At 40.5% G+C, this 72,089-nt stretch overlaps 1 protein-coding gene across 1 annotated transcript; it reads left to right on the top strand.

Moving 5' to 3' along the window:
- Window positions 1-32,792: 32,792 nt before the first annotated feature.
- Window positions 32,793-68,219, top strand: LOC125463406 (paired box protein Pax-4-like). Its single transcript, XM_048554662.1, has 11 exons — window positions 32,793-32,881; window positions 38,482-38,539; window positions 39,420-39,550; window positions 40,704-40,919; window positions 42,230-42,320; window positions 43,723-43,854; window positions 46,461-46,543; window positions 48,901-48,973; window positions 51,868-51,965; window positions 55,556-55,772; window positions 67,936-68,219. The coding sequence occupies exons 2-11, from the start codon at window positions 38,527-38,529 to the stop codon at window positions 68,217-68,219; spliced, it is 1,338 nt and encodes a 445-aa protein (XP_048410619.1). The 5' UTR covers window positions 32,793-32,881; window positions 38,482-38,526.
- Window positions 68,220-72,089: the final 3,870 nt, after the last annotated feature.

The following is a 72,089-nucleotide window of genomic DNA, read 5'->3' as shown; positions in this document are numbered from 1 at the left end:
AACATTTTCAGTCTCTGACACACTCAACCCAATCCGTGTAATTAGTATTGACTTCTGTTTTTAAAACACAGGATTTAACATTTTCACCAGTCCTGTGCAGTCTGTGACTTCCTCTGTTCTACCAACATATATGGTCTTAGTGATTTTATTTTCAGATTGCATTCTGCCTTGAGCTAGGGAAACGCAGTTAAGTCTTCTATCTGTTGCCTCTTAAACTGGTTGATCAATAATGGTTTGTTAATGAGCTAGTATTTGGAAAACATTTGCTTTTGGACAGGTTCTCTGGGTATTTGTCAATCACCCCCATTCTTCTGATGAAGCTGAGATTTGGACATGCGTGTAGGCTCACAAATGAATTTGGTTTATTGCAAATAAGGTGCACATTTTCAAATCTCCTGGCACTGTACATGTTATGTTGCAGTGTAACTTGTAGCTTTCCTGTGCTTCTAACAGTAATTTCACTTGCACCATTGCCATCTTACCTCTTAATCTATAACTTCTGCTTCTTCAGACATGGTAACTAGGCTGATAGGATGATTACACTTGCTCCTGTATCAAGCATAAAGTCAACAGGATGCCCACTGACAAACGAGCTCTGGCTCACTTGGATCAGCGAGTTCCCCTAGGAACTACCTTGGGTGTCTTCTACAGTGGAGTTTTCTTATCTGTTCAGGTACCTTTTCTAGTGGCTGTATGTCTTTTACTGTGTAGACCTCTTTAAGTGCGTGACCACTAATACTTATATTGTTCTGAAACTGTATCGTCTTTCTTAATGTTTTCCAGATTTGACCTACAGTCTTACAAAAGCTTCAGTGATAGCTGGAGATTGTTTGTGTCTCTAAGCCATTCTTGTCCCTCAGCACTGTCACTGTTTTTTGCATCGGGTAATCAGCTCTTCTGTGTGATCTTGTCACGTGCTTCTTTTACACATCCATATCTTATAAAGGTAATAGATGTTTTGAGGTACTGTTGGTCTTTTCATCTCAAGATCTGCTCATGAGTGTTTCTGGTTTCTGATTCCAGCACAATTTGAATAGCTTTCTCCAAAGTTAAATCTTTCTCAAACTGTGTGAAATCTGAGAAAGTTTAATCAAGAACACCAACAACAATTCCACCTCTTACAAATTCTGATTTCAAAGTTCCATATTCATAATGTTCAACCAATCTGTTGATGTCATTAATGAAATTATCTACAGGATCTCTTGGCCGCACGTTTCTGTTAAATCTTGCTCATTCAAGAATTCTGTTGGTTCTCAAATTGAACTTCTTTGAAAGTGTCTGTATTCTCCTTGTTGTTTTGTCTTTATCTACCTTCTGAAATAGAATGCAATGACTATAATAGTGTATAAATTTGATCAGTTTCAGTCTTATAGCATTTCCCAAGAGTAAAACACTACCTTTAAAATCTCACCACCATGAAATCTGATCTTACATTCTCTGACATTATATCTGAGAGGGAGTACTGTATCTTCTAATATTTCATTTTAATGTGCTGATCATTCTTAACACTGTGAAGGTACTTTAGCATTGCAATATTGCTTGTAATCTGCATTCCCTTAAGCTTGTGTTCACAAATGTTGTTTTAAATTGAATTACTGGTTATTGAGGAATTATCTCCCATAGATTGAAATAGGGGCCTTTACAGAATAAAGCTTCACCTGTACTAAATTAGATGAAGATGTAGGTCATTGTATAACTACCACTAGTGGAAAAAGTACTTTGGGAAACTATCGAGGTTAAAGTCCAAAATATCCCCTGGGCCCGATTGGTTGTAAACTAAGATATTAATGGAGGTAGCTACAGAGATAGTGGATGTACTGATAGTATCTTCAAAGACTGATTAGGCCCTGAAATGTCCTGGAGGAAAACTGCCAGTGTGACACCCTTATTCAAAAAGGGAAGGAGAGAAAGAACCTGGTAACTACAGGGCAGTTAGCTTAAAATCTGTCATTGGGAAAAGGTTATAAAGGCTATTATAAAGGATGTAATAGCAGAGGATTTAGAAATGCATAATATTCAGCATGGCTTCATAAAGAGTGATCATGTCTGACAAATTTACTACAATTCTTTAAGGAGGTAATACACAAGATAGTAAAAGGGGAACCAGTAGATGTAGAATACTTGGATTTCCAAAAGTTGTTTGATAAAGTACTCTTGGGCTACTTAATAAGATAACAGCTGATGGTACTGGAGGTAATATATTGGCATGAATGGAGGATTGGCTAGCTGACAGAAATCAGAGATTTGGGATAGGAATGATTTTCAGGAAAGCAACCTGTACTTTTGGAGTACCACAGGGATCAGTGCTGGAGCCACAATTATCTACAACAAGTATTAATGACTTTTAATGATGGATGTGAATGCACTATCATCAAGTTTTTGGATGACCCAAAATAAGTGGGAAGATAAATGATGAGGATGACTCAAACAGTCTGCAGGGGGATATGGACAGGTTAAGGTTGTGAGCAAAAACTCTGGTGAGGGACAAAGAGTGAATGGACAAAAACTTGGTAGATTGAATATGATGTGGGAAAATATGAGGCTGTGCACTTTAGCAGGAAGAATAAAAAAAACTGCAGAAAGCTGAAGGACAGATTCTGGAGGTCTTCATGTATGAATCACAAAAAGCCGGCTTATATGTTCTGCAGGTGATAGAGGAGTCCTTTATTTCAAAGGGAATGCAGTATAAAAATAAGGAAATCTTGCTAAAACTATGAAATGCAGTAGTTACACCCAGACAGAATACTGTGGACAATTTTGCTTTCCTTATCTAAGAAAAGATGTATATGCATTGGAGGCAGTCCAGAAAGTTTTCAATATGTTGATCCTGGCTATGGAGGGATTTTCATATGAGGAGAGTTTGAGCAGGTTGAGCCTCTGCTCATGAGAGTTTAGAAGAATGAAAAGGCACTTTATTGAATATAAGATTATTGGGGTGTTTCGGAGGGTGGATGCTGGTGCTTATTTTCTGTTACAGGAGAGTCTAGAAGCAGAGGTCATAATCTCAGAATAAGAGATCACCCCAGGAGGAATTTCTTCCTTGAAGGTAGTGCATCTATAGAATTAATTACCTCAGAGGGCTGTAGTGGCTGGGTCATTGGGCATATACATGCTGAAATGGATCATTAAGGCAATCAGAATTATGGGGGACTAAAGCAGTAATGTGGAATTTAGGATTATCAGATTAAACATCTGCTCTTTAAATAGAAGGGTAGATTGGATGGGCCAAATGGCCTACTCTGCTCCTACATCGTATGGTTGTATTGCTTTGTTGATTGTTGCTACCTGCAGTAAGTCGAAAATATTCTTCCAGCTATGGTATAAAATAATTCAGGGGAGTCAATTGAATTTCAAAAGAATTCATTATTATGAAGCAAATACATTTAATCTAATCAAAGATAATTTGAAAAGTTTTTAATATTGACTAAAATTTCTATTATTGTAGTTAACATTTTTCATATCTTCATCATGTATTCAATGTAATAACGAGTTTCTGATGAATTGGCAGGCTATTTATTCATTGGTTATGAATGGAAATTAGATGGAATCATTAAAATTAAATGAGAATATAATAGGATGGGGCTGAGTCCAGTGAGATTCCTTATAATAATAATGGGGATAACACTTTAGAACCTGCATAGTAATAATGAAGGGGTTAGTGTTTGGTTTACAGGGATTCTGTGCAATTGTACTTGCGTGGATATGAAGCATTTAAGTGCAGTGGAACTGAATTGTTCACTAGAATTCTGACTAAATTTAATTAATTGAAATCGTTATTGTTAAAATTCTATATATAACATATAGCCATGATTTTGAGATATCTGCAGAGCGCATTGTCTCTTGATGATTAAACACCAAATCCACAAAGTGTGCTTTGCGAACTACAAGGTGTTTCTGTCTTCACAGAGCTGTGCACCTAAGGGATTAATAGTTAAAAATCACTTGCAGTGCTGTTAGATTTAAGGTTATGTGATATCATGCTACCAAATGATATTTAAAATAGCAAGTTTACTCAGGCAGTCAGAACAGACAAACTAAGGAAACTACAGTGCTTATTCTCAACAGAAAAAAAAATGGAAGAACAAAATGAGAGCATTCATAATGGATAAACTGTTCTTTGCTGGAACTTCTTTGGATAAAGAATGACAATGGATCTGTTTTGTCTTTTGGTAAATTTTTCTGTAACAATGTATTATTTTGCAAAGTAGCTCATTATTTGAGGCAGAAATTGAAACATAGCTTTACAACAGCAATAACAACAACAGCAATAACACCTTTAATAAAACATTTCAAGGCCATCAGTCCCGACTAAGTCACAAAACAAGGATAAGAATTGTTATTTGGTGACTTGTTGAGTGCATTTATATATTTTTTAAAAGCTGGGTTCTTCCTCAGTGGGGAGTTGGCTTCTGGACAGAATAAGGCTCCAGAAAAGGGAGATGGAAACTGGTCTTTGGAAGTCTTCACAAGGCATAGTCAATGTTTGATAAATTTAAGATGATGGACATTGGAAGAATGCATCATGGGGTTTGAGATGTTATTCAAAGGCTAAACACATTTATTACTCTATTTAATCCATTATGAAGCCTGTAATGGCCTTTAAATTAGTAGATTATATTCACAGCTGAATAGACTTTTGGTTTTGGTAGGTGTTCAATTTCACAATACTGATGTTTTTTAACAAATGGTTGCTGCTCCACTAAAAACTGTTCAGGAAAACAATCATTTGTACCAACCTTCACAGGACATGTTGAAAGTTCTGTAGTGATACGGAGAATGGAAGACTCTATGAATACTGACTTGGCTGGCAAAATCACAGATGCCCGTATAAGGATGGAATTACTGAAAGGTGTTTTGAGAGGTAGTCATCTCCTTAATAGATTTCAAAGTAAAAGGATAATGCAGAAACGTGTAGACAGCAAACAATGAATGAACCCCAGACATCCACAGGAATAATTAGCAGATGTTTCCAATATGACTTTAAATACCACTGTCCAGAATTGTTCAAGGGCACGGAGTTAAAAATTTGAAGAAGCTTACGAAGCAGATGGTTCTGATAGTGAATATGATAAAGAATATGAATAAGTTATTGTTTGAAGATGATATATTGGTTCATTTCTGTCTTAATTGCTGATTTATTCAATTGTGATAAAATTGTAATAAAAATGATAAAATCTTTGTAAATGGTAAATTTGCAATTCACAAGATCCAGAGGTCAGAACATTCCATTGAGGAAACCAAGAAGTAGGAGTAGGCAATTTACCCCCTTGAGTCTGATCTACCATTCAATAAGATCATGGTTGATCTCACTTAGGCGTCAATGCCACTTTTCTGCCACTCCCCATAACCCTTTAACCTGTTACTAACTTTAGACCTGATTATCTTTTCTTAAAGTTAATTCAGTGTCTTGGCATCCACTGTACTCTGTAGCAGTGAATTCCACAGATTCACAATCCTAAGAAGTAACTTCTCATGTCAACTTTAAATTTGCCACTCCTTAGCCTAAAACTATGAGCTGCCATTCTAGCTTGGACCACAAGGGAAACATGAGCTTTGTCAATCCTGGTTAGCATCTCATATGCCTCAATTCTTCTAAACTCTAGCAAGCATAGGCCTGAACTGCTCAATCTCTCCTCATGCAACATCTTTGGAAATAATCTAGTGAAACTTCTGTGAACTGCCTCCAATGCAGTTGGTCAAAACTGTGTGCTGAACTCCAAAAGCAGTCTCCGCAATGCCTTTTCAAATTGCAATGACACTTCCCAACATTTATACGCCATTCCTTTTGCAATAAATGCCAAACTGCCATTTGCCCTCATTTTTACCTGTTTCTCAAGAGCTTCAGTAAGTGTTATTGACCTCTGTGGATAGGAATCTAGCTGATAAGAAAATTATTATTTGCAAATTGTATTAATAATTTGCTTATCCCTTCTCACAAAATTAAATCAATTCCTAAGGGATGCAAGTGTTATGGATAAAGAATATGAAGCTCTTGTAGAGCAGGTCACATTATAATGTAATATATGTATTAAATATTGAAAGATACCTCTATGCCAGTTGTAAGACTTCTGTTAGTCCATAAAATTAATCAAGTAGTAGCATTAGATTTGAATATGGAACACAAATTGAGATTCCTATCTGTTGTGATTTGTAGATACAATGACCTAATTTAGTACATCCGTGGTTAAACAATAAGGGCAGACTATAACAGGTAAAGTCATGGAAAGTGGGTTGACATAGGTCTTCGGTTACCAATAAAATTCTTAAAGGATAGTGGAGGTGAATTTGCAAATCTCAAATTTCAGAACATGTGAAAATTTCAGTATTGTAGTAACGCGTACTGCTGTAGAAAGTCCAATCAGGAATAGCATGTGTGAAAGAAAGCATGCAATAATTGATTAAATGTTGCACAAGATACTGGCAGATCAACTGAACTGTAAGTTACAAACAGCACTGGAATAGGAAGTGCAATGAAAAAATTCCTTACACATATTTGGGGTGTATAGCCCAAACAAATTAGTATATGGTCAGGTTCCAAAATTGCTGGCATGATGATACTCCAGCACTGGAAGCTATAATGACCAGCTCAATTTTCTTACACCCACCACATGCCATTTGAAACACAATCATTAAAACTATGTCAGCAGAAAAAACTTAGGACACCATTGAATATTACATCAAATTGTCCAGGGGAGCTTTAAGATTCAATGACATGGCTTTATTGTGAGAGGGAAGAGCTCAGGTAATGGAAAGGGCCAGGAAAAGTTATTAGACGTGATGAGTAAACTTTTATAATATTTTGAAACGTTTCATAAAACAGATACAAGACAATAATGGCACGTTCCTCGTGAGTAGAGGGAATAAGTCTTGAATTTTCAAGCTCTAAAAATGTGGGAGAAATTGTTGATGTGAAGCATCACATTCTTCACATACCCATGATTTCTCTTAATTAGAACCAAAGGGTTAGGATTCTAAGGCTCAGGAGCCAAGTACCTATATGCACAATGATCATGAAGATCCTAAAATAGAGTGGTCTCATATAAGTTAATGGTATTTACCAGCCAGCAGGGTCAGATGACAAGAGGGTAGCCAAGGTAATGGGACGTGCAAACTGATCAATAGGAACATGTTAAAACTATCTAAATATCTAGGATGAGGGATAAGTAAGAGTCATGGATTGGCGGAAGAGGGGTGCAAGTGTAGAGAACTGGAAAATGTCGTTCCAGCTCGCATACTGATTTGGGAGAAACAATTAGGAGGAAAAGGTCACATACAGAGAGGATTTCTAGCAGATGCTCTGATAGGAATAATCCGGAGACATCTCAGCATGAGAAAAAAAGGCAAGAGCCAGACAAGACAACAGAGTAGCATGGGCAATGGAGAGAATGCTTGGACAATGTATGAATGTAGAAGTCCCTATATTTGGGAGGTGGTTGTGGCTAGTAATAGAATGGAAAATGGAATGATAAAAGTGATAATAAGAGTTACAGAACTGGAAATAATTCAGAATATATTCAGAAGTTGACGATAGAGGTCAACCTGCTTTGTCACACAGTCAATATGTACAGCAACAAACCTACCAGATGGATCTAAGGCCAAGACTGCCTTTCATTCATGCTTTAAATGTTTGAATGAAACAGGATAAACGTTCCTGTGCTTTTTATGGAAATTTTGAAAACCTCTCCAGCCATTTTGACAATGTCTTCTGGGAATATAACCCTGTCGGTGTCAAAATGACACTTCTTCAGGTTAACGTACTTGAGCAGCAAGTATTTTTACATCTTCAAATAAAGCACCAGGAGCAGAAGGGAACCTCAGAAATTGCCTAAATTCATTAATGGTTTAAATGCTGCTTTTGAGCATGCTATTTCTCAGTAAGGGCAGTTCTGTTAATGTATGGGCATTCACAACCAAAGGTGTACTTGACAATTTTGCCCTAGTGGGCAATGCTTCTTGATATGCTGTTTAATTGATTACTTGGGTCATTTTGTACTTTTTTAAAAACTGTTTTCTTCAGGTTCAGGCGTTTGGTCATGGAAGTGGTCATAATTCTTCCTTGCCTGTGTCTCTTCCACAGTTGCATTCATTCCTGGATGTCCTTAAAGCAGGGGTGTACGCTGCCCACCAACACCCTGATTCCTTTAGAGAGAGGTGGCCATTGTGGTGGCTGGGGTTCATTATCTTCTGCTCCAATTCCATTTTGATTTAACCCTTACTTCTCTTCCTATGTTCCTTGACTTTTGTTATTTTTGCACTGTCCCTGGTGGACAGGTTTTGTATGTAATTTGTTCTTGATTTGCTTGTTTTAATTTTTTTCGCTGAGTGATTTGATGATGAGTTTAGGGGAATATTTGGTTCTTAGAGAGTCTTGAAACACAATGGTAGTGCCTATGCCAGAAATCCTGGGTTGAAGCTCCCCCTACATCAGAAATGTGTTATAACATCTCTGAACGGGTTAATTAGAAATATCAGCAGTTGGGTTCTTACTATGGGAGTGTCCTCATCTCTAGACCAGGAAGTCTTGGTTCAAGACCCACCTGCCTCAGAGATGTGCTGGAACAGGTTGCTTAAGATGCTTGACTTTCGAGAAAGCAGTAAAAATGATGTAAGGAACATTGCTTTTTCACAAGAGGTGAGTGGAACAAAACCCATATTCTTTGCCATCAATCTGGGGCATTTTGTGGGTGAAGGCATTTCACCTGAAGAAATCAACCTGCTGTTAATGTGCCTACCTTGCTAGGAGTAAGAGGATGTATGACAAATACCAAAGCTAAAAGGAGGAATACAGCCAGTGCAGTCTCATGACGTGCCTAAAAGTGGTGTATTGCAGATCGGGAATGGATTCCACAAGGGGACTAGCCCCAAGGCCAGATGTGCCACAATGATTCCTCCAGACCAGCATAAATTATCATTATGCCAATACAACAAATAAAGGTAAGATTTGGAAAATTAAACAAAATGGTGCATTATATACCCCACCAATGCTATTTTGATTGGGTCCCCTTTCCCTGGTGGGCGGTGTTTATACTTTGACATTGGGTGATTTGTTAATTTGGTTATGGATTTATTTTTAACAAAACAAAAGAGGTAGATTCTACCAGTGGGGAGTTGATTTCAAGTCGGGGAAAAGGTTCAGAGGGAAATGATGAAAACTGGTGCTTGTGTTTTATTTTCCGACAATATTCTTCTAAATCTCTGAAAGTCTTCGGCTGCCAAACTGAACATTTAATGTCATTCTGTTAAACACTTTTAACTGATATTAAAGACATGATACATTACCTCAAAATATTGTTTTCTGAAAGAAATCTGTTTAATTTGCAACTGAATAAACATCAATTGCTTCCACTATTTCATAGTTGAGCACTCACTCACTCATGGGTTATTGTATCCACAGATTCATTTTTAATTTTTGCCAGGGAAAGGCAGACTGTCATCTGCAGTTCTGGACAAGGTGAAGTCACCTATAAACTTCTGGTTAATGGTTTTGTGGGGCAGTATTAAGAAATTATAATTGTAATGGTCAAAGCGTCATGTAGAGCAGCATTAAGCAGTTGTCCTAGAGGATCAGCTGATGAATTGCTTTCTGTAGAATAATTATGCAAACTGTACAAATTTCATGGCACTGTATAGTGTATGGAGGAGTGCATATCTAAACATATGGGGTGGCAATGGCCTGGTGGTATTATTGCTAGATTATTAATCCTGAGATCCTGGTAATATTCTGGGGACCTGTGTTTGAATCCTGCATGCAGATGGTGGAATTTGACTTCAATAAATATCTGCAATTCGGAATTTAATGATAACGCTAAAATTGTTGTCTAATTCTCAGGTAAAACCTGTCTGGTTCATTAATGTCCTTCAGGGAAGAAAACTGCTGTCCTTGCCAGGTCTCTCCTGAATGTCAGTCCAGACCCACAGCAATGTGGTTGACACTTAAAAGACTGTTGGACAGTTAGGGATGGGCAATAAATGTGGCCAGTGCTGGCCACATCCCATGGAAAAAATAAATAACTAGACCATCAGTGAACATACACAATGTCCATAAAATAATTCATTTCAGGACTACAAACTACTATGGTCATCCTGATATTCTTAGACAGTCTTCTGCATATTACTTAATTGAATAGAGCAGCAGACTACAAGATTAGCATTTTTACAATTTTGGGTATAGTCTGAAACCACTGTTCATGATGACCTATTTATACTATCTCCAAAAATCAGCAGGGAAATGCAATTGGTGACAAAAACTTGCAGATTTTTTAAAGGGCAACAGCTATTCATGGACCCAATTGCCAAGAGTGCTTACTTGCATTCTTGAAGGATTGATCACATAAACTTCAACTACCTTGCTCAGCCAAAAATATCTTATCTCCAATACATTTATAGCAAATTGACAGAAGTGTTTAAAGGTAAGTTCACTTTTTAAAAATGTATCTACTCTTTTTCTCCTGGATTTTTGGCAGTTGTGACCAAATAATTAATTCCAGGAAATTCTAGGACACTCCTGGATAACTAGAAATGTTATTCTTGATAATATTTTGTTGTGTGTGATTCTTCATTTTTGGGTCTGTACTGAACAAATCAAAACTTCATTCTTCAAAAAGATATTTGTGTTGACAAGAGAATGAATGTTTGCTATGCTTCCAAGAACCTGTACTCTGAAGTAATGACTTAGTGTTGATGAAGGAGTAAAAAGAGAAGAACTGGCACTTGTATAGCTCCCCAGGACATTTCAAATCACTGCAAAAGCAATTAAATTTTTTAAAGAGATTCATGTTTGTCACATAGGTAGTGTCACGACTATTTTGCACACTTCAGGATCCCATAAGCAGGAAATGAGACTAATCAATAGCTGATCAGACATTTTCAGTATTTATGAGGGAGGGAGAACACTGGTCAGGATTTAGTGTCATGGGATCTTCAACATGTACTCAAAGAAGCAGATAGAGCCTTAGCATTCCTCAGCATTAGTCCAGAGCTGTAGTTAAATTATGAGCTCAAGTGTTAAAGTGGCAAAGGCTTCTACCTCAAGGCCATTATGCTGCTGGACCTACACAGAAGAACATCACCTGCCTCAATGAGTAAGTTTTATGTAGAGTTGTTATGCACTAACTGGCTGTCTAAATCACATTCAGTACATTCAGCTTTTACTTTCTCCAAAATTCAGAATTCCCATTTGCCTGGGACCCTTTATTTTTTCTTCTCTGAGTTCAATTTTAACGGAACTATCGGCATAACAATACCTGACTCAAATCTTTCTACTCCACTGACTCATACTAACTCATTCTGAACTTACAGTACTCCATTCTCTTGGGTCCAAGAGGTTGGTATCGTTAAACCAACTGTCAGGTGTAGTGTTAAATCTTGACAAATTCACTTCAACTTTGTGGAAACTGAAAGTCAATTGGGTTGATAAGTATCTTATCCCCTGGACCACTATCACCAAACATAAAACTATATTTTCTCAGACTGTCACTGACCTTATCTCTTCTGGTGTTCTTACTTGTTCCTAACTTTATAACCCCAAATCCCAAATAGCTTAGTTCTATATCCTTCTCAAAATCCAGAGTTGGGACTCCCTGGTAGACACATTGTTTCAGACAATACTTGCCTTTAGGATGTGTTCCTCTCCTGACTCGTCATTCCCTCCTTGTCCAGTTTGTTTTTCTTATCTTTACCCTGAACTATTCTTATGTCTTCTGCCAATTCAGTTCCCTGGCCTTAAACATTTCGACTTCACCATGGATCAATAATAATTCTCACCACAATGCTATCCCTCTCAGGGACCAGACTGCAGGCCTGTCGCTTTATCTGTGATGGAGGTTCGACTGGTCTCTTCCAGAACCACCCTCGTTACTCTGCTTGAATTTGTTCTTCTATTGAACAACCTCTCCTTTAACACCACGAATTTCCTGTGTTTGAAAGATGCTGACACAGCCTTGGTGAGTTACTGCAGTGCATATATCAGATGGTAAACATTGCAGCCACTGAGATGTGAGTGAATATTGAAGGTGGCAAATGGAGTACCAATTGAGCACAATACTATCCTGAATGATATCAAGCTGCTTGAGTGTTGCTGGAACTGTAGTTATCCACACAAATGGACAGTATTCCATCACATGCCTGACTTGAGCTATGTAAATGATGGCCTGATATTGGGAACACAAATTGAGTTATTCGCCACAGAATTCCCAGCATTCATTCAAGCTGCCAGAGTATGGTGGTGATGAGCTACCTTCTTGAAACAGTATTTATATGGCTAGTGCAGTTTAATGTTTGGTAACCCCTGGATTTTGATTGTAGGGATTCATCATTTAGTAATGTCATTGAAAGAAATGGGGCAATGGTTAGATTCTCTCCTGTTGGCAAATGGTCATTGCCTGGCCAAGTGTATAGTGTGTAAGGTGTTTACCATTTATCAGCCCAACCTGGATGTTATCTGGGTCATGCTGCAGATTTGTACCGTCTATTTTGGTTCCTGGATATGGCAAATGCTGCTGAACATTGCACAAATATTCCCACTTCTGACCTTATGATGGAGAAAAGTTCACAGATGAATCAGATGCAGAAGGAATTGTGCAGGTGCAGTGCAATTGCCCAATGGAATCTACAATTTCCTGGGCAATTCCTTTTGAGTCTTCGATATTGGAGATTCACAGGTCCTGCACACAACTCTCACCTGAGCTTCAGAAAAAACTTGTCATTTGTAAGGTTTCCCAGAATTTCTCACACTGCCCATGCTGTGATCTGACTAGAGCTTTGTACGGGTGAAGCAAATTCTTCTATTTCCTTTCTATCCTAGCCCTTTATAGATGAAGATTATACTTTAATCAGACATTTTGATCATTTACTGATTCTGCTCATGACATTTTAACGATCTATGATCTGGATCAGGGTCGAGATGAGACTGTGCATATGGTGCAAGGCCCCGGACCAGAAAAGCCAGTATTAAGTTCCTCCAGAGCCACACGAACAGTTGATGAAGTACAGTCTTCCCTGCTGGACCCTACTGCTCAGATCCTCTGTGTGTGAGCGGTGGGAGGGAGTGAAGATTGTACTCGATTGATGTGATATTGCAGCTTTCCATTGGTCATTCACATGATTCATTGGTGGGAACTCGTGCTGGCAGGTACAGACTTGTACACAGTGGTTGGGGATGCCAATGTCCTGGATACACAGCACGAAACATTGGGAAGGCAAAATCTAACCATAAGTTGTGCTCCTGAGATGCTGCTTGGCCTGCTGTGTTCATCCAGCCTCACATTTTATTATCTTGGAATTCTCCAGCATCTGCAGTTCCCATTATCTCTCATAAGTTAAAACACGTTTGTTAGTTCTGAGGAAGGGTCACTGGACAGCTTTCTTTCCATAGACGCTGCCACATCTGAGTTTCTCCACCAATTTGTGCTTTTGTAACACATTTGCTCCTTGCTTTAGACTCTAAAATTACCTGTTTTGTATTTGCCAAAAAATTAAGTGCCTCAAATTCTGGACCTTACAAAAAGGATCATATTCAATACCTTGCTTTTCTCTCAAATTCCATGCCTACTTCTAAAATATCTTCTTACAAAACATATTGTCCAGCATATTCCAATTATTATGAATTATGTTTTGAAATGAAAGGATTTTTAAATATAAACTGACAATGCTGTGCGGTACTTTTCAATGATTCTGAATATACAACTCCAGGGAAATTACCATTAATTGTGATCATATTGACTTTAATTCAAAGCATGCTATGTTGAATCCCATCTCTGGAACAGTTCCCAAATAAAAGCAGTTTTTTGCTTTTAAACAAAGGGCGCAAATAAATGGATCGATTGAATTCCACTTTGAAACTATATCACAGAAAATTCCCATCCAGATGTAATTGATCCTGTGTTCTCACAATTAGGCAGTTTAAGATGGAAGTTTGGCTTGGGATTGAAAAAGAAACTATTTGCTTTCTGGTTTATCTTGGGACAGTGGCTAGAGAGTGAGATAAAGCTGCATTGTTTCAATTTAAGTAAAGCCACCACTGTCCCAGAGGACCACTTAGTTGGCACACCTGGTACTAGTTTAACCTGAGGTCCCCCCCCCCCACCTCCCCTCAGGCCAGGGACGAGGTTGAGAAGGCAGGACCTTCATGGTAACATCAGCCTCAGAAATAAACCTGCACTTCAAACCAACTGTTCAGTCAACTGAGCTAACCAACAAACCCCCACACCAATGCTTTTGATGTGTTGAAGTGAAGGAAAGATATTAGACTCATTTAATAGTGGATCATGAATGAGGAGGCTTGAAATATAGAGGGATGGAGGTGGAGTGAGAGTGGACAGGGAGTGTGGAGCTGCATGAGCTACATGCCAGCTTTCATATCTACATGTCCAGGGTGAGAAAAGAATACATTGTTAGATAATTTTTGGCTACCATCAAACAGGTAAAACTGTGACAAAGTTTGGGAAATCTCACTAAAATGGTTGGAAGTGAAATTGAATTCAGGAAAAGGTGGAATGGTGAAATTTCAGAAAAGCTGCAGGAAAATCAAGGTCATAAAGTACATTTTGGTCGCAATCATGGAAGATGCAATTGTAGCTGAATTCAGAGCAGTTTCAGTACCAAGGCAGTGCTAGAATCTCGATTGAAAAGATCAAAAAAGGGACTTGAACAAAGGATGGGCACTGGAGGCTACAACATGTTCAATGCAAAGGAATGTTACGGTGTTAATTTGAAAGGACAGAGGATTAACAACTCTTTTGTTTAGGGGAGGTGTTTCAAATGGGTAAGGAACAAGACCTGAGGATATTGATGTTTTTGAGGTTGTTGTGCAATACTTCAGTAGAAATGTTGTGAATAGAGTAGAAAAGTCAAAACGTTAATATAAAACATAATGTATAACACACTAGTCCAACCAGCCTGGAGAATAGGGTGCTTAATTTTGGCACAACAAATTAGCAGTGCTGTCTCACAGCACCAGGAACACAGAACTGATTCCAGCCTTGGATGACTATCTGTGTGGATTTCTGCCAGTTGCTCCAATTTCCTCCCACAGTCCAAAGAGGTGCAGGTGAATTGGCCATGCCAAATTGCCCTGTAGTGTTCAGGATGTGCTGATTCAGTGAATTAGCAAATGTATGCAGAGTTACAGGGATAGAGTTGGTCGGGGGAAGGAGGTTCTGGGTGGAATGCTTTTTGAAGGGGTGTTGCATACTCGATGGGCCAAAGTACCTCCTTCTGCACTGTAGGGATTCTATATATGTATGTGTGTTTGTGTATTTTATATATTGTTACAGAGAAGGGGAGGTTAAATGAAAGAAAATCCCCTGGTATTCACTTTATAAATAACAAGTAACAATTTATTTATTTAACCCTAACAGCGAACAGAGTAACAGAAGTACTAACAGATTGAACAATTTCCACCTAACTCCTAACTATTCTGTAACTAAACAAAATTCTACTTCAATGCTACCCCAATAAACACAAGTTCCACTTATATAACCCAAGTAATTAGAAAAAAAACTTAGTCACTCAAAGTCTGCACTCCTTTTGCTACTGTTCTCAAGTCATAAATGCCTTTCTTCTGCTGATCCAGCTGTCAGGGATGTTTTCTCTGTGAAGATTTCTGGGACGACTCTTAGCTAGAAGTGCCATGGTACCTTTTATGGGTAGATTATGTTTTCTTGTGAAAGCTAAATGCTTATTTCTCAGATAACAGTTCGCTCTCACTCTGATTTGCAAAATCCCTCTTCTTATATACCTTGGATGATATATCAATTTTCTTGCAATAGCATTGGTACGAGGTTGTCAAAATCATCAGATTTAAATTCAGTTGGCTTTCTTCTGGCTAAGTGTTTGATTTAAGTTAATTGGCTGATTCCAAAACATCAAAACAAGTCTAAGTTTCAAATCACACAGCCTATTGATGCATGTTTTAATTTCAAAACTGTTTGTACAGGTTCAGCTCCTTACTGACACATTTTCGTTTAAATCTCCAAGCTTAGAAAAGCCTGTCACCCCTTAAAGGAACTATGCAATTTTCTCCCTTGATTTTACAAACAATCCCTTCCAATTCACGATTATTCTACACAACTCCATAACAATAAATTATATGTAATTGTAACAAAAAAGGTATTGTCCATAATGAAATTGAAATTCTGAAGCAAACAGAATTGTCAATATTATTGAAATTCAATTATTTAAAATTGTTACATAATGAAAGTTATGAAAGCAACTTCTACCTTGGTTGCAGATAGAATGTTCCAGATCCCAAAACTGATTAATAAAAATGTATCCTCACCTCCTCAGATGTAGTTGGAGATTTCTCAAAAGGTATGGATTTCTAGCAATCAGCCAAATTGCGTAATGAACCATTCAGCCTTTAATTTTCGAAACTTAATGGACCCTGTTAAATACAATTGCTTGGATATTACCTGCATAAAAATAGGAAGATAGTTCTGTGATAAGCAATCTGACTATGTTATCTAAACTGCTTTGAGCAATTCAATCAAATTTAAATCACAAAGATTTTGGTTAATCCTAATTTGGATGGGAACTGCTTCAGAAGATGACAACTATTCATAATGCTTCCAATTAGTGAATAACTCATCAAGTAGCATAGGAGTCCAGCGACTCTTCCATCTTTGATTTCTCTTCACAGATGCTGCCAGACCTGCTGAGCTTTCCCAGCAACTTCTGTTTTTGTTTCTGATTTTCAGCATCCGCAGTTCTTTTGGTTTGTATTTAATTACAAAAAGAATTTGTTCAAGCAACAATGCAAAAAGAGTAATACATTTGAAATATGTATGTCCAAATATCCTTGTATAAGACACACATTCAAACATGACCTCCTTGAAGCGTGAAAAAAGTTCTGCAGAGTGCAATCTTAAAAGTACTTTGGGAAAAAAGAAGTATATTTGAAAAATAATTATTGTTTGTCTTTTGCATCTCTTTTCCTGGAGACAGTGATGGACTTTTGGGTTTTCCCCTGAAGAACCCTCGGTTTGCACTGATTCACAATTTTGATGAAAGATCTTTCAGAAAAATAGAAAGAGCAAGTTCACTCTGACTGTGTGTATTCAGAAAACAATATTTTACACCCACAAACAGGGGCATGTAACTTCTCTTTGAAAGTGTTGGAGACTCAGTGTCTCCAATTCTGCTGCTGTCGTCATACCCTTTCCCATAAAAGTACTTGTTTCAAAAAGTTTAAGGTTATTTGTTTATGTCTTGCCAATAATATAAATTGATATTTCAAATAATACATATTCATAAAACTGCAAACTAGTATGTTTTGCAGATAATTGAACTGCAATGAATAAGCAACTAAATGAATTATGAAAAATTAAACTTGACTAAATCTACAGTTTGCGTCAAAGACTAACATCGTCCGTCCATGCAACGCAACAATGAAAATACAGTTAACTTCAATGTAGTGCTTGAGTTTGTTACACAACCGTTTAGCAAAATTCGAAAAATATCTAATTCTTGGGTATGTTTTCGATGTAATTAATATTCAGTGATACATTTGTCATTATCAAAAAAGTTATGCTTTCTGAGAGGTCGTTTCCCCTAGTGAAAGAGTCTGGATCTGGATGGCATAAGCTCAGATGGTTGCTCACTTAAAACAGGTACATGGAGGATGTTCTTCTCTGAGGGTGGTGAATCAGTGGAATTTTTCACTGCTGAGGACTGTAGAGGTGGGTCAATAGTATCTTCAGAGCTGAAATAGACAAATTTTTAAACAGAAAGGGAATCAAGAGTTATGGAGATAAGGTAAGAAAGTGAAACTTATTTTTTTAATTCATTAATGGGATGAGGGCATTGCTGGGTAGGCAGCACTTTTTTGCCCATCCCTAATTGCCCAGAAGGCAGTTCAAGATCAACCACATTGCTGTGGGTCTGGAGTCACATGTAGGCCGAACCAGGTAAGGATGGCAGTTTCCTTCAACAATGACTCATGATCATCATTAGGTTCTTAATTTCAAATATTTCATTAAATTCAAATTCCACAATCAGCTGCGGTGGGATTCAAACCCAGATCCCTAGAGCATTATCTGGGTCTCTGCATTAACAGACCATCTCTTCCCCACTATCAGATCAGCTATGATCTCATTGAATAATGGAGCAGATTTGATGGACTGAATGGCCCAATTCTGCTCCTACGTCTTGCTAATTTATTTGGCCAGTTGCATAGGTAAATATAAGTCAGCTTGAATGGCAAAACAGGCTTAATGGACTTAATAACTTATTACCCTTCTTTATATTCTCCTCTGTTAATACCCTGCTCGACCTGTGGCTGTGCAATGTTTACTGCAGCAATGAACACGTGAATTTATTCCAGCCACTAGACATTGCTAACATCACTCTTTCATTTGTATTGAAACAGCTGCACAGGGTTACATATTCACTCTTTGATGTTGATTTCCAATACATCTATTTCCTAAAAGCTGGAGGAGAAATAAATTATCATTTCACAAAGGTTCAATGCTATGTTTGAGTTTTGAAGAGCTGTGTAACTGTAAATGTTTGAAGATATCCAAACCTGTGTATAAATTTATTCAATGGTTATGTAGGTAGATAGCCAGAATTTATTGATCATTCGCAAATACCTTTGAGAAAATGGAGACCTCCCTTCTAGAACCATTGCATGACTTGGGTATGCCTACTGTGCCTTTCGTTGGAAAGCTTTTTAACTTTGATCCAGTGATGAAATGAAACAGTGATATATTTCTAAGCCCACATGTTGCTACAAAACAAGCATGCAGGTTTTGGTCAACTTACACACCTACTGCACTTGTTCAAGATGGAATTGGCCACAGATTTTGAAGATGCTGCAGTACAACTTTTATGTAATGTGCATTGCAGCTATAATATGCTAATGGTGGAAGAAGTGAATGTTTAGGTTGAAGGATGGGTGTGTAACAAATGAGGAGAGATGAGGGAGAATTCTCCTCATTTCTCATTTCTCTGAAGACACAAGATATTTTTGAGAAAGAGTGGCTTTTAGCCCTTTAATTGCTGTAACTTCAAAGAACAGTCGTGAAACAAATCTTTTTGTAAAGTTAAATCAAAATGAAGCATAAATATTTATTTCTCATAACACCTGAGGAATAATCACAACAAACATTCACTTCTCACACATTAGAAAAGATGACTTCTAAATAAGCCACATATACATTTAAATTACTTAAAGTGGAAGGAGCAGGCCTCATTTTTAAAAAGTCCTCAAGATCTGTTTGAATCATTGCAGGCCTAAAGGATTTTCTTTTGTTGCTGTACAGACAATCGAGATTGGAAATTTCTGGCTGTTTCAGATGAAATTGTGGCTGAAATTCTTTTGTCACAATTTACAATCCTGCGGGTAAAACATCTTAGCCCCACTGAAATGACATTCTTTCAAAGCAGGGTCCTACCTTGTGCTCATTAAGAGATAGTTTCCCTCCAGTATTCATATCCTAAACTGACTTGCAGTGCTGACCTTGTTGATTAATAAGACATTGGCTATCTCCAGCTAGTTTTGGTTGTTTGACTACCGTATTAATATATTCTGTTGTCAAATAATGGAGAGATGGCAGATGTAATTGACATTAGTAGATAATTAATAGTGTCCCATCAATATTCTAGCTTTGGTAGCTTCCAAAATGAGTTTATTTTAAATCGCATTTTAAAGGGCCAGCAAGTTTAACAGCCATTAATACTTTAATCTCATAAATCAAAATGGACAGTGGACATCAATACCTGGAAATGCTATTGGACTTTCCAGAGACATATCCAGACAAGTTACTCGTCCATTTCTGTATAGAAATGACAAATCAACTAATCTCTCTAGAGCGAAATTTGTGAAGGCAATGATCTACATTTCAATTTGACTCGCAATCAAAGTGACCATCTTCTAAATAAATTTTACGGGCACATGACACATCTCTGCCAGATGCCAATCAGCTTCCTGCTATGGGTTGGATGGTGTTTAATATCTTGTTGGAGCTGCATTCAACCACAAAAGTGAACAGTATTCCATCAAGTTCTGGACCTCTGCCTTATAAATGATGGAAATGTTTTTGGGAGTCAGGACAGAAAGCATCCACTGCAGAATATTCAGCTAACGAATCTGCACTCATAGCAACAGTTTTTATGTGTCTTGTCAATTTTAGTTTCTATTCACTGGTATCTCTAGTATGTTGATAGTGCCAGATTTGGTGATGGTTATGTCTTTGAAAGTGAAGGAGAGGTGGTTGTCTGTTGTCAGAGTTGACCATTGCTCAAAACTGTGTACTGTCCAGGTTTTGTTGCAAATGAACATGATTGCTTGGTATCTTGAGGAGTTGTGAATGATCATGATCACCATGAAATTATGAGCGAATATCTCAACTTCTGACTTTATATTTAAGGGAAGGGCATTAATGATGCTGATGAAGATGGTTGAGCCCAGGAATTTCTAAGGAAATCCTACAGTAATGTCTCAGGGATGAGTTGATTTGTCTTCAACAACCACAACCTTTCTTTTAATGTTTGGAATGATTTGAGTCAATGGAGAGTTTTCCCTATGAAAATGCATTAACTTCAATTTTACTAGCGTTTATAGATGCTACATCTAACAAGTTCCTGCTGTCATTATCAAGGGCAGTCACTCTCACACCACCTTTGTCAACTTTTGGTTGTAGGCTGAACCAGGTATGAAGTGGCAGGTTCCACACTGTACAATTTTGTCTTTAAATCCCAATTGTAGCATTTCATCTGTTGAAAATGGACATAGGAGTTCAGGTATGTACTATAATGACAATTTTTTTTATTGCCAAATGTATATTTATCCAGGTTTCCCATTTGACTTACACGTTTGTGGATGATTCAATCCACTCTTTCATAATCTCAAATGGAAAGATGTGCCATTAGGTCATAACTGAGGACTGTAATGGTTTATCTACAGATCATAGGTTACCATGAGAATGATAAAACCATGCAGCCAGTTGTTGAACAAATATCTAAATTTTGCATTTATTTAGTTCCTTATCAAAACATTTCAAAACACTTCCAAATTCTTCACATTTAACACCATAAGAATACGAACAGGCATAGGCCATTTCTGTCTCTGTCTCTCTTTCTCACTCTCACACACACACACACACACACACACAGAGTCTCGCATTCTCTTTCTCTCACACACACACACATGTACACACAGTCTGTCTCAGTCAAACACATATGAACACGCACAATTTCTTTCTCTCTCCCACACACAGATGCACAGTTTCTCTCCCACACACACACACACACACACACACACACACAGTCTCTCTCTAACACACACAGAGTCTCTCTCTCCTACACACGCAGTCACTCTCCACGTGCACACACAAACACAAACACACAGACAGAGATTCTCTCTCCGCCACCCCGCACACACAATCTCTCCCCCACATAAACACAGACACTCCACACACACAAACACATACTGTCTCTCCTGCTCTCACACACACACACAAACGCAAAGTCTCTGTCCCACATGCACGTGCACACAAACACGTACAGCCTCTCTCCCCAAAATGTGCACAAACATACATAAATAGTCACTTCACACCCACATAAAAACTTAGTCTCTCTCCAACACACATAATTCTCTGTCTCCCACACATGCATGTATAGTCTCCCTCCCACATACAAGCAAGCATAGTCTCTCTCCCATGCACAGATACATAAACACAGTCTCGCTCACACACAACCTAACATGCACGCGCGCATGCACACACACACGCACACACACACGCAGTCCCTCTCTCACAGAAACACACAATCTGCATTACATAAATACAGACACCATCCCTCTCCCGCAGAGGGTGTGTGGGGGGGGGGAGTGTGTGTGTGTGTGTGGTAGGGGGGAAAGAGTGTGTGTGTGTGGGGGGAGAGTGTGTGTGTGTGGGGTGGTGAGAGTGTGTGTGGGGGGGGTGGGAGAGTGTGTGCTTGTGTGAGGTGGGGAGAGTGTGTGTGTGTGGGGGGGGAGTGTGTATGTGGGGGAGAGTGTGTGTGTGTGTGTGCGGGGGGTGGAGAGTGCGTGTGTGTGGGAGAGAGTGAGTGTGTGCATGGGAGAGAGAGAGAGAATGTTTGTATGTGTGTGGGGGGGGAGAGAGTGTGTGTGTGTGTGTGTTGGGGGGGAGAATGTGTGTTTGTGTGTGTGGGGGAGAATGTGTGTTTGTGTGTGTGGGGGGACAGTATGTGTGTGTGTGGGAATGTGTATGTGTGTGTGGGGGGTGGGGGTGGAGGGGAGAGTGTGTGTGTGTGTGTCTATGTGTATGTGTGTGGGAGAGAGTGAGTGTGTGTGTGTGTATGGGGGTGTGGGGAGAGTGTGTGTGTGTGTGTGTGTTGGGTGTGTGTGTGTGTGTGTGCTTGAGTGAGAGAGAGACCGTGTGTGTGTGTGTGGGGGGGGGGAGAGAGAATGTGTGTGTATGTGTTTATGTGAATGAAACTGTGTTTATGTATGTTATGTATGTTTGTTTGGGGAAGGGAGATTGTGTATGGGGAAGGGAGAGAATGTGTGCGCACATGTGTGTGAGAGTGAGTGAGTGCGTGAATGTATGTGAGAGTCTATTGTATGGTGGGGTCACCTGTAGTGCAACATGAACGCAAGATCCTGGTAGAGGCCATCCACCTGGGTACCGAGCTTAGCTATCAGCATCTGCTTGGTGACTTTGCGTTGTTGTGTATCCTGAAGTCTGCCTTGGAGGACACTTACGCAAAGATCTGAGGCCGAATGTTTTTCACTGCTGACGTGTTCCCCCATTGGGAGGGAACATTGCTGTCTAGTGATTGTTGCATGGTATCCATTCATCCATTGTCGTGGCATCTGAATGGTTCCACCAATATACCATACCTCCGGGCATCCTTGCCTACAGCATATGCATTAGACAATGTTGCCCTAGCCAAATGACTATCTACTGTGCAAGTGGAGGCTGGTGTTCCCATGTGTGATGCCCGAGTCCATATCAAAGATCTGACATGTCTTGCAGAGGTTGCCATGACAGGTTTGCATAGGGATGTGGTTGATGTCCTGAACACTGGGTAAATTTCTGTGAACAGTAGTCTGTTTAAAAGTTGGTGGTTGTTTGAAGCAGAGAAATGAAAGCATTGGTGAGGTGCTCATCATCATCAATAATGCGTTGATGGCTGCAAAGAACATGGCATAGATTCTCTGCTCCTGGGAAGTACTGGATGACAAAAGGTATGCTATTGGATATCACCTGTGTCTTATCTTCTGAGGAGGTCATTACACTATTTTGTTGTGGCTCATTGGAGCTGGCAATTGATGAGTTGAGCATTGTATCCTGCTCCTAGGAGGGTGTCCTTCAACACCTCAGGTGTCCGTCACGTTCCTCCAAACAGATTCTGTGTGTGCCTAAATCTTGTCCATAGGGGATGACTGTTTTAATATATTTCGGTGGAAGCTCAAGAAGTGCAGCATTGTGAGGTTATCTGTGAGCTTGCGGTAAAGTGAGGTACAGAGGTGTCCGTCCTTGATAGAGATGTGTGTGTCCAAGAATGAGACTGTCGGATGGTGAGATGAAACTTGTTGATATTGCAATTCAGTTGTTTCAGTGATTTCTCACCATGAGTCCAAAGGAAGAAATGTTGCCAATGTATCTGGTGTATAGCATTGGTTAGGGGTTCTGTGCAGCAAAGAAATCTTGTTCAAACCTGTGCATGAAAATGTTGGCATAGTGGGGAGCAAGTCTGGTCCCCATGGCTGTTCCATGTGTCTGGATGAAGAACTCGCTGTTGCAAGTGAAGACACTGTAATCATGGATGAAGTGGTTGAGGTGTAGTATGGTGTATCTGGAAATTGGCAGTTGTTGGTATTGAGTACTGAGGCTGTTGCTGTGACCCCGTTGTCATGGGGGATGCTGGATTAGAGTGCCAAAACATCCCATTGTGACAAGGAATGTTCCTTGTTCAACTGGTCCATGGCTACTGAGTTTCTGTCAGAAATCTGTGATGTCATGACAGAAGCTGGGGGTTCCCTGTACAATGGGTTTCAAGATGCCCTCGACGTAGCCGGCGAGATTCTCACACAGGGTCCCATTACCTGATACGATGGGATGTCCAGGTGTATTGACTTTGTGCATCTTTGGAAGGCAGTGGAAGTCCCCTATGGGGGAAGTACGCAGGATGAGAGTGCATACGGTACTCTAATGAACTGGATCAAAAATCTTGACCAATCTGTTCAGTTGAAGGGTATGTTCTTTGGTCTGATCCGTAGGTGTCCGTAGTGTTCCTGATCGTTCAGCGGTCGGTACACTTCCTTGCAGTAGACTGTTCTAATCTATACGACAATGGCTCCTCCTTTGTCTGCTGGTTAGATGACAATGTTGCGACTCAATGTCTTGGTAGCATGGGGATGACGTTGTTTTGTGCCTGGGTGACGTTTTGCACTACCTTGTAGGTGTGGCTGACGAATCTGGTGTTCACACATTCCATGACGGCTTGAGCAAACCTGTCAAACCCTGGGGAGCGGCCCTCCAGAGGGGTCCAATTCAATTCTTTCTTTGCCACTTCCCCATGGATCTCTCTGTCGACTGATCCATTTCATTGGTTGTCTCTTTGAACTTGCTGCTTTCATCTTGGAAGAATTCCCAGCCTTATTCATCTGATGAATTCCTCTGTGTCTGCCCTGAGACCCATAGGGTCCACTTTGGTGGTGGGACAGAAATTGAGTCCCTGACTAAGAACTTTGATCTCACCCAATTGAAGGGCATGGTCAGATAAGTTGACACTGGATTTTCCTGCAGTGGTACTGCTTTCAACTGTCAGGGAAGACTTGGTTACTGCTGGTGGTGATGCCATGTTTCTCCAGTTTCTTGCTGTAGGTGTGCATGTAGGTGGTGTAGTTTCTGTTGCCTCGTCTGTTTGGCAATGCCTGTCTATCTCTCTCTCTCTCTCCCTCCCCCCTTCCACCCACATGCACTCTCTGTATCACCCCCACTCTCTCTCTCCCAAACACACACACACACACACATACATACATACATACACACACACACACACACCCTTTCTCCCTTGCACGCACACACACCCTTTCTTTCTCTCTCTCTCTCTCACACACACACACACACACACACACACACACTCCCCCCAACCCACATACACATACGTACATAAACATAAATCTATGGGGTGAATTTGTATTTGCAGATACATTCTATTTTGTGCAAAATGCACACAATCCATACACAGTCAGTCCATGCGGTATTTTATAAATTCCTACTTTAGAAATAAAACCAGTCTGACTCCAAATGAAAACACAAACAGATTCTAAACAAGGCCACACACCTAACATGCACTGTCTGACCTAAAATGTCACCTCTTCTTTACACTGATAAAACCTTTCAGTTCTGTCAGGTCAGTGACTTGAAAGGAATTTGGGGATTTACATGTACATGTTAATCAATTAAAACTTTCTAACTGCATAAAGATTTAACAGCATCTTAGCTTTGTTTACTACATTCTCCCCAGTGGTGTAACCCTCTGATCTTTTAAATATAAACTCTAGGTCTAACACCACCTCTCTCAGTAACTCCTGTAAGAAGGAGCCAGGCTTCTCAAGCTTGTGTTTTTGAATAAACCTGTTGGGCTATAACCTGGCGTCGTGTGATTTCTAACCTTGTCCACCCCAGTCCAACACCGGCACCCCCACCTTAAGGTTTTAAAGTATTCTTCCACAGTCTTTCAAAACTACCCATTTGACTTAAGCACTAAAATCTTCCTACGGGGCTTCATGTAAAGCATTATTTGGTAACATTGTTTTGATATGTAGCTATCTCTCTTGGCGCCCTGACCAATAGCACCGAGTCTCCTAAATTAACCACCTATTCCCTTTATCTGGCTGCCGAATTTGCCCTGGGGAATTTTTATTCCATTAAAGAGTCATTCCAGGAATGTCTATATCCTGGCCTTAGAGTTCATTGTCCACAGAAATGGCCACAAAGTTATATTGTTTCAGAGATAGTAAGAACTGCAAATGCTGGAGAATCTGAGGTAACAAGGTGCAGAGATGGATGAACACAGCAGGCCGAGCAGCAAGGCTGACGTTTTGGGCCTAGACCCTTCTTCAGAAATGGGGGAGGGATGGGTGTTCTGAAATAAATAGGGCGAGAGGGGGAGGCAGATCGAAGATGGGTAGAGGAGAAAATAGGTGGCAAGGAGACAGACCAGTCAAAGAGGTGAGGATGAAGCTAGTAAAGGTGAGTGTAGGTGGGGAGGTAGGGAGGGGTTAGGTCAGTCCAGGGAGGACAGACAGGTCAAGGGGGTGGGATGAGGATAGGGGATGGGGGCGTGGCTTCAGGTGGGAGGAGGGGATAGTAGGTAGTTAGCCTGTTCTTCCTCCCACCTATCCTCTCCTCCCACCTTAAGCCCCACTCCCATCTCCTCCCTACTAACCTCATCCAGCCCTCTTGACCTGTCCGTCCTTCCTGGACTGACCTATCCCCTCCTTACCTCCGCACCTAGGCTCACCTTTACTGGCTCCATCCCCACCTCTTTGACCTGTTAGTCTCCTCTTCACCTATCTTCTCCTCTGTCCATCTTCGATCGCCTCCCCCTCTTTCAATTTACTTCAGATCCCCCTTCCCCTCCCCCATTTCTGAAGAAGGGTCTAGGCCCGAAACGTCAGCCTTCCTGCTCCTCTGATGCTGCTTGGCCTGCTGTGTTCATCCATCTCTACACCTTGTTATCTCTAAGTTATAGTGAATGCCTAAATTTTGATGGGCGCGGAACTCTCCGGCTTTTGCATTCTTAAGCCTTTTGCTGCGCCCCTTAGCAGGGCCACCCGTCCCCACCACCATCCTGCCAAAACACAGAAAAAGAATTTGCCGAACTTCCCACTTTTGTATTAGCAGGGAATCTTGCTGTATCCTACTGGATGTACAACTTGCTCAAAAGGCAAAAAAAAACCCTTCTTGTGCCCGCTATAAAATTGATTTTGTTCCCTTTATCATTTTTAAGAATTCATCTGAGAAAAATCGCAATAGAAAGCAATACAATCACTGAGCAGCAGTTGAATATACATTGCGAGTTTCAGCCCTAATAAGGTCACATCTGTGAAGGAACCCTCAATAGGATGTCCCTCCTTGTTTCAGTGTTATCAGTTTAAAGTTATTGTACGGAACATTAGGCGTAATAATAATTTACATTATGTATCCGTTCAAGACTACCAGCAAAAAGTTATTTCTGCAAAATTCCTCCCCTACCCACCGTAGCAATGTTTGCACCCAGAGTCCCATATACTCTGTGTGTATGTATGTTTTCTAATTAACCTGTTCAGAGATATTATTACACACCTCTTAGAAATGTAGATTTAACTATTACTAGTTGAATTAACCGCTAAAGCCCGCATCACCTTTCTTCCACGCTAACCAATTACATCATTTTGTGATTGTCTTTGTTACATCTGCTTTCTGCTAGATCCTCAGATTTCACTTCTAACAGAAAAAAAACACTTATAGAGCTTTATAAAATCATGAGAAGCATGGTTAGGGTGACTAGCCAAGTTCTCTTTCCCATGATAGGAAAGGCCAAAACTAAAGGAAATAGGTTTTATATGGAAAGTGGAAAGATTTAAAAGGGCCTTGTCGGGCAACGTTTTCTCGCAGAGGATGTTTCCATTTGTCACTTTTCCATTTGATACATCATCTCATGTAAGAATAAATAAATATAAAAGAGGCAGTTGTTGCTGAAAGCAGAAAGCATTCTGGATATGGTGAGAAGCTGAAGAAATGGGGTTTATTGTAAAATGAAAAAAATGTTGAATGTGGCACCTCAATAATTATGCTTACCAGTCATAACTTTGTTAATTAAAAATAGTAATTATTGTTTTGGAGTTCGATTTTCTAGATACTCACTCGCTCATTTGTTGTTTATATAAAGAGTTCGATGATGAGGAACTGGGGAGATGTGGTCCTATTTTAAGTCAATATCACAGCAGAATGGTTATTTATATGACATGGAAATAATACCAGTCTCCGATCTATCGTTCAAAAATCATTAACGTTTTGAACTTTTAGTTTCCAAGTGTGGAAAGCAATATTCAAATGACCAATCACTGTGCTGACAATATTACAAAAATACTATGCATTAGAGAAAGAAAGACTGTACAATATCTAAACTGGGCTGGGGTGCGGGTGGGGTGGGATGAGAATGAGCAATAGATAGGGAAACAGAATCAATGCAAAGTACTCACAAGAATTGAAAGTGGATGCGAGTGAATAGATTAGATTCCCTACAGTGCGGAAACAGGCCCTTCGGCCCAACAAGTCCATACCGCCCCTTGAAGCATCCCACCCAGACCCATCCCCCTATAACGCACACACCCCTGAACACTACGGGCAACTGAGAAAATGGAAATAATATGGTGTAGTGAATGGAAAATGAATGATAGAAGGAACTGGGGAAAATATGGATAGAGACTGAAATGAGAATGTATAGTACATAAACAAAAAGGAGAGGAGAGGGAATCGGAGCCAAAGCAAATCTGAGAAGAACAGGATAAGAAAAGTAAAGAAAATTGGAAAGGAGTAGTAAAGGATGGAATGAGATGGATAACATAGAATGGGAAAAGTTTGAGTTATGAGCAGCGTGACAGTCTGAGAGAGGAAGGCGAAATCAGAGGCACCCGACACCGTTTAAGAAAGTGACCGTATTACAGGGACATCTGAAGTAAGGCAAAACCGCGTGGAAATCACATAGCGTAGCATGCATCTCAGTATGATGCAGCTTTGCAATCCAGACCGCGTGGGAAAAAGGTTGTAAGAAAGCGGTGATCGTACGGAAACAAAATCGAACATGACATAACTGTTTTCTCCTTGTCCTTATTTTTAAAAAAATCATTAAACAATAGCACCACTCTGGTCCTTCCAGGTCACATCAGCACAGGGCATCATGAGTAGACTATTTTCTAAAGCACATCGAAATCACTTGATTAGGTAGGTATTGATAAATTCGTGTACAACAGATTAATACACACGTACATGTTTTACTGGCAGTACCTGACGTAGCTCATACCGGAAGTTTGTGCATTATACGTTCAAAGTGCTTTGCGATGCAAACATTATCATATCAGACGACAGGCAAATGCAGTGTCAACTAAAGAATTAAATTTATATTATATATATTTATGTATATATATTTCTGAGATGGGTTGGTAAATTTCAGCCTCTCTTTAAGGAACTGCAGTGAGATGCTGATCCTGGTACCCAGGCGAGTACCAAAGGAGGCAGTGTTTTTCTTTCAATGCCGCGCGGTCCTATAGCCCGTGGAATCTCCCTCCTGCATACTGCACATCGGCCACACGTCAATATCATAGAGAAGCAAACGCGCATTAATGGAATATCTAACCAACAGAAAGCTCTGCAAGCAGCAAATTAATAACACTGAAGGACTGACAGAAGACAATATTTTCTTTACAAAACAGGTCAGATTGTGCCGTGATTTGACAAAAGAAAAATGATGAAATGAGAGGATGTTAAACTTTTTGCGCACCCTCAATACGTTACTACCTAGATCATAATAAATCGAAATATATGCTTTTTATTGCATGTTTTGATGGTGATTGAAATTGCTGAGTAGATGTGCCCTCATGAAATGAAAGTTGAAGTACAAAAGAAGCAGTCTCCAAACAACTGGATGTTCGAATGACAGGATGCTGAACGTTTTTCCTCTGGATGAGGCTGGCAGATTGGGCGCAGATGGATCTGCTGAAACCTTCAAGATGCAAATGAAACCCAGATCCTCCTGGTTAATGTATAATTTGCAACATATGGTATTTTAAAATCCAGCCCATGCTTTTGTGAAGAGGATAACTCAGTGTACGACTCACTAATGATTCCCAATTATTCATTAACAGTCTCCAAGACCAGATCTCTATGGATTTTCATTTGCTAATATTTGCTCTTCAAATATTTTGTGAAACGTTTACAACATATTTTATCTACAGACTCGGCCGAGAACATCTGTGATCGTTTTCACAGCAACATTTTATTAACAGAGAGCTGAATGGCCCATCCACTGTTACCCATATTTACCTCTCAAGCACAAACACAAAAAAACGTAATAAAAAGGAATAATAGGGGAGATTTATGATTTTTTCCGTGCAAGTGTACGTGAACATATGGCAGGCGCTGTTTCAGAAAGTTCTTTCCTCTTTATCACTGGAGAGAGGGATAGATCCACGACTGAGATAGACTCAACATCAGCCTCAGCAACCCGGAGACAGTGGTCACGTGACCAGGCCCATCCAGAAACACAAGGTGATGTGAACTAGATCATTGCCTTTCAAACATAAAATCTAGAATCCCTACTCTCCCCAGACATCCCCAAACACTTGCCACTTAGTTGTAAAACTGGGCATCTCCTGTGTCTGTGCAACATCGGGCTGATGGGCACAGCTTGCAAACTGATGCCAAAGATGCTGAGGAGGGGGAATTAAACAAAGTCTTCCCGGTCCTCTTCATATTACGAAAGACTCCTTCAGTATCCGACCTTATTACTCATCATGCTTGTTTATTTTAAAATTTGTGGTCTGGGAAGATTAGGTTCTTTTTGTACAAATGATTTCTGTGAAGGTATGATTGAACACACATCATCCCTTAGGAGGGTTTGCATCCAGCTGTGTGCTCTCGCTGCGATTTCCAAACTGTTGAACAAAAAAGCGATTCCGTGTTTCACTACCTTTTAACCTGTGCTTTTTATTTTTTACCCGGACACCAGCTCTCTCCACTAACCTGTCAGTCCTCTAACGGTAAATCGAATTAGTCGTCGGTTGTGTTATGTGCTTATCTCCCTGTCTCGCTGTAAAATTTTAAGGTTTGTTGGGATATTTGTGCTGTATCAGCATTGTACAGGCAGCCATCCCGTGTAACGCAATATCTTTCTAACATAATTATTGTAATTTAATGTCTCACTTTATGATACAACCTAATGTTCATAGTCTAAACTAAACTAAATCTAAATGCAGGCTAGATCGCGTTAGGATACAAACTGGGAGCAGCGTAGTTCTGGAAGTATCCATTGTCAAACTTATTCCCGTGTTTGGTACCGAACAGAAAACTGCTCCTAGCCCCTTCCTACTGCGACAGCCTAGTTAGGATCTCAGGCTATAAAAGGGAAACTTTTCACTCGTCATTCACCGCTAAGACAGCAGATAATAAGCACAACTCTGTCAATTTAAAGGAGAAGCGCACCGCCGGAAAAGCACAGAGTCTGCCCCACATTTCCCAAAAAGCAGAATTGCCTTGTCAGCGTAAAACTCGCTCTCTTATTCGAACCGTGGCAAAGTTACACTCCAGAGGTGCGCCCCCACCCCTCCGCCTCCCCACTACCCGCTTGTCAGCTTGAAAGGCCTTATTTTATGTTACTGAGGCACCATCGTGAGTCGCTCCACGCTCTTCCCACAACATTCAGAAAACTGCAGTTGTCAGACCCTCTGAGAAGCAGATCTCATGCTCGCAATGATGCTGAATTCTCTAGGAGAGAAACAACATCGAAATTGTGCGGTTCAGTATCTCTGTGGCTCCTGTAATTCGGCGTAGCGCTGATGTTCTGTGTGGCACAGTGCGCAAACAGCGCATATTCCAAGGAAACAGGGTGATTAATGCTGTTGGCCAAGCACCCCAGCAATTTCACTCCTTGAAACACCCATCATGTAGGTTTGCAAATGAACCCCATCACTGCCATCAGTCATGAAATTGATGGACTTTTGCATGAGTGAAGAGATTTTGCTTCTTAATAAAGTATGTAAATCTATACTTAAACTGTTCGCAAACGACTGTGAATAAAACTTCCGTTCAAAGCTCGCCCGTTAAAAACGTGTTAATTTCTAGTTTGGAAGAAATGTGGGCTGTTTCATTAATATGTTTCCATTCCATTTTTCTCACTTCAGATAAAACGCCGCACGCCCTGATATCAAATAATATTCGCAGGCGATGCGCACTCAGAGACCAGAAAAGCGCAAGGCAAAAGGGAGATTTCCTCTCGTCTGGGCGCAAAGGACCGGGCTCGTGCTGTTGAACATTTGAAAGCAGGGATCGTATAAACAAGAACGGTCGGTTCTGTGTTAAGGTTACATAGATTAAGAAACTCCTAAATGTCTAGAGGCAAAATCCAGCTCAACAGTAAGGTTATGCTCGAATAGGGAAAAATAATATTGAAACTATATATGTGTAAACCTTGGGTTAACTTTAAAAATTAAACGCCCACGTTGCGCTTCCAAGCGCAGTTACGTTTGTGACATGTTTGTGAAATTGATTAGCCGTGTTAGTAATCTACGAACATTAGCCCAGAGAACAATCCTACGGATTACCGGACCCGGGCTGGTTTACTCCTGTCACAGCCCCATGCACACTCCCAACTCCTCGGCTCTATCAGACAAACTCGCTTCTACCATGTGACCGCGGGAACTTCTCCGGTATGATCGGTTTTGTGGGAAATGATCCTGACGCATTGTGAAAGGATTTCAGTTCTTGTTGATTTTGCTTCCGCAGAGTTTATGTTACAATGTGAGTAAACTCTCTTTCCACCACAAAGATCTGACTCATCTCCCGGCGGCGAGTTCAGGCAGTGCACGTCTGAAGTCAAGGAGAGATGCGAGGCAGTTGTCGGATCCTGCGCTAGGTCGGTTGGAGAGTATTAAGGGCTATCACTGAAGTGGCTGGGTGACAGTGAGCTCTCCATTGGCGATCAGAGACCCCCGAATACAGTCTCCTCCCTCGCAATGTGACCTCACCTGTATTCTCCTATCAGAGCCTCCTTGACTGGGTGTTAAAATCAACAGGAGGCAGGGACAAAAGGCCACATTAACTCAGATCCAGCCCGCAGAGGGATTACAAGAGACAGTCATTCACTTCGCGCCGAACTCATCCATCGTAAGGTAACAAAGCTGAACCCGCGGTCAAACTATTTCTGATTGTATTTGTCTTTAAATACGTGGTAGAGTGCAGGGTGAGAAGGTTTAAATTGATCGGTGGTTCGGTGCAGATTGTGAGCGATGTGACTTGAAAAGTGATTTGAAGTTAAAAGTGAAAAAAAATTTCGGGTCTAAGGACCCCAAAGCCTTCCATCGTTGTTCAGTCTACTTGCCTTGGAGATTTTGAATTCCTTTACATTGCTTCCCGGGTTTAATAATTTGGTGTGTAATGCCGTTTTAACTCTGCTCTTTCTTTAACTGTACTGCGTTGTTTTAGCAGTAACAATATCGAATTCTGATCACTCTTCCCATTGCTGCTGCGTCTCTACTGAACAGATTGAGTACTGAGCTCACCAACTTTTGGGTTTTTTTCAGCTTTGCTGCAAGCTGGATCAACACTAGGTACTCCATTGAGTTTGTATGTAGTCGATGTTCCCTTCCAGTGTGCAGTACCTTAAACTTGCGAGTTTTGAGAAGTTTGCTCGCTGAGCTGGAAGGTTAGTTTTCAGACGTTTTGTCACCATTCTACGTAACATCATCAGTGAGCCTCCGACGAAGCTTTGTCGGAGGCTCACTGAGAATGTTACGTAGAATGGTGACGAAACGTCTGAAAACTAACCTTCCAGCTCAGCGAGCAAACTCACATCCAGTGCCTTAAACTCATCCATGTCATTTTTACCTCCTGGAAAAAAGGAATAACTTTTTTTAAAAGAGATATACCTTTCCAAACAATCAATGAAAGTAACCAAAGATTAATATTTCACATTTTTTATTGCAGCAACTAATACCACCCAAAACCAAACATTCCTTAACGAGTAGATAGTGTATCAATGTACAGAAAATGAATTTTAGTGATCCATACATTATTAACAATCTCTTTCCCTGTGCCCTGCATTGCTAGCAGCTGTATAGGTTTACAAGAACAAGTCCAAACTTTCTCCTGGCTTTTGAGAGCTCATTTCTCCCTGCTGCATTCTAGTGAACCAACAATGTCCTTCAAAAGTTGTGCCACTCAGCCTGAATATTCCAGATCTGACTTTCACCAATACGGCCCGTGCAGTCATTCCTTGTTCCTTAAACTCTTATTGGTTCAGTCCTCCTCCTCTGGAATAGAAAATGATGAGAGTGGAACGGGTGATGGGGTGCTTAATGCCAGATGTTGCTCCCAGGGTTTGGCAACAATGAGAATGTTGAATGACCTTAGCTATAAAGTCAAGATGTATGTATGCATTCCCCATTGTTTCACAGACCACCCACTTCTTACACTGCTCACACATGCAATAGCAGCGACCCTAGCATTCAGGAAAGACCCTTTATTATCCTTGTTTCCTTTATTCCTAACCTTTCATTTCACTTTTGTGCTCTTAGATAGTCAAGAATTGACTTCCAAAGAGACATGAGAAAGAAGAGGTCAACCCTAAAAGAGTGAAGATGAGGCTTTTACACTTGTAACCATCAGCTGAGCTGCTGAGCTGCTGAGCAGATGTCAGAGGCTAGTGTATGGTTAGGAACAGCATGTGGTGAATTATTGAGCACGAGTGGGCTATACAAAGGCCTCTCCTAGGAGTTCACAGATAAGGATTGTATTGGGCTGGATTATAGGGAATATCTAATATTGATGCATACTGAAATGTTTCAGTGCATTGACAAGGCTCTTGTGGCTTAGTAGTAGCATCCCTGCCTCTGAGCCAAAAGGCCCAGGTTCAGGTCCCACCTGTTTCAGAAGTGTGTAATAATATTTCTGAATAGGTTGATTAAAAATATTTGTTTGAGTGCATTGACAGGCCTGGCAGACAGACTCCAGTGATTATCCAGGAGCTTGGAGGAGTTCAGCTCCAAGTGGTGCTTGGCATTTCTCAGATCTTAGAACCCATCTTCTCCTTTGTGGTAAACTCCACCATTGCATCATTGCCAGATTGACCCATGAAGGAATAACTGCTGATTGCTATATAAATTTACTGTTGCAAAGGCAGAGGCTCCTGAAGTCTCAGTTCAGTTCACACAGAGATCATTAGGTTGCTGCATGTTAAGAAGCATCTGCCTCCCAGGCACAAATTGTTACCATGCAGATTGAGATTGGTGCTACTCCAGGTGCGAATTCAGTGTTCAAAGGGGCATACAGGTTCTCAAAGTAGTCCAGCAATCTATGGTGAAAGAGATTATGAGGATTACTGAGGTGCCAATGTATTGGAACAGCAATAGCATCATGGAGCACAGATCGGCTGCGTCCTGTCAGAATGACAATATTCACCCTCCAATCACTGCTGTTATAACTGCTGGTCTTCTTTTACTTTAATTTTTCATGAGATATGGGCAGTACTGGCAGTGCCAACATTTTTTGCCCATACCCAATTGCTTTTGAGTCCAGTTAAAGGTAACCACATTACATACAGATCAAGTTGGGTAAGCATGGCAGATTTCCTTCCCCAAAGGACATTAATGAATCATATGGTGCTTTATGACAACCAGTAATGGTTTCAATGTCACTATAAATGAGTGCAGCTTTCATTAATTGGCGAATTGAACCTATTAAATGAACTTATAATCTGTCATGTCCACAAAGGTTTGGTCTTTACAACTTCAACCACTAGAGAGTTTGCATTTGATCTGATCTATCTTCCTGACCTAGACCTCATGACTATGAATCCAGTGACATTATCATTACCAAACCCATCTTCTCCTTCTTATTGTCACTGCTAGCCAGACTGCTGCCACCCATTCCAAGGTGATGCACTCTGAAATCAGGTCCTCAAGGTCCAGAACTGCATGAAAATGCCTAATCAGACCTTATGCAAACTTCCCCACAGCAACCTATCAACATTAAACCAACCAAGCTGCACCCACTGTGGTAGAACTGCAAATAACTACTAAGCAAGGGAACAGGTCTCTCATACAAGACAAGCACTAAGGGGATGCATAAAACTGCTGAGTTAATTTTTCATACTATTGATGTGTTTTAGGATAAAGTTGTGGGGTAAAGTTTTTAGCTATTAATGCTTATTGAATTATGTTGGCTAAATGTATACAGTGACATCAGATTAAAGAATGGTGGGTCCATGTTCAGATGGAGAAATTCCTTTAAACTGAAGTGAAACCTCACAATGTTCTTGTTCCCATTCCTCCACCCAGTTACACACGATGGATGTGGGCTCCTTGTTTACACTATCACCTCCTTTACCTCCTTCTCCAGCACAGGCCCTTCAGAATTAAAAGTTTCTCAGTGACACAGCCTACCACCACAAGCATGGACGCACACTTGCCCATGCCTAGGCAATCTGAAGGGCAAAATTGTTGCTTTAAGAGGCCAATGACTTTATCCACAATGTTGTGGGTCACTATTTTTCAAAATGTATTCTGACCTCATGTGGTGAGATGGTGGAAAGAGAGGCATAAATGAAAGTTGTAGCTCCTGTTATTGACCAGCTGTCTACTCTTGCACAAGAGTGGTGGGTATTGCAACTGGTGCAGAATGAAAGCAATATGGGTACTGTGAGGATGACAAGCATTCACTAAGATGTTTTTGGTGTAGTCACAGACTAACTGCACATTCAGTTGAGTGGTAACCTTTGTGATTGTGGTACTGCTCCTTGTTAATATGGGAATTTGTATGAATCATTGGAGCTCTGCAATATTAGGAAGTCCTCCCAGCATACATAAATAATCTCTACATTGCTATATAAGTACTTCCAAAAACCTTGCCTCACTAAACTAAGTTAAAATTGTTTCAGCTGTAATTTATATATGTATGTATATAATATATATGTATAAACTAACCAGGAAGAAATTGAATACTCACTCTTATTGCTCTGAGATATTGGTGGCTGATTGTGTTGGAATGTTAGACAGGGAAATGCATGATACCAATGGAGTACTGAAGAAGAGATGCTAACATGGATCCAAATCAAGGCTGAAGGAAACTTGGGCATGATAATGTTCTCACAGCATTGCAGCTGTTCTCTTCTCAGTGGTGGAGGGGGCATGTAGGGTGAGTGCCATTGGCCCACTTTCCCTGTTCCCCAGAGACTGTGGACCTACTCCTCACCTTCATCAACTCTTGATTGAATTGGAATTTGTGAAAATCGTTGAGATCTAAATTTACTAAAGTCAATACTTACACCAGAGGCTTGCATTGTTTTCAGCTGAGAGGAAGAAAGACTTGCATTGAAATGCCATTTTTCACAAACCCAGAAAGCTCTCTACAGTTAACAAATGACTTGTGTACTGTAGTCACTGTTGTAAAAAATGTTTAGATGTAAGATATAGTGCTTCATACTTGGAGAAAGGCTACAGATAGGACAGCCAGAGTGGTGAGTGGGAGCAAAGGTTAGAAAGGTAAGAAACTTAAAAATAAATATGATCAGTGTTTGATCTCCCCTGTAAAATTTGTATTGTTAGCATCAAAGTAGGCATAAATTGTCGACAATGGAAAGAAGCATTGGAGCCCTCCCTGGACGGGAATGTAGGGATAGGTAAATGGACAGATGCTGATTGTCTCTCTGGTCATGTAAGAGAGTGCCAAGAATAGAACATTTGGAAATTGTGGCGGTGCGAGGGTCAACAGAAGTATTCTGGATAACTGAGCTTCTGTAAGATTGGCAAATGGAGAGGAAGTCATTCTTTTTGGGGTTCATATCGTATGTGGTGGACATGGTGAAGATCGCCGAAGCTTTGTGATTGGTAATAATGTAGGGACGGTACAGCATCATGGTGGAGAATGAATTAAAGAGAGGAGTTAGTATTCAGTCCTTGAAATCCTGATGAAAGATTAATTCCTCTTGAAAAATGGAATTTTGTTTTGTGAGAAGAAAGGCTTTCTGACCTCAGTCATGAACATTTTCCATTTGGTGGTTATGTCCCACAGTCATAGTTGAGCTTAATAAAATCAGACAGCGGTTTCTTCTCCGTGCCTGCTTTGGAATCGTGATCTGAATGACCAGAACTTGGTCTTGTCAGGTCTTGGGACTTTCTAACTTCCGCCTAGCGTATCATTTCAAAAAAGTCGAAGGAAGTTGGTGAGGCAAGAATTGCTTATTCTGAACCCGTGTTGTGCATTAGATATTAGATTTTATTTCGTATAAATACTCCTCAATTTTGTTCTTTAAAATTCGTTCCGTTATCTTGATGAGTCAGTCGATGCAATTGTTTGGTTTCTCGGAAATAGATAGCACTATGGCTTATTCCCAAATCCATTGGAACAGTCTCTGATTGTTAACCTTTTCTAGATTGCGTCTCGAGTCTCTCTAAAGGCTCTTATGTTGTTTATTGGTTTGATTTCTTCTTTTTTTAAAAAAAAACTTTGCCTATTAAAATCGTGTAACAGATATCAAAATCATTAAAGTTGCAAAAATGGTAATCTCGGAACAATTCGTGCTTATCCACTGGATAGAATATTGGGACTGTAAAACTGGGGCAAAGTAGTGGAGCTCTACCAAAGCATGCTCTGCCTCAACAGGGGATACCGGCTACAGGCCTGGAAAGTGTGTTCCCTAATTTAACATTCCTCGCCCGAAGAACTAAAGCATTAAACCAAAATATAAACGAAATGACTGTTGACTTTTTTGCAGAACACCAATCAATGATGAAAATAGAGAGAATCTGAATCTGAAACAATGTCATATAAAGGTATTTAACCATTCAATTTTGGAGAAAAATTTGAAACGTGTGATGGCTTAAATTTATTTATTAATGATTCTTTTCTGTTGTTGTCACAAGGGATTCTAGAATACAGGTCAATATCTGAAAAGATCGCTTAATGATTCGGCCTTGGTCATTCATTTCAGATTTCCAGTTCTTGTTGGACTTTTCGTCTGAACTGATCATAAAGCTGCCTTCGTTAGTGCAGAGAACATAACAATCGGAGAAGAATCACACTGAAACAATTTCCGCCCACGGGATGTCACTGTTGGCATCGCTTCTGTCAATGCGTTCGGTTTGGATGTGTACTCAAACCCATAGAATGAACCACTGAGGCTCAAAATAATATGATTATTAGTGTTAGATTTCCCGACAGCTAAATGCCATTTAGTTAAATGAACTTTGCTGCAGCTGCCGCATTGAGAATGGCAGCAATTTCCGTCCGTAGCTGCAACATTTCCGATTTGTAGAGCTCTGAACTAAGAGCGCTGTCCATAGTCCTGCACAGGAAGACACTCAGCGGGTGATTTTAATACGGCGCAACATTCAGTGCCGGCTGTGGTTTCTGTGCCTAGCCTGTGTTGAGTTAGCTGGTTTTAGCTGGAATAGTGACAGGATGGGTGCATTTCACCTAAGTATCATTGGGCCAAGTATGTGACCAGTGTTTATACTCCTGACCTCTGTACAGCTATGTTTTCCGGAAAGGCTGTATACATTGTGGATGGGAACCAAATCGCGTGCTCCCCACAGATAATGGATCACAAGATAGACACTGGCTTTAGACTTGAAGACTACCTGATAGCCACTTGTAAAACAATAGGTAAAAAAAATAAATCGCACATTTCTCCTCTGCCTTCTCTATTTCTAGGTGTGGGCTGTGTGAATCAACTTGGAGGTGTCTTTGTGAATGGTCGCCCCTTGCCCACCTGTAAGCGGAAGAAGATCATAGAGATGGCAGTTGGTGGCATCAGGGCATGTGACATCTCCAGGATTTTACAGGTCAACAATGTTTAAATATTGCTTGAGCATCTTAGGATTATCAAATATGCAGCAGGAAAATCCAGCGGGAAAGTCTAAATCCAGGCCAGAATAAATGGATGAATGGCTTCCCTGTCTACTGTATATAAAAATACAAGTGAAATTAACTGGGTTAGTTTCAAATGAATTGCTAATAACATCAACTGCACCTGAAAATTCAATGTCAACTGATAAACCCAGAGCAAATGAACACAGTGCTACAAACAACTGCTGTAAGAGTCAGTTTAGCTAGAAAATTACTTGCTGAACATTAGCAAGATCAAAGATATCACACTTTTTGCTGTCAATAACTGCATAACCTTCCCTGAACCCATCCCTGTCCTTCACTTAAGATGAACCAGAAGATGTAACATTAAACTGAGCTCAAGATTTTACATCCAATCTATTAGAGATTGTTCACAGACACCAACTCACTTTTTCCCCACAAATACTCTTCTCAGAGCTAAAACTGTAATTCATGTTTTCAGTTACGCTGCACTTGACCTTCATTGGTCGTTCATACCAGTTTGTTAAACAGTATCCAACACAAACTTCACTCATCTGAAACTCTGTGGCTGCTCCTCATCCTGCACTAAATCTCATTCACTGCTCCATTCACCCATCACTTTTCAAGCCTACTGTCTTCAAATTGAAATCTTTCACCTAATTTCAATTCTTTCCATCATCTCAACCTACATTGCCTTCACAATGTCCTCCAGACTTCTGTCACAGCTTGTGACTTTTGATTCTAGATGAACTGATCTGCTGAATTTTACTGCATTCCTTGGTTCATCAGTGACAAAGTCTTCAGATGCCTCAGCCCTATTCTTTAATACTACCTCCTGAAAATCTGTCATCTTCCTTCCTCACTTTCAAAAGTGTGATGAAGACCTATCTTTGATGGATTTCAGCTGGGACTTCCAAATCTTGTACCAATGTGGTGTTCGTTTGGCATACATAAAGGGTCATTTAGCAGTGCTATATAAATTTAGGTTGCTGTCTCATCATCATGATTGTCATCTGAGCAGTGACTAATGCACCTTACTGCACCATATTGAACCTTACAGCACGTCACAGCATCTTACAGCAGCCTACTGCAGCCATGGCACATTATTGCTTCTTCTCTCCAATGCAGGTCTCCAATGGCTGTGTCAGTAAGATTCTGGGCCGATACTACCAAACAGGCTCTGTTGGTCCAAAAGCAATTGGTGGGAGTAAACCACGACTGTCAACCCCAGAGGTGGTGGCTAAGATTGCTCATCTTAAATGGAATAATCCATCAATGTTTGCCAGGGAAATCCGTGGGAAGTTATTGTCAGAAGGAATCTGCACCAAGGACACAATTCCTAGTGTAAGTTTGATCATAAATTCTTTTCTATGTACCTATGAACTCCAAACTCCAGATAAGTCTGAATGTTTTTTCACCAACAAACAGGTTAAAATAATAGAATCTAACAGCATTGATGAATTCCATTTAGCCCATTGTGACTATGTCACCTTTTAGAACAAAATCTAGTTTATATTGGCAGGATAAAAGTTTTTTTGTGTGATTGCCAATTGTAAGGGCTCAGTGTAACAGTACAGTTTCAACTCAGTTTGCGGAAGGCTTAGGCTCACAGGATAAGAATTCTTCAAATTAATTTAAAAAGCAGTTTGCTCATGGTTGTGTAAGTTTAGCTGCCACTTGTGCAGTTGAAGGCAATATCTGATGTTGAGCTGCATATATATTTTGCCTACTTTAGGATAAAACTTATTAAGTACAATCTGGATATATCTAATCTCAGGATCATAGGAAATACAAACAGGAATATGTCATTCATCCAATCAAACTTGTTCCACCATTCAAACAGGTTCTAACTGATCATAAATATCTACAGCATTTTTCACCATTATCCCCATATCCCTTGATGTCATTTCTATTCAAAAATCTACAAATTTCTGTATTGAACATGCTCAATGATTGAATCTATGAAACCCTCTGAAATAGACAATACCAAGGTTTCACCACCTTCTAATTCTAAGTGCTCTTTTACATGTCCGGTTATTAGATGTACAGCCCTAATTGCACCAATGTGAATCTTTCTTTTACCTTTGAAAGAATGATCCCTTCATTTCAAGCCAACTCTGCCATACTTGTTAGACCATGGGTGATCTATGCTTTGAAATCATTTGTACTTCCTTTATATAACCTCAGTATATTTCCTTCACATAAATCAATGCATTTCAATTTCAAAATTTCCAACTGTTCCAATTGTCTACAGTTCAAACAGAGTTTTATACTTACACCAAAGTTTGGTTGAAGAAAAGTACTTCTGAATTTCAGTTCCAGACGACCAAGATTCTGTTTTAAGATTCTTCGAGTAGAGAAAATTGTTTCTCTGTACAGTATCTATCCTATTTAGTTCCATAATCATTCTAAAGATCTCAATTATACTACCCATCAACTTTCTAAACACAAAGGAGTGTGGCAAATTTGTGTGACATATTTAAGTATTTTAGCTCCAATATTGCACCAGTGTTGAATTGACATACCTTAAAAATGAAAATCAGTGCATCAATACATTCATAATATTTTATATTGAAAGAGCCAATACTCATGATTGATTTTGTAAAGTTACATGAATGGACAATTATCAACTATGCTCTTTGCATCTTTTGTAGGTTTCTTCTATTAATCGAGTCTTGCGGAACCTGCAGCCTGACGTACAAATCTCTACATCTGAGGTCACAACAAGGAACCAATGGACAAGAGGTGGGGTTGCTTCCAACATGGAAACAATAGTAAAACAGAAAAATACATTATAAGTGAGGTTAAGAAGGGCAAACAACAAAGCCATAAATAACAGATTTTGTAAAGCCTGCCTCTGAGTTCAGGATGATATTTTAATTTGCTGAGGTTATGAGAACATAAGAATAAAACTACACAATAGTTCATTAAAGTTGCCAGTCCTTTTAAACACAGGTAGAGGAGTTGTGCAGGTTATTGCTATCATTTTGCAGGCAAAGCTCAAGGTCTGTCCTTATTGAATTAATGAAGCATCTGCGTCTCCTTCCCAAATGACCATCATTCAAACAATATCAGCACACAGAAGACCCACCAGAACCTACTCAGAACAGCTAGAGATAGATATTTTAAATACAAATTTTCCAAAATCGCTCAATTTTCAAGGACAAGCAATTTTTTTAAAAAATCTCTCAAAGGCTAGTTGTATATTCTGCACAAGAGCAGTTTTAATTCTGTATATAAGAACAGGAGAGCCCTATCCATCACTTTGTACTTGTTCTACCGTACGCTTAGACAATGCTCGATCTGTGTCTCTATTTAGTTTATCCAACTTTGTTTGATATCTTGATAATGTTACCTGACTAAAGTCTATTGATTTTAGCCTTGAACATTCCTATTATCCCAGATTTTGGTGTAAAGAATTCCAAATTCATATGATCCTTTGTATAATATATTACTTTATTGCAGATTCCCACACGAGAAAAAATAGTTTTCCTAAACCTACCCTATTGTTTATTCTGCATCCACCTCCTCCCACTTTTAACTGTTTAATTCTTTCACCACGTCGTTCTACTCCTTTCTCCCTCATGTGATTTTGTAGCTTCTCTTTAAGTGAGTTCCTACAATTGTCCGAAAGTACTCACTGTCACAGCAAGTTCCACATTCTCACGAGGTAATGAAGGTTTTCTTGAATTCACAATTGGATTTATTTGCAAATATCTTATACTCATGGGCCCCAGTTTTGATGTCCTCAACAAGTACAGGTCATTTCTCAATCCCAACTCTGTTGAAATCTTTCAAATTGAGAAGGAAGATGGTCTCAGTTAACCTCTCACTGGGAAGACAGTATTTCTGACAGCGCAACTCTCCTTCAATATTGCACTGAAGTGTCAGGCTTGATTATGTGTTCATATTCCCGTGGTGGAACTTTGAACTTCTGATGCATCTTAAAAATAATTGGTGTGAGAAATGAGAAAATGTATGGTTTTTTTAGTTGTTTGTAGTTTTCAGAGTGGAATTAGAGAACACTGTTGAGCTTCATTCTGAATTCATGCTGTCCTCTACCACATTTGTGATTTCTTAATGATGCAAAAAAATTTCTGTTCGACACACTCACCATTTATTCATTCGTTTTGGGTTCTTCTTTCAGATTTTGGAGAGCAAGAAACAGGTGAAATTTTGAACATCTTGTCATCTGATTTTGTTGAGGATGTTCAGCCAAGCTGTCAGCAAAGGAACCGAACCATTTTCACACAAGGGCAGGCTGAGGAGTTGGAGAAAGGTACAGACATGTTTGCAGATAGGTCTGGGCAAAAGTAGTTGTTGATCAAAATCTCACAGATTGTAAAGGAAATAACTTGTGTTCCACTGGTATCTTTCATGTCCTGACAATTTCCCAGTAGACCCTAATGAAATACAGCTATAATTAAAACAAAGAGCTGTCGATGCTGGAAATCTGAAACAAAAACTGAAATTTCTGGATAACCTCAAAAGATCTGTCACCATCTGCAGAGAGAAAGTTGAGTTAACAATTCATAATTGATTATAGCTAGAAAAATGTTGGCATATATCGAATCATAGCATCCCTCTGGTGCAGGAAGATGGTATGCTAAGGATGGGGTAGGGGAGGGGGAGGAATAAATAATAGGTAGAGATGAAGCCCTGAGAAACAAAGAACAGTTGGATAGACAAAGGAATGGGTAGAGGTCAGCCTGTGTGAATCAATATCTGCTGATTGCACCCATTAGTAGCTGACAATGGAATGGTCATGGTAGCAGCCCATGTGATGACTAGGCCTGATGTGCGGGGTTAAGGACATGGGAGAAGATTCTTAGGCCCTAAAATTATTGAACTTGATGTTGGATTCTGAGGGCTGCAGTGTCCCCAAGTGGAAATTGAAGTGCTGTTTTACCAGCTTGTGCTGAGCTTTGCTGGAGCACTGCAACAAGCCTGAGACAGAGATGTTGGCCAGGGAACAGGGTGGTGTGTTGAATTGTTGGGGAATAGGAAGCTCAGGGGCATTTGTACAAACAGAGCATAGGTGTTATGCAAAGTAGTTGCTCAGTCTGCATTTTGTCTTCCCAATGCAAAGGAGGCCATATTATGAGCAGTGATTACAGTAGACTATACTGAGTAAAGTGCAGATAAAACAGTGCTTCACCTGGAAGGTGTATCTAGGTCCTTGGATGGTGAGGAGGGAAGAAGTAAATGGTTAACATCTTGGCTTAAAGATAGCACATTTGATCGTGTATCACCAATCCTTTGATTGTGTTTCTGGACTGGAGCATGACTGCTTAATTCAGAAAGTGTGTTGCTACTTAGCCAGATGTTGAATTTAATTCACTGAAGTTGCTGCCGAACTCATGTTGAAGCTAATTTTGGAAAGGGAGAGAAGACTGGTGGATATTTATCCTCATTAATTCTAGGTATGAGGTATACCAAATCAATATCAGTAGCACAGAGGGTATCTTGGAGGTAAGTGAATAACCGAGGAGAAGTAAAAGGGAAATGAGAAAAAAAATTATAGAGCTGAATTATAGAATTTATAGAATCTCCATAGTGTGGAAACAGGCCATTTGGCCCAACAAGTCCACATCAACCTACCAAAGAGCACCCCACCCAGACCCATCACCTTATCCTATATTCCCTGTGGCTAATACACCTGACCTCCACACCCCTGAACACTATGGGTAATTTACCATGGCCAATCCACCTACTTTGTACATCTTTGGACTGTGGAAGGAAACCAGAGCATCCAGAGCATCAATGAGTTTGTAAATAAAATAATAGTCAACAGAGAAAGTGATAGATGATTATCTTGTAAGCAAACTGAAAGTAAAAGACAGTCACAAAAGTGAAGGCACCGTTTGGACATGAGGAGATCAATCTTGTATACATAAAAGGAACAACAGATAAATTTGTAACTATTATCTTGCAGAGAGCTATGTATTTGATTGGGAATGTTTAATGAGGTACTATAGCGGGAGATTTGTTCTGTGGCTACCCGATGCTATAACTGCCCAAGTAATAGTTGATGGAACAAAGTAAGGGTGCATTGAATTGTGTATAGCTCATTGTAACTGCACAGGCAGTGTTTGATGGGATTGTGTAGAGGGAGTTTAATTCCATATGTAATCTATGTTATATTTGCTATGAGAGTAATTGATGCAACTGACAAATACAAAGAAAATCTTGATTTCACTTCAACTACTTCTTTGCATTAAGGACCTCTCTTCAACAAATTTCTGCAATCCAAAGTGGTAAATATAATTTAACTGATTGATATCCCATGTCAAATCAGTGACTTGACATAGTTGTTTACCAAATCCATACCAAGGCCCCTCTGGTGTACTTGCCAGGACATTGGTTAGAAAAATATGGGGGTTTTCCTTTGGAGATGCATTTCCCAAATTTCCAGTTTCATGTCGATAATGTTGCAATTCCTGAGACTAGGCTGAGATTAATGGATTGAGCCCAAGCTCTATTAGTCCTTGATCTGTTGTGTTGGAGATATCAGAGCCATTTTGAACTGAGAAAAAGAGAAAAATCTCACAATCGTTACAAATCTTAGCATTTCTCTATCCCAGAGAGCTGTGGATGCTCAGTCATATTCAAAACTGAGATCAATGACCTTTGTATAATTAGGTTTGAAGAATATGGGGAATGGGGTGAGGTGTTAGATGGACTTGAGATCAAAGCACAGCCATGATTTTTTTCAACAATGTATAGAACAACCGTGTAGAGCCTACTTCTGCTCCTATTTCTTATGTTTTTAATATGTACCTTGTTCAATGCCCAATTGGCCCTGTTTCCACTTCCATTTCTGAATTGCATAACCAGTGCACAACATGCTGAACTCAAATTAGATTTACCCTGTTGTGCTTTCAGAATTCAGAAGAACGCAATACCCAGATGTGTTTGTACGAGAAAAATTAGCTTCAAAAACATCTCTTCCAGAGGCTAGAATCCGGGTAAGGATTCCATCTCTATTTCCAATGAGTTGCCTTCCAATTTCTGAACAGTAAGTGGATGTTCTTCTCCATAAAACCTTCCTGTGAAAAATCCTTGATTTCCATGAAGGAACTCCTTATTGATAAATAACTTTGGAGCTGATTCTGAGTGTAGGTGTGTACGCAATAAGTTGAATTGGAAACTCACCCATTGCTCCAAAAATATGGACAAGGTATTGTTAGGCTTCATTTGAATCTTTCTGGCCACTCTGAACTGAAGTCAAAACTGAACTTGGTCCTTGGTCTGATTTCTCTGTCTGATATAAACTCTGCAGTATAGTCATTTCATCAAGTAAAATGACAGGAATCCTGTTAGCCACTTAACTGAATCACTTGCTTTATTGGAAATTATGTACTTAAGTCACTGTTCCAAATTACTTTCTGCCCTCTGATGAAAAATTACCTTCACAGAACTGAAAACAAATTTCAGTGCCATTACTTTAAAAATTCAAATTCCCATTTGTTAGTAATATATTAAACACATTCATCACACTGCAAGAAATATCATCTGCCATGTATCTGCCTACTAATATGAGAAAAGAGTAATTCTTTTGTAGTGAGGTTAGTATAATAATACTGAACAGTTTGGCCAGAGGCGAGGGGATAGCATTGTGACCCATTACTACTTCATAACTTTGGACTGAGAACCCAATTAGCCCTGTTTCCACTTCCATTTCTGAATTGCATAACCGGTGCACAACATGCTGAACTCAAATTAGATTTACCCTAACACAAACCTCATACCCTTCCACTCTGCAGTATCTATAATTAATCTCAATCCTTTTCTGAATGTTAGAACAAGGTCAGTAATTACTGAGATAGTAGGAACTGCAGTATTTACTGACAGTTGATTTGCCCACAAAATGTAGCTTGTGGCTCCTTCAGGTATAGAATGAAAGTTATATAATATCTTGGTGGTGTGGATTGAAAGTATAATAATATTCTGGACAACAGATGTTCTTTCATTGGATGTGAGTGTCATTGGCAAAGCCAGAGTTTATTTCTCATCCATAAATGTGCTTCAGGAGGTGGTGGTGAGCTACCCTTGAGAACCACTACAGCCCCCCGTCTGGTGGCAGTATATCTAGAGTGCTGTTTGGAAGGCAGTTCCAGGGCATTGACCCAGTGATAGTGAAGGAACAGTGATATGGCTTGGTGAGGAACTTGCAAGCGTGCTTATGAATCTGCTATTGTTATCCTTCTAGGTGGTAGATGTTGCAGGGGTTTGGAAAGTGCTGTCAAAGAAACTTTCAATAATTACTGCAGTGAATCTAGTAGGTAGTACATTCTGCTACCACTGTTCTTTGTTGGCAGTAGGAATGAATGCTTAAGTTGGCAGGCAGAGTGCTGATCAAGCAGATTATTTTTTCCAGGGTGCTATAGATCTTCTTGAGTATTGGATATGATGTTGATTGAGACAAATAGATAATTTTCTATCAATCTCCTGGAATGTGCTCAGTAGCTGCTGGACAATGTTTGAAAAGTCAGAAGATGAGTAACCTGCCTCAGAATTCACAACCTCAGATTATTTCTTGCAGCCACTATATTTATATAGCTGCTCCAAATAGGTTTTCAGTCAATAATGACCTGTCCCCAGTGTTCAAAATGAGGTTCTCAGCAATGAAAATGCCATTGAATATCAAGTTTTGGTTAGAATCTCTGTTTTTGGAGGGCATAACATTAGATCAGTCACCCATTATGATTCTCCTTATTTTTATTGCCATTAAAGTCAATGGTTTAATGTGACAACACATTTCATTAAATCTCTATAGTGTGGAAACAGGCCCTTTGGCCCAACAAGTCCCCACCAACTCTCAGAGCATCCCAACCAGACCCATCCCTCTATAACCCACTTAATCTACACATCACTGAAAACTATGGCCAAATCACTGGTCTGTGGGAGGAAACCCATGCAGACATGGGGAGAATGTGCAAACTCCAGACAAACAGTTGCCGAAGGGTGGGATCGAACTTGGATCCCTGGTGCTATGAGGCAGCAGTACTAACCACTGAGCCACTGTGCCACGTATGGTTGCCTCAAGATTCAAAATCACAGGTGAATAACTCCAAAATGAAAACAGAAAGTGCTCATTAAGTAGCTATTGGACTCTAAAAGTTAACTCAACATCTCTCTCCACAGGAAGATTCATTGGACTCAAAACATTAACCCTCTATCTCTCTTTGCAGATGCTCTGGACCTGCTGAGTTTCTCCAGCACATTATTTTAATGTTTTTAAAAGTTAGATGTATAACACCAGATATGTGAATGAAACTGAAATTTACTGTTACTGATTTACATTTGCTTCACTTTCACTTAGGTCTGGTTTTCTAATCGACGAGCAAAGTGGAGACGTGAAGAGAAGGTGAAAAATGGAGTTGGTTTTTTAAATGGTATGTGCACATTTCCAGCTGAAATCAGTCTCCTTTAAGGTCACCCTACTACTACATGTGGTGTCTTTTAGTTTTACTTCAGGGGCCCTGTTGTTTCACATTGGAGTTTCACAATCGGGCTCACTTTTTTTGAGATAACTAGTGCTCCAAGAATGTTGACACCAATCATATCTGCGACTATTTAACTGTACAAGAATAATTTCTGCAAAGTAAGCATGTGTAAGTAATCAGTAAAGACAGAAATGCACTTAGTGTTAAGTTGTTCACAAAAAAAGACAGACTCATATTTTTCTATCAAAAATAGAAATTGCTGGAGGAACTTAGCAAGTCTGATGGCATCTGTGAGGAGAAAGTAGAGTTAATATTTTAAGTCCAGTGACTCTTCAGCAGAACTGATAGCAGCTAGGAAAAAGTGGGATTTATGTTGAAGGCAGGGATAGGGGGGTGGGGAGGGTGGGGGGAGAGGTGGATAGATAGATGGAAATGGCGCCTGGACAGAGAGAGAGAGAGACAAAAGGCTGGCAGACAAGGGGATTATTGAAAGCAAACCAGAACAGAAGAGAAGTTAATAAAGATAATGAGAGCAAGGAGTAGGACAGCATGTGTATGCTATGCTGAAAGAAACACATAACCATGACAGGACTAGGGTATGAGGGTAGGCAAAAAACATGGAAACATGTAATCAGTCTCTAAAGTTATTGAACTTTCTGTTGAGTCCTAATGGCTGCAGGGTCCCCAAGCAAAATATAAGATGTTATTCTTCAAGTTTGTGCTAAGCCTTGCTAGAGCACTGCAACAGCCAGAAATGTTGGCATTGGAGCACTGTGGTATGTTGAAGTGGCAGGCGACTGGACGCTCTGGGTCATTTCTATGGCCGTACATAGGTTTTCTGCAAAGCAGTCATCCAGTCTGTATTTCATGTCCTCAATGTAGAGGAGACTGCGTATTCTTATAGTACCTTACACAATCTAACCATATCCTAAAGCGCTTTACAGGAAAAAAAACACTTCTAAAAAATGAATCTTCATGTAATGACTGACTTTCAGACAGCATGTTTCCAAAAATAAATTGTGATAATGACTAGGTAATCTATCTTAGTGATGTCGCAACCCACTGGGTAGCATAACATAAATTGAGTTCCACGTTCCTGGAGTCATTCAATTCTCTTTTCAGATGTATGCACAGTATCCCATTTAGATGACTTTCTGACCAAGGTTGATAAAAAGCATGGACAAGGATATTGTACTAACCAAGATTTTTATTTATTGCAAATAGTTAGACTATAACTACAGGTAAACAGATATAAACTATTGGCATTAACACTTACTGAGATTTTAAATCCCTTTTAAACCCCCAACACACAGACAAAAAGTAAGGAAATAATGGCCAAGGTAGAAAAACTGGAAAGTCATTTGAGTGGTCTTTGCTGCCCAGTTCTGATGTTGAGATGGTCCCTCTTCAGATGATCAGAACCATCGGTGTTCAAATTTCTTTCTGTGGGAATTTACCCTAGTTTGTGAAGACAGAATGGATGGTTCCCTTGTACAAATCTTTGATTTATCAATTCAAAAGTCACTGTTCAATTGAACCACTTCAGGAAAGGTAACTGGTTTCCTTCAAGCTTAAATTGATTTTCTTTTACTGCAGACAATTGGCAGCTACTGCTGGGGGGAACAATTGTATGCATCAATGTCTTCCTCTGTCTTTGTGCCTGTGTCCCTATAACTTGTTTCCAGTTCCAAACTGCTCAATTACTGAGAAATAATTTGCTTCAGCTTCTGATCATCTGCACTTTGCAGGAAAAAAAAACAGAGTTCACATTAGGTGTCAAATTTCTTGCTGCCAGCCTAGTAAATCCCTGTTTTTTAAAAATCAATTCTTTCTTGTTGCAGTCCAAAACTTTTAAAGGTGCAAAAATAAAAAGACACAATCCTTCCAGTTATGTTAATTGAGGAATAACATTGTAGATGACACTGGGAAAAACTTCCCTGGTCTTCTTTGAATAACTGTGCTTGTTCACTGTTTCTCCTATAGATAGCACCTCTGGCAGTGGTTTCATTTTGTACTGAGTATGATTACCTGGGTTATGTGCCCAAGCCGCAGGAAATGTTGTTGTGCCCATAACATTTTGACTCAAAACGCTGTGCCATGGCAGGAAGTATTGGTTAGATAGTCTGTTTCTTTACTATGTGAGGGTGTCAGGGCTTGAGCATCACATGTAGAAATTCAAATATAGTACAAACTGAGCCTTGTCTGTGGGAACATTCCTCAGGCATCCACTGTCAAGGCTAGGATATGACAAATAGTCATTAGATGAGGTGGTACAGGGCTACCAGTACATGTGTATATGTACTCCTGGTTGTGTGAGTGCCTTTAAGACAAATGGAGAGCAAAGGTAGGGAAAAAATGCCCCACATGGACCATCCAAACCCTTTCATACTTCCTATACCCCTTCAGTTTATAAACCTTCCCAGTCCTCCATGTACCTTCGTAGCCACTCACCTAGTGTCTGCATTAGATAAAAAAATCTTTTAGTAATCCAATAGGGCTGCAATATTCAAAGACACTTGATCCTGAAAAAAAATCAAACACATTAAAAAAAAACTCTCTCAAATGGTCAATCTGTTGTAAAAACAAACGTATTCATTTGTGACATTGAAGACAGTTAACCAATTTTTAAACTCTTAAAACTGTCAATCAGAATGGATTTTATTGAAATTGAAAAACCAGATAGCCTTTTCTTAAAATAAGGAGATGCCTTTAATTTCATAGTGGATTGCCTATCAATCAATGGAGTTTAGCTGGTGTTTTTAGGTTTCTTTTGCAGTTCAATAGAAGGGTATATTTTTCAAAGGCATCAACATTTAACTGAATATTCTTCGTGTCCCACTTAGGTACCACATGTGGTCTGATGTTGAACCAACTACAAGCCTCACCTTGTGGTTTTCCAACTTTCCACCCATCACCAATGACTGACAGTCTATCTCTGCAGGTAACCTTAGAACTTTATTTCTATTTTTTTCATCTTTCCTGTGTGAAGTTCAGATACAGGGGCCATGGAGCCCCCATTCCCATGGGGTGGCACAGTGGCTCAGTGGTTAGCAGTGCTGCCTCACAGCACCAGGGACCTGGGTTCAATTCCAGCCTTGGGCAACTGTCTGTGTGGAGTTTGCACATTCTCCCTGTGTCTGTGCAGGTTTCCTCCAGGTGCTGTGGTGTCCTCCCATAGTCCAAAGATGTGCAGGTTAGGTGGATCGGCCATGTTAAATTGCCTGTAGCGTTCAGGGGCATGTAGATTAGGTGAATGGGTTGGGTGGGTTCTCTGAGGATCAGTGTAGACTTGTTGGGCCAAAGGGCCTGTTTCCACGCTGTAGGGATTCTATGATTCACACATACATTTCCAGCAACAATGTGACCCTTGATGAAATAACTCCACAGAGACTGGTATCCTGTTACCAGGTCATGCTTTATTTATACATACATAGTAATTAACACGGGTCTGGCTTTCTCAGAATGAACAGAACCTCTAACACTCCTGTTTATATCTGTCAGCCAGGACTCCCTAATTGGGCCAGAGTAACATCCTAGTCAGGGAACTCATATTCTATGAGCTCCACCTGGTTGACCTCGTTACAAGCACTACACATTGTAATTTTGAAAAATTCAAGCCTAGACAGCCTTTCTGCAGATTGTTTTTGGTGTTGATGACATAAACAAGCCCAGTCATGGCCTCAGCAGGTCTGGCAGCATTTGTGAAGGGAAAAACAGAGTTAATGTTTCGGGTCCGGTGACTGGTTCTGAGGAAGGGTCACCGGTCCTGAAACATTAACTCTGTTTATGCCTTCACAAATGCTGCCAGACCTGCTGCGCTTTTTCAGCAACTTTGTTTTTGTTCCAGTCATGGTCTTATCTATTCAACAATGCCAATTAAAATTGAGGACTTTACTTTGCATCTAACACATACCTTTTAAAAATTAATTCACTGTATGTGAGTGTCATTTATTGCCCATCCCTATTTGCCCAGAGGGCAGTTAAGACTCAACCACATTGCTGTGGATCTGGAGTCACTTGTAGGCCTGACCAGGTGAGGATAGCAGTTTCCTTTCCTAAAAGACAATAATGAACCAGATCGGCTTTTCCTGACAATCAAAGACACTTTCACAGTCATCATTCGACTCTTATTTCCAGATATTGAATTCAAATTCCACGACCTGCCATGGTGGGATTCAGACCAGGATTAGTAGTCTAGTGATAACACTACTAGCTCAGTGCCTCCCTTGTACCTACCCTGAGTGTTTGATTGGACTGTTTAGAGGAAGCCTGAATCTGCACCTAATTTGGGTTGTGCCTTACCAGGAAGTACTACTAACTATTGGTGATCAAAGTAGAAAGTTTCCATCTCCCAATGTTAATGTTCTTCACTTGTTGGTTCCAGAACCTCATTGGAGAACATAGTTTTACAGATGATTTGTAGATATAATTTTATCTCAGTTCAATTTATGAAAATTAGGATCAGGAAAAAGTTGTTCAACCTCTTGAGCATTTCTTTTCGAACATGGCTGATTTATAGCACTAATGCAGTTTCCTACATTTGCTCCATATTCTTTGGTACCTTTACCAAATAAAAATATATGGATTTCATCCTTGAAAGGCCCAATTGTCACCAAATATCCACAGGTTTTAAGGTGAGTAAATTCTAGCTTTCCACTAACTTTATGTGCAAAAATGCTTATAGATTCAGACATTTACAGCAGAGAAGGAAGTCATTTGGCCCATTGTGTGCATGCTGGTCAACAAACATCTGACTACATTCATTCCATTTTCCAGCTAGTGGCCCATAGCCTTGAATATTGAAATATAGCTTAAATGTTGTGAGAGTTTCCAACTCAACTATCCTATCAGGCAATGTGTTCCAGACTCCCACCACCTTCTAGGTGAAAACATTTCTGCTTAACTTTTCTTTTACCATAAATCTGTGCCCCTGGCTATTGATCCTTCTAATAATAGAAGAAGTGCCTGGCTGTGCATCCTCTTTCTGCCTCTTTTAATGCTATCAGGTCCCCTCTCAATCTTCACGGCCCAAGGGAAATCTTTCCTCATGGCATAAACCATGCTGGTAAATTGCCCCTTCGTCCTTTCTAGTGCAATCATATTCTTCCTAGAATATGCTGACCAGAATTGCATGTAATACTCTAGTTGTAGCCAAACAAACATTTTGTGCAGTTCCAGCATAACATTGCTTCAGCAAGTATCTTGTGTGCCTTCATAACCACCTTATCTACCTCCTCTGCTGCCTTTTGGTATCTGTGGATATGCACATTGAGGTTCCTTGAATCTTCAGTACTTTCTTTGCATTCAAAATGCAGTCCCTTGCCTTGTTAGCTCTCCCCAAATGCATTACTTCCCACTTTTCCAAGTTGAATTACGTTTTCCACTGCTCTGCCTAGCTGAGAAGTCCAATGCTATCTTCCTGTGCCTATCCACATCACTATTTACCGCCTGATAAATTTTCATGTCATCAACAGACTTCTTTATCCTATTCCCTACAATTATGCCCACTTAATTAATATACAGCAAAATCAGCAAGGAGCGTAGCACCAAAACCTATATAACCACACAGGAAACAGACTTCCAGTCACAGGGGCATTCCTTTACCATTGTCTGCTGCTTCCTGCCTCTTAGTCAGTCTTGGTTCCAATGTGCCACTTTGCCTTTACTTCCATGGGCTCCTACTTAACCAGAATGCCATGAGGGACCTTATCAAAAGCCTTGCTAAAGTCCATCTAAACCACATCAAAATGCATTACCAAAACAATTTGCATTTGACCCTCACTTAACAAATCCACACCAACTATCCATAATTAATCTGTATCTCTCCACGAGCAAAATATATTCTGACCCACAGAACTTTTTCCCAATGAAATTTTATTCATGGCCCAGCATAAATCCTGTAAATCACTCTCCCCAAAATGCCTCCTGACTGAAAAACTTGGCCAGGCTCATTTCTGAATATAGGTCCAGAACTGCCCCTTCCTAGTTGGGCTTTCTAGTTTCTGGCTAAAAAATTTTCTAAGATACAATTTAAGAATTTTGCTTCTGTACTACTTTGCATAATTGAACTATCCAAATTAATATTTGGGTAGTTAAGATATCTTGCTATCATTGTCTTATTATTACTCTTACGTGTTTCTTCTCAATGTTGTTCCCAAGTGACATGGCTCTGATATGATTTTCTTACAATAGAATTGAGACGGTGATAGACAGGTTTTTGGTCTTTCAAGAGAATCAAGGACCTGAGAGGAAATTAACTGAACCCAGATGATCCATCATGAATGCATAATTGTAGATTTGAGGGACTCTAAGGCCTGTTCAAGCCCTATGTCCTATGTTTTCAAAGTTATATGCCCTTGTTTGGATTGACCTAACAGAGGGAGACTCTCTGTATTTGGTTTATTGAACTTCTACCATTTAAACGGAATGACCTCAAACGGCTCACCCCTCAATTTTCGACACTCTGCTAGATTTAACCAGTACAATGCTCCACTAAGTGGATAACCAAATAATTTTTCTATGAATTTGCAGCCTCACCAACCTCAAAGTGTACATCCAAACCATGCTTTTTTGATTCCTGAGACACTGAAGTCACATAGATTTGATCTGTACCGCATGGCAGAATCACAATTGTGCATGAACACCACTACAGAGCCTTGGAAGATGCATGGCTTTGATCTGTACAGAACACTGGACTCACCTCCATGCCGGGGCCCTGGCCCAGCGTATACCTCAGATGTCGCTAATGGTAAGTCTGGTTGTAGCCCCAAAGTGTTTTATGACGTATTAGGATGTTTTCTGAGATTCATTAATTTTTTATTAAAGGAAAGCAACTTATAAACAATCTAAGGAGCTGAACACGGGTTATAAAGTGTGGGTTTTTCCCTGTCCCCATATTTAAAACTTGGATTTGTCCAGACAGGAAAGTGAAATTAAATCCAATCAATAATTTTATGGCTCACTGAGTAGCACATTCATCTCTGAGTTGCAAAGTCTTTGGTTTAAATCCCAATCCAGCGATTTGAATACATTAATTGGCTGACACTCACAATGCACAATTGTCAGAATCCTACGCTATTGCGGCTGCTGTGTTTCAGAAGAGATGCTAAGCTAAGTATAAATTTAGCCTCCTATTCACTACTCAGAGTGTAAAAGGATAAAGTCTCCATAGTCCTAGAGGACAATTAGAGAGTCACCTGAGAGTCACCACACCTCAAACAAGAGACAAGGTTAAGGACTTCATGGAGGAACTGCAACAACTGTTTATTCCTGTCTGGCACAGAAATAAATTGGATAAGGGGGCCAATCCATGGTTTACAAAGCAAATGAAAGATAATATCTGATCCAAGGAAGAAGCATACAGATTGGCCAAGAAAAATAATATGTCTGAGGTTTGGGAGCAGTTTAGAATTCAGCAAAGAAGAATAAAGGGTTTGATTAAGAAGGGGAAAATACAGTACTAAAATAAACCTGCAGGGAACATAAGACTGACATTATGAGTTTCTATAGGTACGTAAAGAGAAAGAGACTGGTGAAGACAAATGTAGGTCCCCTACAGACAGAAACGGGGGAATTCATAATAGGGGACAAGGAAATGGCTGAGCAACTGAATACATACCTTCATTATGTCTTCACAAAAGAGAACACAAATCAGGTAACAGGAATGTTGGAGAAAGCATGATTTAGTCAGAGGGAAGAAATGAGAGAGACCAATATTAGTAGAGAAATGGTGCTGGGAAAATTTATGGGATCAAAGCCAGGACCTGACAATCTACATCCCAGAGTGCTTAAGGAAGTGACTGTAGAAATAATGGATGCATTGGTGGCTACCTTACAGGATCCTATAGGCTCTGGAACAGTCCCTGCAGACTTGAGGGTAGCTAATGTCACTCCAAGATTCAAAAAGGGAGGTAGAGAGAAAACAGAGAATTATAGACAAGTAAGCGTAATGTCAATAGTAGTCAAAATTCTCGAATGCATTATCGAGGACTTTATAATGGGGCATTTGGAAAGTAGCGGCAGGATCAGACAAAGTCAGCATGGATTTATGAAGGGGAACTCATGCTTGACAAATCAGTTTGGAATTCTGTGAAGATGTAACAAGTTGAGTTGACAAGGGGGAGCCAGTTGATGTGGCATATTTAGACTTTCATAAAGCATTTGACAAAGTCCCACATAAGAGACAATTGTGCAAGATTAAAGCGCATGGGATTGTAGGAAGCATATTGAGATGGATAGAAGACTAGTTGGCAGAGAGGAAACAAAGAGTAGGAATTAATGCTTCCTTTTCAAATCGGCAGGTGATAATTAATGAGGTCCACAGGGATCGGTGCTGGGACCCTAGCTATGCACAATATATATCAATGTTTTGGATGAAGGAACAAAATGTAATGTCTCAAAGTTTGCAGGTGTTACCAACTTGCATGGGAGACTGAACTGTGACAGGGATACAGAGATCCTTCAGCATGATCTGGACAGGTTGGGTGAGTGGGCAAATCAATGGGAGATGGAGTATAATGTGGATAAATGTGAGGTTATTCACTTTGGAAGGAAAAGCAAGAAGGCAGATTGCTGCCTGAAGAGCCGTAATGTGAGAGAGGGGAATGTGCAGCAGGACCTGGGTGTCCTTGTGCACCAGTCACTGAATGTAAGCACGTAGGTGCAGCAGGCAGTAAAGAAAGCAAATGGTATTTTAGACGTTATTGCAAGAGGTTTTGACTGCAGGAGCAGGGATGTGTTGTTGCAGTTATACAAGGCCTTAGTGAGGCCACACCTAGAATATTGTGTATGGTTTTGATCTCCTTTTCTGAGGAAGGATGCTCTTGCTCTTGAGAGAATGCAGCGAAGATTTACCAGGCTGATTGTGGGATTGACATGTGAAGAGAGATTAACGAGGTTAGGATTGTTCTTGGTGGAGTTCAAATGAATTAGGGGAGGATCTTATAGACACTTATAAAATTCTAACAGGACTAGACAGGGTAGATGCAGGGAGGATGTTCCTGATGGTGGTGCATCCAGAACCAGGGGCCACAGTCTGCGGATTTGGGATGGCCAGAGATGAGGATTCACTTCGTCACCCAGAGAGTGGTGAACCTGTGGAATTCATTACCACAGGAGGCAGTTGATGCCAAAACATTGAATGTATTCAAGAGACGGCTAGATATAGCACTTGGAGGGAATGGAATCAAAGGATATGGGGAGAAAGCAAGGTTAGGCTACTGAGTTGGATGATCAACCATGATCGTGATGAATGGTGAAGCAGGCTTGAAAGGCTGAATGGCCTCCTCCTGCTCCTGTCATCTATGCATGTTTCTATGTTCATGGTGACTTCAGCTGGTATGGGAATTGAACCTGTGCTGTTAGTGTAGTTTACCTTCTTGCCCTTACAGTATGGGGTTTTTCCTCCATCCGGCAATTTAGAGCTAGGAATGGAGGTCTTAGACAATCTGCCAACTCAGCCTGGATTCCTGCTTTCCCATTGGAGGTCAAGCAGCAACTGCCTTAGAATCTCTGAATTGTAAACGTAAACTTTTCAACAAGCTCCAATATCAGTCCAGGAACAAAATCAAACATTTCAAGTGCTGCTGGTCCATCTCAGAGGGCTAACCAAAAGGTTATTACCAATATAGTTCCAGCTCCCCTGTCAGAGTTTTTCTTTGTGTGGTTGAGACATGACTACAAATACATTAGTGCCATTCTAACATAATGAGTTTTCACATTTTCCTGAATCCAGACTTGGCTGAAGGTAAATGCCTAATCTCCAAGCCCTTTGTATCATCTTCAGCTATGCAACGCAGAGGGCTCAGAAGTTCCTGGAAATGTGATAATGTGATCAACCTTGGCCATTTTATGAGTATAGCAAAATTGCCTGCTTTTAAAACTCGTAGAATTTAACTTCAAAAATATAAAACAGAATATTGGCATCTTTGGGATGTCTCTTTATGCCTTCTGGTCATGACAGAGCTCTTTCAATAGTTGTTTTTCACTGACTGTCCTTTGGGATAGTCTGATGCCATGAAAGGTATTATACAACTGCAACTTATTTATTTTCTTGTTTGTTGCAATTGTGAGTTCTTTGGTTTGAATAGAGAATTACCCCATCATCTATAAGATTAGATTAGATTCCCTGCAGTGTGGAAACAGGCCTTTCGGCCCAACAAGTCCACGCCGCCCCTTGGGGCATCCCACCCAGACCCATCCCCCTATAACCCACACACCCTTGAACACTACGGGCAATTTAGCATGGCCAATCCACTTAGCCTGCACATCTTTGGACTGTGGGAGGAAACTAAGAAACTAAGAAGAAAATAAGTGCTGGCATAGCCCCGTCTCCTCATCAATTCTTCTCCCTGGACAGTGAAAAGCAAATAAAGTATGATAAATCTCAGACTGGACCCAGGCAGGCTGTCATTGGTAGCTAAGAGACATCTAGAGATAGCTGAATTATGGGGACCACAGATGAAGAGGGATGCCTTACACTACAAGTATATGTAGAGGGTCATTTTTCTATAGTCGAGGGATCAAGGCTAAGTCTCACAATCTAGTGCTGAGATATAGTGCAGAAAGTGGAGGTAAACAGTCTTGAATCCCTGGGCCACACCTCAGAATCTCCCAACAGAAGATGGGAAAATCAGAGGAGCATTCAGCTGGACCAAGACACTGAGGCTGCCTTGAAATTAACAGTCATGTGAACACTGGTGGGGCATCAGCCACAGAGGTCCATTTTGAAAGGAAAGGTGAATAAATGGGAACAAGAAAAGGATCTGTTGTGTATAATGCCTTTCACAACCTCCGAGAAAGCAATTCTTTCACAGCAGAAATACATTTACAGTCACACATAATGTTGCAATTTGTACACAGCAAGCTCCCACAAGTAGAAGTGAGGTGCATAGCCAGATTCACCATCTTATGGATTTTGGTTGGCAGAAAAATGACAATAGCTGTGGTAGAAATGCCCCTCCTCATCCTTTGATGTTTTTTGTGGGGTTTTTTTACAACCATCTGGGAGGGCAAATAAGGCCCTGACTGCAATTCGTTCTCCAACCAAAACTCCACTCTGAGTACTGGTGAGGGTAATCATTCCGTTGTGTGTAATAAAGCCTAGTCTAAAACTTACCACAGCTGTATATGGGGAAGGAGAATAGAATAGAATGGGTATTTCTTGTCATGAGTCATTTTGCATGAAAACTATAGTGAAAAGTTTTATAAGTCACCACAGCTTGGCACTTATAATAATGACAGAAAGACTGAAAAAGCAATTATCATGATTTTTGATAATTAGGGGAACAAACAGACTTTTCTTTGGTTGCAAATGTGAATCCAGAATGGCTTGTTGCCTTTTCACTGAATTGCTGCGAAGCATCCTAAACAGGGAGGGACAATGGCCAGCAAATCTTATCAATATCAACAAAATAGGTTAAAAGACGGTTTATATCATAGAATCCCTACAGTGTGGAAACAGGCCATTTGGCCCAACAAGTCCACACTGCCCCTCTGAAGAGCATCCCACCCAGTCCCAATACACCTACATTTCCCTTGTCTAACCCACCTAACCTGGGGACTGTGGGCAATTTAGCATAGCCAATCCACCTACCCTGCACATCTTTGGACTGTGGGAGGAAACCCCTGCACATCTTTGGACTGTGGGAGGAAACCCCTGCAGACACAGGGAGAATGTGCAAACTCCACACAGACAGTCACCCAACACTGGAATTGAACCCAGGTCTTTGGCGCTATAAGATAGCAGTGCTAACCACTGAGCCACCATGCCACCCCAATCCATGTGGTTAGGCAAAAGTTAAAGAAGTAGTCAAGAAATTAGCAAGGAGAATCTCTAACTTAGCAATGTCTAGACTACTCCCACTACCACACATTAAATGACAAAAAAGAGGAATGCATGGGTTGGACAGATGGCATGGAACTGAGATGATTAGATTCCTGGAATATTGAGACTGGTTCTGGAGAGGTGGGAGCTGTACAGTTAAACAGGATACAGTTGAATGGAACTGAGACCAATGGCCATGTTGGGTCATATGAAAGTGCTATAAGTGCTATATTTATGATTCATTCATGGGTTCTGGGATGGCTGGCTCAACCAGCAAGTTTTGACTATCCCTTACTGTCCTGGAGAAGTCAATGGTGATCTGCTTTCTTGAAGTGCTGCAACCCTTGATGTATATGTACATTCACAGTAATGTTATGAAGGGATTTACAGCCTTTTGACCCAGTGACAGTGAAGGAGTGATGATATAGTTTTGGTCAGGATGATGTGCATTTTGGAGGATATCTTGCAAGTGGTATCTGCTGCCTTATTTTTCCACGTGGGAGAAGGAAGGCAATATCGAAGGAACCTGGATGAGTTGTTGCAGTGCATCCTGTAAACAATATATTTTGCGGCCATTTTGCATTGTTGGTGAAGAGTCTAAATGTTGAAAGTGATGGATGTAGGGCTAAACGAGTATCTGCTTTGTCCTCGATGGTGTTGAGCTTCTTGAGTGTTCCTGGAGCTGCACCTATCCAGACAAGTGGAGAGTATTCCGTCACAATCTTGACTTGTGCTTTGAAGATGGTGGTCAGGCTTTGGGGAGACACGGGGGGAGTTAATACCAAATTCTTAGTCTCTGAGTTGCTCTTTTAGCCACAGTATTTATATGGTAATCCAATTCAGTTTCTGGTCAATGGTTAATTGGTGTTAATTAACCCAGTTAGTTAATTGTGGGAGATTCAGTGATGGTAATGCAATTGAAAGTCAAGGGGCAATATTTAGATTCTTTACTGTCCAAAACAGTGATTACGTGGCACAATCTAGCACAAATGTTATTTGCCACTTTTCAGCCTTAGATATTGTCCAGGTCTTTCTGCATTTGAGCTCAGACGTACATTCAGATTAATGGACAGATTGGAGAAGTTAGAGCTGTATGTCTTGGAGAAGATAAGATTAGAAAGATATTTGATAGAAGTGTTGAAAATACGGAAGTAGACAATGTACATTGAAATAAACTGTATTATTAGCGAAGGTCTGAGAGATGAAGTTCACTGATTTAAATTGATTGCCACTGTTTCTTTTGTCAATTTGGAGAAAAATATACTTCATTAGTGAGTAATTAGAGAGGTCAATAAGCAGGTGGCATTTTGTTAAGGTAAGGAGCAAGAGGCTTGGAGGAGATTTGTGCAAACCCTAGAGTGTAATGGGTACCTGGAATTTACAGATTAAACAGTGACCATAGTGGACTTGCAGGAAAACCACATCAGAGCATTGGGAATCATTCAGAAGGGTAACAGTGGAAGAGCAGGGCTAATGTGTTCCCATAATAGTGAGGGTGGACCGACTTTCTAAACTCCTCTTGGCATCTGCTATATCAAACCCCTGATATCTGCCATAAACTTTTTTTTAAATCCAGGAATATCCCATGACATCCATTGTCCATGGATTTGTTAGTTCCCCCTCACCTTTACAAAAACATTGGTCCTGAACATCCAGCAGCCCCCCACTATTGTAGGGTGGCATGCTGCAGCTACATGCTGGCTTAAAAAGCTTTCTTGGATATGTGTTAAGAATTCTGCCTCTATAAGCCCTTCATACTTGGTCTATTTTAGTTAATATTGGGGAAGTTGAAATCCCCCACAATAATTGTGGGTGGCACAGTGGCTCGCACTGCACCCACACAGCACCAGGGACCCAGGTTCAATCCCACCTTTAGGCAACTGGGTGGAGTTTGCACATTCTTCCTGTGTGGGTTTGCTCTGGCTTTTCTCCCACAATCCAAAGATGTGCAGGCTGGGTAGACTGGCTGTGTTAAATTCCTCATTGTGTTCAGGGATGTGTGGATGATGTGGGTTATAGGGGGTGGGTCTGGGTGGGATGTTCCAAGGGTCGGTGTGGACTTGTTGGGCCAAAGGGCCTGTTTTCACACTGTAGAAATTCTATAGAAATGAAATTACCCTCTCTGAGATTTGCCTAAATACGTATCTTTCTATCTCTTCCTGACCTAGACTATCATCATAAACTACATTTTTGCTTTTAAGTTCTATCTATATGGCCTCATTTGAGGAACCTTTTAAGATATGATCCTTCTTTATTTCAGCAATTGACGCATTGATTAATATTGTGACACTCCCTCCTGTTTTACGCCCTTCCACGCCTCCCCCCAGAATGTTGAGGCACCAGTTCTGTTCTTCTCTCAAACGTGACTGCATGATGCAATGATATAATATTCCCATATATTAATCAGCACCATCAACTCATCTGCCATGCTTGTAAGATTCCTTGCAAAAAATAAATGCCATCCAGCCTTGCCATACTGGCAGTTCCGAGTTTCTCCAGCAATTTCTGTTTTTGTTTGCTATGCTCCTTTGTCCGTTAACCTGAATACTTACATTGCCTTCCAGATTGACATGGCTCTCCTATCCTTGTTGTACATCAACTCCTACTGTACCGTTCACTCCATATCCCCACCTCTTGTCAAATTAGTTTAAACTCCCCTACCAACAGAACCCAATGCCAAATTGATAGACTATACGCTGGAAGTAGATGGGCAGGAGCTTGATCCATTGACACCTACAGCAATATTTCAGCTCTGGATGCAGTATTATTTGTTTTATACTTGCTGTGCCACAATATCTTGCAGCAGGTAGCTTCAGAAAGGAAGCAGCAAGCTGTGTAACTATTGCGCATGATTTGTGCCAGCAGATGGCAATGCTGGGTGATATTACAATTCTGCAAAGCAAACCAAATTTGAATTTTGAAATCATAGAATCATAGACGATTTACAGCACAGAACGTAGTTGTTCAGCCCATCCTGGCTTCACTTGCTGAATTATTTGCCACCCATTTTAACCTCACCAATCATACTGTTCAGTGCATAATGGCCTGGTGCGGCAACTGTCTAAGAAACTGCTGAAGATGGTGTGCTCAGCCCAAACCATCATGGAAGCCAACCTTCCATCCTTGGACTTCATTTACACAGCTCACTGCTGTGAAAAGCCTGCCACCTTCATCAAAGACCCACCGCACCCCGGTAATAATTCTTTTTTAGTTCATTCACGGGATGAGGGCGCTGCTGGCCAGTCAGCATTTATTGCCCATCCCTAATTGTCCAGAGAGCAGTTAAGAGTCAACCACATTACTATGGGTCTGGAGTCACTTGTAGGCCAGAGCAGGTAAGGATGGCAGTTTCCTTCCCTAAAGGGCATCAGTGAACCAGATGTGTGCTTCCCAACAGTCGACAATGTATTCATGATCATCGTTAGACCCTTAATTCCAGATATTTATTGAATTCAAATCCCACCATCTGCCATGGCAGGATTTGAACCCAGATTCCCAGAACATTACCTGGGTCTCTGGATTAACAGTCCAGCGGTAATACCACTAGGTCATCACCTCCCTGCGATCATGATCTCGTACAACCTCTTCTGTCAGGCAGAAGATACAGAGGCCTGAATCCACACACAAACAGGTTCAGCAACAGCTTACTCCTGGCCATTATTAGACTAATGAATGGACTCTCTAGCCTCAAATAATGTTGATCCTGCTAATGTTGATCTCACTTAGTGCACATCCTGTGCAATGCAACCTGTATGCCTCTGTCTAAGTTTTCTTGATCTGTACGTTCTTGCTTCCTATGATCTACCTGCGCTGCACTGCACATAAACAAAGCTATTCCCTGTACTTTGGTACATGTGACAATAAATCAATCACTCAATCACTTTCCAGCCTCACAGGTTACAGTGCTTCAAGTGCAGATCTGGGTTCCTTTTCAACGAGTTAATGATTTTCATCAAAACACCAAATTGGGCAGCAAATTCCATACTCCCTCCACCCTCTGGCTGGAGAAGCTTTTCCTCACATTCCCTCTATTCCTTCTGCCAATCACCTTAAATCTGTGCCCTCTGGTAATTTGCCTCTTCATGAGAAGAAATGGTTCTCCCTGTCCACTCTATTCAAGCCTTTCATTATTTTGTACATCCTTGATTACGTCTCCACCCAGGCTCCTTTGTTCTAAGGAAAACAACACTAGCCCATCTAATTTTTCTTTATATGTGTAATTTTCAAGCCCGGGTAACATTATTATAAATTAATTTCTACATCCTGTAAAGGAATTTAAAAAAAAGTCAGATTTTGCGGATACCATCTGTTGTAATTAAGGATCTCCAGGAAAATTTAAATCATAGAATGGCAGTGCTCAGAAGGAAACTGCTTGGCCCCTGATGCCTGGTACTGACCCTTTGAAACAGCTCCAATTAACCTAATTTCCTCAGTCTTCCTCCATACCCCAGTGGCTTGTATCCTTCAAATACTTATCCCATTCTTTTTATAAAGTCCTTAATTCACTACCCTTTTGTGCAGTACATCCCTGATCATAAAAAAAATCATAATGTTTTAAATTAACTCTCATCTTGGCTCTGGTTGTTTGCCAATAAACATAACAAAGAAACCTACAGCACAGGAACAGGCCCTTTGGCCCTCCGAGCCTGCGCCAATCAAGATCCACTGTCTAACCTGTCATCTATTTTCTAACGGTCTGTGTCCATTTGCTCCCTGCCCATCCATGTACCCGTCCAAATATATCTTAAAAGATGCTAACGAGTCTGCGTCTACCACCTCCGCTGGCAACACATTCTCTGGGTTCTCTTGGTTCTCTGAGTATTGACCCTATGGCCAGTGGAAGCAGTTCCTCATTAGCAACTCTATTGAAACCGCTCATGATTTTGAATGCTTGTAGGAAATCTCTTCTTAACTTGATCCACACTAAGGGGAACAACAGTAACTTCTCAAGACTTCCCATTGTGTTAAGTTTTCTGTGTTATAATCTGACTTTACAGTTTTATATTCTCACCCTTTACTCTTTACTCAGAGAGTAGTAAGGGAATGGAACACTTTGCCTTCAACCGTAGTAGATTCGCCAACTTTAGGTACATTTAAGTCGTCATTGGACAAGCATATGGGCGTACATGGAATAGTGTAGGTTAGATGGGCTTGAGATTGGTATGACAGGTCGGCACAACATCGAGGGCCGAAGGGCCTGTACTGTGCTGTAATGTTCTATGTTCTATATGTTCAATATGTTCACCCCTTTATCTCCTCTAAACTTAACAGTATTCTGTGGCTCGGACAGGGACAGGCAGATACAATCAACTGACCCAGAAGGGTCAGAGGTTCAATGCCTCAGTGACTAAATGTACTACTCCATGTGGTGGGACCTGGGATGGTCCCAACTTTGATCTCTTGGTCTCTATTAACTCAGCCAAAGCAGAAATAGTCATTGCCTTCAGTGGTTTCCCGTGGGAGGTTTTGTATATGGAAGAACAGATCAGGCTCTGCTGTGATATCCCCACGGTTAAGTAACATCCGACCCCACCACCCAAGACATTTTTCCATCCCCACCCCTGTCTGCTTTCCGGAGAGACCACACTCTCCGTGACTCCCTTGTTCGCTCCACACTGCCCTCCAACCCCACCACACCCGGCACCTTCCCCTGCAACCGCAGGAAATGCTACACTTGTCCCCACACCTCCTCCCTCACCCCCATCCCAGGCCCCAAGATGACATTCCACATTAAGCAGAGGTTCACCTGCACATCTGCCAATGTGGTATACTGCATCCACTGTACCCGGTGCGGCTTCCTCTACATTGGGGAAACCAAGCGGAGGCTTGGGGACCGCTTTGCAGGACACCTCCGCTCAGTTCGCAACAAACAACTGCACCTCCCAGTCGCAAACCATTTCCACTCCCCCTCCCATTCTCTAGATGACATGTCCATCATGGGCCTCCTGCAGTGCCACAATGATGCCACCCGAAGGTTGCAGGAACAGCAACTCATATTCTGCCTGGGAACCCTGCAGCCATATGGTATCAATGTGGACTTCACCAGTTTCAAAATCTCCCCTTCCCCTACTGCATCCCTAAACCAGCCTAGTTCGTCCCCTCCCCCCACTGCACCACACAACCAGCCCAGCTCTTCCCCCCCACCCACTGCATCCCAAAACCAGTCCAACCTGTCTCTGCCTCCCTAACCGGCTCTTCCTCTCACCAATCCCTTCCTCCCACCCCAAGCCGCACCCCCATCTACCTACTAACCTCATCCCACCTCCTTGACCTGTCCGTCTTCCCTGGACTGACCTATCCCCTCCCTACCTCCCCACCTATACTCTCTCCACCTATCTTCTTTACTCTCCATCTTCGGTCCGCCTCCCCCTCTCTCCCTATTTATTCCAGTTCCCTCCCCCCATCCCCTTCTCTGATGAAGGGTCTAGGCCCGAAACGTCAGCTTTTGTGCTCCTGAGATGCTGCTTGGCCTGCTGTGTTCATCCAGCCTCACATTTTATTATCCAAGAACCTCTTTCCAGGTTTGTATCTTATGACTGATGGAATAAATTAGATGCAGTTCTTTCCCTACATGAGTCATTGCTGAGTCTTAATTGATGAGAATTGAATGAGAATGAGAATAGGACCATTTCTAATTAGTCCAACTGAGCACTCTTTATGAGATTTATCAGATATTAGAAGTACTGCAACAGGGTGTAAACGTGACACATTATGGTTATTCTCTATCTTGAAAGACTTGGGCAGAAGGCAGAAACTAGTTACTGTTCTTTACCAAGTTAGAAAGGGCAAGGTTTACAGATAGAGCAGATGAATTGGCCACTTAATGTTAACCTATTTATCTGCTGCTATGTAACAGGATGTTATATGGGAAATTAAGAGTACATTCTAGTTCAGAGTCAAGAGTATTGGAGAAGGGTGGAGCTGATACATTCAAACATTAAATCTTCACTCTGACTGTATGTAACTCAATTGTGAAATAATGTTGGCATGTTTATACAGTGGGTGTTTGTCTTAGTTTGCGACTTTTAATTTCCAAAGTCAGTCAAAGATATTCAGAATGACCAATCTTCTCTTAATACTTTTCTAGGACAGATTCACACTGGGATTCCACTTGCTGTTCCTGTTCCAGATCGTACATCATTGACGATTTCTTCTGGCACAGCAATGTCACTTCCAGTCCATGGTGCAGAATATTCTTCACTTCCGCTTCCTGCCAGAGAGTGCATGACATTTCCTGTTTCTATGGGGGCTCACCAGTCCCATTCTGTTTCAGACAATGCCCCAGTACCATTTTCAGTTTCCAGTGCTGGATATTTGATGGATAACCCACAACAGTATTTTAATGCACCGAACTGTAATTCTTTGTTGTAGCAATCCCTCTTCTCTTGCTATTCCTCTTATAATTTTGTACTTGCAAATGGACAGTGTTCACTAGAATTTCTCAGAATTCTGTTGTTTGAATGATATTGTCATTAATTAATGACTATAAATACTTCTGATTGTTCTTATGTTATATTTGCTTTCTCTCTCTTTCTGGAACACACTGGCAGCATCAACAACTCTCCATTGTCAAATTGATCAATTTTCAAGCTCCCTCCCAAGCAGTGAGTGTGAAGGATTATTCTAGCCCAAGTTTAGCACAATCGAGAAGGCTTAAGGGCTGAATTTCCTGCTCCTGCTCCTACATTTTATGTTCTCATCTGATATCTGAACAACTCCATTTCCAATCCTGGTGAAAAATCAAAGCTAGAAGTTAACAGTGACACTGTCCTTTACTTTTAGAAATAGTTTGTACCGAAAATTACTGCTGACTGTTAATATGTTTTTCTTTTTCTCTTGTTATTTTGTTGATTTCACTGTTGGAACAGTGGAGAAATATTGTGTACAAAAAGTGCATTAAAACATTGGTATTAAAAATAGTAATTTGTAAAGACTTGCAGCAACAAATTAATTATACTTACAGTGCAGACATGAAACAAAGTGAACTGTCTTCAGGAGGCACAGTTTGATACTGAATATAAACCAGAAATTCTGATTAAACTATTAATGCATTAACAGTCTAGGAGTTGAATGTAAATCATCCAAAAAGGTTGGATATTTAGACAAACAACTGATATTGAACAAGGGGATTTCACCAAAGAATAGAAAAATGGAAATGACTGGGTCCAACATGTTAAGTTAAGCCACAGTACAACTACTGTATGGTAATATCATCCAGCAATGGTAAAAATGAGGAATCATTGGGGTTATGGTGTGATATGGATCAGCTTCAATGATGGAACAGGTTTGAAGGGCTGTATGTCTTACTCCTCATCCTGTGTCCCCAGATTACCACCATTGTTTCTTGTTCTGCAATTTTACTTTTATTTTTACTGGACCATGGTCAAAATAATGAACCTTACCTAATGTACCAGCTGAGAGAAACTGATGTCATTTGAAATCAGTCAACATACCACATTAACTAAGATTAGCTAAGTGACCAACAATCAGACCTTGCTCAGCAGGTCTAGCAGCATCTGTGAGCTAAAAACAGACTTAACGTTTTGAGTCCACCTTCATCGCAACTGAGTTTGTCCAACAATTTGCTTTTGTTTCAGTTTAGGTTTATGCTCTGGGTGCATAAATTCAAATTCCACGACAATAGCTGGTGGAATTTAAATTGAACCAAGGTCATTTGTCATATATATAAACAATTTGGTTGATAATTTAGGAAGCATGTTATAAAATTGGTGGTATAGTCTAGAATAGCCTTTGTTGAGACATGCACTTGAATGAGTGCGGAGAAAAGTTTGTAATGCCACCTATTGGCACCATCTTAGGTACGGGGTACCTAGGTACAGGTACTTTTAAGTGTAGTTACAGAGTAAAAGAAATTATAGTGTTATTACAGACTAAAAAAAAGGACTAACATGGGAGCTGTTGAAAAAACCCAGAATGAGAACAAGTGCCAATAAGTTCGTAAGTTCCAGTCCGTGACCCCCCACCCCAGAGCATGAGGCCATGCTGCCTCCACATGCTGGCCTCCATCCAAGACTCGCTCTGCCGTGGGACTCAGACCGTTCACTTGCTCTGCCACAGGAACCAGACTGTGATTGCTCCGCTCCTCAACTCCAGTCTCCAGGTGGTGCAGAAGTGGGGGTGGGGAGAAGAAAAGAAAAGCTGCGAAGTGGAGAAAAAAAGGAAGAGAAGGGAAAGGGACTGGCGAGCAGTGGAGCCCTGACTGAAGCATCCTACTCTGCTGCCATCTTGCCTGGCAGAGAAGAAGGTTGTCTAAAATTACAAAGGGATCGTGATCAATCGGGTAAATGGGCTGAGACGTGGCAGAAAACCACAGACATGGGGAGAATGTGCAAACTCCACACAGACAGTTGCCTGATGTTGGAGATGTGGTGCCTGCAATGGGACAAGGCTGCAACAACCCCACCAGTTCCCAGGCACAGTTTCTATTTTAAATGTCATTGCACAAGTTTGTAACGGAAAATATTGAAGGGAAATACTTACAACTTTTTGTCATATTATAAAGTTGGATGATCAACCATAATCATATTGAATGGTGGACAAGCTCAACGGGCCAAATGGCCTACCCCTGCTCCTATTTTCTATGTTTCTACACAGTAGATATGAAGTACCAAACTGAAGGTCTTTTTAAGCTTTGGGCAATGAGAGTGCACAAATTTTTATGTAAGGTTTTTTTTCAAGTTAAAAGTTTAAGTAGGCTCCCAGTGCTTTTGGGTGGGAGCACCAGTCACCAGATTTATGACCAATATCAAAATAGTCAGGGATTGGATGTTGACAGGAATAAGACAATATTAGGTACTGCACCACCATTTCTACCTCAATCCCCCCTGAAATGGGGCTGAAGTACTTTGCAGCCACCCACCACTCCTGATTACCTCAATGAATGCTTCCCAAAGCAAGTCATATTCAATCTTTCAGTGATTTTCCTTGAATTTCAGGAGGTCGCATACTGTAATGTCACTGGACAAATAGTCCAGAACCCCAGGCAAATGTTCTGGGGACATGAGTTCACAGATAGTGAAATTTGAACTCAATAAATATCTGATATTAGTAAAGCTAACCTAATGACGATCATTGTTGATTCTAGTAACACTTTCATCAAGCTCACTAATGTTTTAGGGAAGGAAATCTGTCATCCTTACCTGGTTTGGCTTATTTGTGACTCCAAAGCCACAGCAGTGAGCTTGGGTCTTAACTGCCCTGTGGACAACAAACGCTGGCTTAATCAGAGACATCAACATTGCTTGAATAAATTAACAAAAGCTGGCGAGTAGAGGTAAATTTTACCTCTGTCCGGATAAAGTCTAAAGTTCCTACAAGCTGTCATTGTTGATAACTTTGTTTGATGCACTCAGCACTCCATTATGATCACTGCACAGGTAACAACCATTCGGAGCCTTGACTGTTAGGAGGTTATCTGCATGGATTTCTATGGAAAAATCCAGGGGAGTACCCTCTGAGACAGAGAAAGTGCCATTGCCCAAAATGTCCCGTTGTTCCCTGAAGAGTGAAACTGAAAGATGATCTACAACATGATTGCTGTTGAACGTCTCAATCTTTACCTTGTCTTTATTTTCTGAGGATAAATAATAAACAGAGACTTGGGAAATAAAAAGTTAATCACCATAGCCCTACCAGACCATAGAGCTACTCTCTCTTTAGAGAGAGACAACGGGTGGCAGTTTAACCTGAGGGGCTCCAGGCCACAAATGAGTGGGTACATTGGGAAGGAGACTCCTTCATGATAACCTCAGCCAGTGTGGGAATTGGAGCCATGCTGTTTCCATTACTCTGCATCACAAACCAGACATCCAGCCAACTGTGCCAGCTGACCCCCAATTGTAGAATTGAATCGCAGAGCTGTAGCAAGAGGCAAAAACAAATGCAGAGTACAAGAGGCGTGGGGTAAGATCACAGTCACTGAAATGCTTTGACCTGGGTCGATATCATTCAAAGGCACAATGTCAGTTTTCACATGAATGCTCATTACACCCAGCTCTACCACCCACAAATTTGAAAAGTTTGAAATTATTCCAGATTGTTCATAACTTTAATGGCACATCTGGTCCTGAGATGAATTTTAGACTTTATATTTGTGTCACCATGAAGGCTGTATATTTCCACGCCTGTAATCTTGCTTGACTTCTATACTTTAACTCATCTACTGCTGAAACCTTCATTTGTAACTCTGTTGCTTCTTGACTTAACTATTCCAACAATGTT

Source organism: Stegostoma tigrinum, chromosome 25, assembly GCF_030684315.1.
Source record: "Stegostoma tigrinum isolate sSteTig4 chromosome 25, sSteTig4.hap1, whole genome shotgun sequence".
Taxonomy (NCBI): domain Eukaryota; kingdom Metazoa; phylum Chordata; class Chondrichthyes; order Orectolobiformes; family Stegostomatidae; genus Stegostoma; species Stegostoma tigrinum.
This window is presented reverse-complemented; position numbering and strand designations above follow the sequence as displayed.

What these genes read in the sequence shown, in the direction of transcription:
- LOC125463406 (XM_048554662.1), top strand. An exon ending in CCAAGGACACAATTCCTAGT is followed by an intron (nt 40,920 to 42,229) that starts GTAAGTTTGATC and finishes CATCTTTTGTAG; the next exon opens with GTTTCTTCTATTAATCGAGT. An exon ending in AAGGAACCAATGGACAAGAG is followed by an intron (nt 42,321 to 43,722) that starts GTGGGGTTGCTT and finishes TTCTTCTTTCAG; the next exon opens with ATTTTGGAGAGCAAGAAACA.